This window comes from Candoia aspera, chromosome 2 (assembly GCF_035149785.1).
Source record: "Candoia aspera isolate rCanAsp1 chromosome 2, rCanAsp1.hap2, whole genome shotgun sequence".
NCBI lineage: Eukaryota > Metazoa > Chordata > Lepidosauria > Squamata > Boidae > Candoia > Candoia aspera.
Genome location: NC_086154.1, coordinates 115,043,796 through 115,115,393, shown reverse-complemented (window position 1 = coordinate 115,115,393; position 71,598 = coordinate 115,043,796). Strand labels below are relative to the sequence as shown.

The window sequence follows — 71,598 nt, the reverse complement described above, 5'->3', positions numbered from 1 at the left end:
GCAGCTAGTCTGCAGGGCGCCGTGCTCATCACCATATAAGGGCATGAACCGAAATACAGTATCTACCTTGTTCTCTCTGCGCTCTAGCCTTCCTCCCCGCCCCCGCCCCCCCGCCGGCTCCCTCCCCTCCCGTTCCCTTCCCCAACCTAGACGAGTTAAAGGCGATCGATGCCAGAGCGAAGAACAGCGGTCGCCAGAGTCCGGGTGCAGCTCCGTGCCCAGGCAGAGGGAGGGAGGGAGGGAGGGAGGGAGGGAGGGGGAGGGCTGCAGTTTCTGCTGCCTGTATAAGTCTGAGAAGACGTGGCCAGACACAGATGTTGCCTCCGCCCCCCGCCTTTTCAGGCTGCTGCAAATTTTCATCTTATTAGGCGGCGATGCAAATGAACTGGACTGGATATTCCTTTGCATTCAGTAATGGCTTTTGTTAAGGTTCTGGGCTTTACAGAAGCAGGAGAAAGGGGGAGGAGACTATGGCTGCGGGTTCCTTCCTGCCGCAGTCACCTGGGTGTCCTTGGGAACCCCAGGGAGCCAGGAATCCCAGCATTTTAGAGGATGGGGTGATGGTTTCCTCCCATTTTTCTCTGGAGTTCTTCCTCAGACGCGGGTCAGAAAGAGCAGATAAGTCACAACACAGGATGGCATTCAGCAAGGAAGGAGGGCAGCATATCTGCTCAGTTTAAGCGGTATGAGCAGCGGCTGCTCCTCAAAGGAGGCGTGTCAAGGCGCATGCTTGCTTTGGAGTTCTTCGTCAGAATGGCAGGTGGCTGGGGGGAGCTGGTTTTTGCAATGAGCACCCAGTAGTTTGAAATAAAGATGCTCTGCACATGCTCCGGAGTACTTTGATTTCCCTGTTTGGTTTCGTTTTACACTTCAGGTTTCAGCTGCACCAGCTTTAGAAGCAAAGCTCGCGGTCCCCTGCCTGGCTTCAATTATGCCACAAATGACACGAAGGGAGGGGGGCGGCTTTGCTACTCCAGAGCAGAGCTTGGCGCGGGCTCGTCTCAGAGCCGCGGGGGAGGCGTTGCCGTCACACCTCTTTGCAGCTGTCAGATTCCAATTTATTCTTCCCTGCCTCCTCCCCAGGAGTTGACGTCAGCGAGCTGATGTGCCATGGGGGAGGCTCATTCAAATACTCTACAGCCCCCCCCCCCCCTTCACAGCAGGGCTTTTTCACCCTAGCCAGGGAAGGGGAGGCAGGTGGGGGGGGGGGGCGTGCGCGCGCCCGTACATTCATTCGAGTCTATTTCAGGCGCTCTTTCCCTCCCCCTTTCTTGTGCACAACTGGATTTTGCTGGCTGTTTCCAGAAGCCAGCGGGGAAGACAATTCCCGAACGAATATGGCTCCATAACTCAGACAAAATGGATCCAGACTGGGGAGATGGGAGGGAAGGAGATCGCCTGCATTGGCCCCCTGTCATTGGCTGTCGCAGAGACTGGAAAGTAGACCCTGCTTTGCGGAGAACACGCATGTTTATATTTCTCGGCAGGCCTAATCAGCGAATTGGGTGGGGGTAGCCGTCGTCACCAGGAACAAAAGGCGTTTTGTGAGAAGCGCCGTTGCTCTGCTGGCTGAGAGTGTCAGATAAATCGGCCGCCTCCTCCTCCGAACCGGGCGTTTTATTTGACAGCGCGGACTCTACTGCACGGCTGGCGGGTCCCACCGCGGCTAAAAGAGCAGCACCCCTTTCTCGGTCGCTGTGAAAGGGGGCTGTCTAATGAGCAAGGGTAACACGCATAGAAAAAGAGGAGGGGTAATTTTAGGGAGGATGGAAGGGGAAAGCTCGGACTCTCCCTTTACTTCGGAAGAGTAGCCCATCTCGGCGGACCTGCTCTCCTGTAAATGGCCCTAAGCATTTCTGCAGCCTCCAGGCTTCTGTTGCGCTGTTTCCTTGCGCTATGTAGCGCCCGATACGCTGTAGGGCGCTAAAACTGTAATATATCTTGCCTGATTCCGTATATTAATGTCGTGGTAGCTAAAAATGGGCGACTGATTCCAAAGTGCCAGTGCCACTGCGGCAGAAGTAGGAACATAAGCATCGGGCCCAGAATTAACGGGTGAGGATCTTATCCCCCTCCCCGCTATTACTCTGTGTACCTCACCTTCGGACCCATCATTTGAGTGTACAGATACAACCATTCATTCCCACCCCATCCCATCCGCCGGTCCCCCCGCCCCACCGCACAACTAAGAATACGCCCAAACCTCTCCCGACCAGTTTCCTTAATCCCCATTGCATTTCTGCCCAGGGAGTGACAGCTTCAAGAAGAAGCCTCTTGGAACCTGCAGCCGCACAACCTGTTCTGCCAAAACTCTCTTGACGCAGTTTGCTGTTGTGTCTGATTAATTAATTGAATAAATTACTAAGCAAGGGAGCGAGCAAGCAGTTTCGGAGCCCTGGCCAGTTCTGCCGGACCAGAACGCAGTTATTGATTCTAGGCTTCTAGGAGAGCTATGGGGGGGGGGGCGTGTGTGTGTGTGTGCGCGCGCGCACAAGAGAGAGTGGGGGGGCTCCAACCGCGGGAAAAATCGATTAGAACTGACACGGTTCCTTTTAATACCAGATTCTTTGTATATGTCATCCCAGAGTGGATCTTGACCACTTTTTGTCTTTGAATCTCCCCTCTCTCTTGAAATGGCACCGTATATGTACCTATCTGTAAGTGTTTATATAATCATGTATTCAAACATTTGGTCGTAATCCAAAGGAACCTCCGAGCGGAAACAAACGGCAGACAGGGTCCAACGGGCTAATCAAACTGACTGGAATGTATTGAGCTGACTGATTAGTATTGGAGTGTATAGCCGTAATGCATTATGGGCCACATGAAATTTGTATTCTATCATTCAAAAAGACAAAGAGAATGGGTGTTTGGTGTAAAAGTGCCCAGAGGCAGTCTGCCATCTTATGCCTACTTAGGTGCAAAGAAGTCCCATTTAATAGATTGGGGTTTCTTCAGGCACTGGCTTCCACAGTGACAGACACAACCTTAAAGGACTTTCTGGCTATTGAAGAATTCCATTGCATAAACATGATTTGCTTCTCAATAAAAGTGCATTCTGGGGCATTTCTACGCAGGTGTATGTATAATTAAGGCAAACGGGGTTTACTTCCAGGTGATGAAAATCAGAACTGCACCTTCAGTCTCTGATCTCATGGAACCGGAGTAATCCATTCCTTACTGATTTAGGATGCAAACAAAAGATAACAGAATGTTGACACATCGGTTAACCAGAGGTTGGATTAGACAGGTTCTTGGCATGTGTATACCAGGTCCAGGTCAGCCGGATAATCCAGTGGTTTCCAGATAAAAGCAGGGGCCACGCACCGGCTCTTGAAGCCATGCGGAGTTTTTGCAGAAAGGAGGCTCATCGTTGTGACTTACTCTCATAGATACCATTTCTAGTAGCACGGTGCCACCTATGGAATGCACCTGGAATTATTCTTTGCCGCACAGTACATACAGATCCTTCTTTCCCACTTTGGAAATCCTAAGCCAGGGGAGGTGATGAATTAATGTCTGGTACCAAAGATCTATGGAAAAAAAATGGAGGAAAAAATTAGAGCCATTTGCCAAGTGTGACATCAATTACAATAAAAAACACTGTCATGTTTTTTGACTGGCATTAATCTCCATACAGTAACTTGTACGTACAGTACACTGAAGTTTGTGCAGCGTTTTAGGTCTATCTTCCCCCAACCTGCTGCCTTCCATATGTGACGGGCTGCATTTCCCACTCGTCCTGGCCACAAACTATGTTTTTTGAGAATGCTAGGCATTGTAGCAGGCAACCTGGAGGAGCACCAGGTTGAGGGAGAGAGAGAGAGAGAGAGAGATAAATTAGCTTAAAGTAGCCTTCTCCACCCCTCCGGATGTTTTGGACTACAAATCCTATCCTCTCTAGCTGGCATGGATGGTGGCACCAAACTGGGAGGAAATTGTTGAGCTACAGTAATGCCCTTTTCAAATGTGCTTTCAGCTTCAGAAGGAATTCTGACATCAACTCTAGCTCATGAATAAGTGTTCTAAAGAAATTCACCTTTGAGCATACCCAGAGGGCTGAGTCTCACAACTCAAGGATCATCACTTCAAAAACGGTCTTATTCCCTTGGTAATCACGCAGATTTTCAAGGTGAAGAATCTGGTCTCCAGAAAGGCTTTTTGGCCAGCGCATCTTCGTTTTATAAAATAATATTGGCACTAGGGGAGGAGAGGACTTAGCCAGTTCCTGCTACTGTATGAGTTGTATCAACCCAAGCAGGAGCCGGCTTCCAAACCAACCTCTTGAACTGGAGCAGGGGTGGGACCTTGAGGTTTGCGACTGCTCTCAATTTCTAACACCTCAGCTGCGGAGTTTCCACGCATTTTGATTCAGGTAGCCCTCCCTCCCTCGCAGCTAATTTAAAGAGATGTGATTTGTGATGCGCAAATGAATGAATCGCCTGTGAATCTTCCATCTAGGACGAGGCCTCCTTAAACTTAATGGGACGTCTTTCATCCGCCTGCGGGTGGAAGGAAGACAGCCCGATTCTTGTAAAATCAAGAGGCGGCAGAGTCTCCACCCGGAAGGGCTGGGTTATCAGCGCCGCCTTCCCACCGACTCACACCCACCCCTGCGGTTCTTGAGAGAGAGATCCCACATTTCTCGAACTATGCCCTCCCCCCGATTCCTCTGGGAAATTGGCTGGGACCCCCTCCGACCCCTCCTCCCCATTTATATTGTGGCCCACTGAAGTTTGCTGACTGGAAAGTTGCAGGAAGTCCAGTGGGATTCAGCCTCAGGTGTTCACGGGACTGCAGCTTAAAATCTGCGGGGAAACTGCTTCCTAACATTTACTCCTTTCCTCCTGTGGTCCATAAAGGTGCTCCCGCGCTGTTTTGCACACATAAACAGTTTTTTTCCACTGGCCCACTCAGGACTTTCTGAAGGGTTTGTGAATACTAAAGTTCAACGTGATGAACTTCTCTGTGTGTTTGTGTTTGTTTTCCCCTGAAGCACAATGCAAGGCACAAATCTCCAGACGTGGCTTTGTTGTGGCGCGGGCGATTTCCGAGGCACCCAAACAAATAGTTTGCCAGAGACCGAAGTCCAAAACAGCTGCGGAAGTCCAGGAAACGCCCTCTTTGGTCGACGTCATGAAAGCAGTTCAGGCCTGCGGAAGAGCGCTTTTTTCGACGGAGCGCGTGCGGCACACAAGACCCGATCGCAAGTCCCGCTGAACTTCCGAGGAGGCCCGTCTAGGATGAAACGGGAGGCTCTCCGCCGTCTGCCGCCTTCTGGATTCTTTAGACCTGAACAGCACAATGCTCTGCAAGTTTCCTCAAAACTCACTCGACGAGGCTTATTTCGGAAAGCGTCTGTGCGGGACTGCACCGCATTCGAATTTGAAACGAAGAAGAAGTCTTAGAAAAGAACTTCACGAGGGTTCCCCAACCTGGTGCCCTCCATATTTAGGGGACTACATACCCATAATCCCCGGCCAGCTTGGCCCTACAACAGGCTATCTGGGAATTATAGGAATTGCAGTCCGACTAAACTTGGAAGCACCAGCCTGAAGACTGCTCCATAAACATGTCACCCCAACGGTATTTTTGAAGGTGAAGCAGGGCTTTTGCCCTGGGGAGGAGACCTCCTGCCTAAAACCTCCTTTAAGTTTCACCAGCTGCACAAATGGGCCTTCATATCTGGGTACAGCATTAGCCTTGCCAGCTTGGGGAAAGGTGGAAGTTGGGCCAACAATTCTGGACAGCACCAGAGTTTGGCAGGTCTGTTCATGGGAATACCAAGACGCTGTGGGTCACTTTAGAAGTGCATCCCCAAGCAAAAGGACAATTCTTTCTGGAGGAAGCCCATGCTTCTGTCCTCCACTGGCAGGAAAGGACTTCCATCTCAAGCAGACTGTCCTGCAAAAAGCAGGCGTGGCTATGGCGTCTCGTGGCTATGTGTGGGTGTCACCAGTTGAAAGGTCAAAGGCTGTTTCCAGAAAGAAAGGGTGTGTGTGTGCACGCAGGCATGTGTCTGTGTACTGGGAAGCTGTGTGTGTATGCTCTTTGTGTAGGAACAAGATGTAGCATCTTCCCTAGAATGAAACCCATGTTATGTTCTATGGTGCAAGATTTCAAGAGAAAAAAGTTAGGACCATAATGTAGGTGTAGATAACTACGTCATCCAAATTACCACTGACAGCATCTTGCAAAGGCTGAGTTCTTATTCATTTTTCCAGAGAAATAATTTGAACTGGAGGTGGTGCTTTAGGCAAGTCAGAGCTTGAAGCCTCTCCCCACCGCTTCCCACAATAAAGGCACAGCCATTGGGGTAAGAATTATTGAGAGGATAATAAATTGGTTTATGAGGTGTGCCTAAATAAAGCTAGTAAAGAAGCTGAGAATCATTGCCTTATAGCACCAGACAATGGCTAATGTGATCTTAAACCATGGAAGGGAACTCTAGTTCTCCAAGTGTTGTTGGCCTCCAGCTCTCACCAATAGCTTCTGAGACTGAAAACAGAAGCTCCAGCTGGGTAACATTTGGAGCTGGCCCCAAGCTCAGTAGGCTGAGTTTTGCAGGGCACAAGGGGATCTTGGGCTGCTTTCAGGGGAAATAAATAGGACACAATGAGCTGCCTGGTGATGAATCTGACTATTGGTCCATCTAGTTCCATAGAATCTGGAGGCAGGAATTCAAGGTTTGAAACAGGAGATGCCAAGACTTGGACAGTAGATTCTTCATTTGCAGAATATGTGCTCTGCCACTAATTTAGGGTTTGTCCTATGAAATTCAATGGCTGTTTTAAAAAAAAGATACATTGGCTAGAAAGTAAAAACAAGGTGCCTTCCAGATTATGGCTATTTCCTCATAGCATGCTATAGTTTTCTCCTTGTGGAAATATAATGTATGATATCATGCTTGTCTTCTTACTTAGCTGTGGAGATGGCCTAAGAATGCCCCCATTGCAGAACTGCACCACCTCTAGTTCAGCAAGAAGACCAGCCAGGCCCAGAGCAGCTATACATACATAAGATACTTCATTGGCCCTTTCTGACAGCATTGTCAGAAGATTGTCGGAAGTATTTCTCTTTGACCCTTTTCCCTGTTACCAATCCTCCTCCTCCTCCTCCTCCTCCTCCTTCTAGAAGATCAGCTTCTCTCATATCTTCCTTTCACTAATTTTAAAAGTATCAGAGTGACAACAGCTGACTGAAAAGTGAGATAAAAAGGTAATAAAACATTTAAGAATACATTGCGGTTTGATAATATTGTCCTGGAGGAATAACAAAGTCCTGTTGAGTCAAGTGGCCTTGCAATCTGGTAGATTAAACGTTTATTCCAAATGCATTAACAACTGGAGCAAAGAAGGAAAAACAGCAGGTATCTCAGAGATAATAAATCTCCTACTTTTAACCATGTGTGTACCACAGAACGAGTACTGCTAGAAGTGGAAATGGAGACTCTTGCCCTTAGTGTGTAGATTTTAAACTAAACAAAGGGACTGCAGAGATGGAACGTGGGATACAGCACTGATCGAGGTTGGGCTCTCTGACACTTTTCAGTTCTAAAGTTCTAGGATTCTATAATTTTAGAAAGGAGAGCCACTTTGTACGCTTCCTCAAATGGCTAACTATTACCCGGATTGCTTCTCTGCGGAGCAGGATGGGTGTGGCACATGTTAATTAACATTCCCCGACAACAAAATACAAGACTAGTATATCATTGAGACGCATTATGGGACGACTGAGCTTTCTGGAAAAGGCTCCGGTGCTGAGAAAAGTGGAAGGAAAGAGAAGAGGAGGACAACCAGCAGCAAGGTGGATGGACTCAGTTAGTGGCTATGGCAGACCCAGAGGACCAGGTTAGGGACAGAACATCGCGGAGAAAATCTATCCATGTGGTCGCGAAGAGTCGACACGACTTGACCACACATAATCAGTATCAGCGAGAAGACTGCCTTCAATATTCCTCCTGGTTCGATAGTTCAGAAACCTGTAGATACGCCTACATAAGACTGGGGTTTCCTAAGTCAGTTTTGCACCCCACTAGGAAGCCGAAAGGATGCCTCTGCCAGTCGGTTCTCTGGATCGCTGCTCGCCCTGCGACTTCATTACGCATCGGAAAAGGTCGGGAGAAAGTTCTTCGCTCCTCGTTTTTCCAGCACTTGACTCCTGTGCAAGTTAGTGGTAAAAGCAATAAATATCTGCCCGTTTGTTCTTGAAAGCATTGCTCGGCTGTGGAGTTCGGGCGGATGTTGAGTTTATTTATACGCTGCCCGACTCGCTGGGTTGCAGACGTGTTTGCGCATCTCTTTCCTTCTCGCAGCTCTTCAACTCTGAGCCGATTCTGCTCCTCTGACTTGAAGCCGGCGAAGAAGGAGACAAGGCAGGAAGCCGGTTCCTCGAAAAAAGCTTCGGGAATGGACGAAATGAAGAGGAGGCCGCTTGATCCCTAAAGGGTTCCGGCCGGGGAAGGAAAGAAGGACTGCAGCCTTTCTTCCCATTGCTAACCCGAGATAGGGACACCGAGCTAACTGACCCTGAGATCGTCTCGGCCGCGGATACTTGCGCCGTCCCTTTCTCTCTCCCCACTCCATTATTCGACCCCGGGACTACCTTATTCTGTCTCTTCGGGTTGCTTTGAATGGAAGGTGAGATCTCAGTTTGGGCTTCCGGCGGCTCAGCTCTACAATCCCTTGCCAAGCCCGCCACTCCTTTGTCCATAAATCCCTTGCGGGGCTCAGAGGAGGGAGAGAGGGAAAGAAGGAGAGAAGCACCGGTGCTTGGGCGGGCCAGAACTCTTACAGATAACAAGGAACACTCCCCACCCTCATCGCAGGACAAGATGGGGGGCGGGGGGCATCCACAAGGCCCGGCATCACTTCCCTCCTTGCTCCAGGTGCTATCCCCCTAAGCATAGCAGTATGTGGCTTTCTCAGGTATCTTGCCAAAAGGAAAGGGGTGAATGGGGCCCAAGATGCCACAGAGCTAGGAGAAACTGCTCCTGGCCTCTCAGACCGAGTTAAATAGATTTTTGGGATGCTTGAAGATAAAGACAAATAGATTTGTGGGATCTGATGCTATGATCAGAGCCACCCCAACCAGGAAACAGTAGAGCAAGCAAGCCAAATCTAGAAGTGAGTGGCTTGCTTCCCAATCTCCTTGTCTCAGAATCAGGTGCAAGTGATGCTTCTTCAGAGCAACTAAGGAATATCTAGCTCCTGATCATACATAGGCTGTGTTCACACAACACGGTTATCTATAGTTGAATGAACCCAATTTTACTCAACAGTTTCCTGGGTTTGTAGGAAAGAAAAGTTTTTCCTTGGTCACTGATAAATCAAAAGAAGCTTTCACACATGGGGGTACATGGGAATATATAATGGGTGTTCCATGCCAATTAAAACTGTCATGAGAAGCAGACATTCAATAGGTAAAGATTCTGGATTTCCAGGGCAGTGATGGGATAACTTAAACTTTCTGAATTGTTGCTTGTCAGGCAATAGTCTGTGGTTCAGCAGGAGCCTTGGTGCTGCAGTAGAATAACTGCCATAGTCAAAGCAGTGGGAGATGTCCAGGCCTACTTATGCTTCTGCACTTTTGTTTTTTAGGGGTTAAATACTGCAGCCATTTCTAATATATAGGTAATTTCATAACCCTTCTTGATTAATTTGGAATAACCATCATCTCATTAGTTCTCAGTTACATACCAACCTTCTTAAAAATTCTAGACCTATACTCCAGTATGCACTGTAGAAATTAGAAGTCAGCTTAAGTGTTCTTTTATACTCCCCATCCTTATGGGCAGGATATATCCTTGATGTGGAAGAGTATCTAGTCCCCATGAAGCATGGATGCTTTTTGGGGGTTAAAAGACAGGATCATCCCTTCACCTTTGCTGCCTTGCTTAATGTACCCCAGCTTCCTCTTTCAAGGTAAATTTGGGACTCTAGCCACATAGCTGTTGGTGGTTTTCTCTTCATCAGAAAACCAGGCAGCAGATGTGGTGGTTTGAGGAAGGGGTACTTCTCAGGCAATAGATGGGTGAATTCTCACTCACGCTTGAAGATGAGGTGAAGGAATCAGCTGTGCTCCTTAGATAAGAGATGGAGCCGAGAACTGAAGAGTGGGATGGAGAATCCTGTGCCAGCTGGAAGCTGTGGACTACAATTCCAATAAACCTCACTCAGCCTGGTAAATGGCCAAGGATTATAACAACAGTACATTGAAAACAACTGGAAGGCATCTAGTTGCCTTACACAGGAGCCTTGTGGCAAGTTAAAAAAAAAGCAATTCAGAGACATCAAACAAAGCTGGAATCCACTCTATCCATGAACTAGTTTGAATTTCAGTCCATTGAAACTAGTAGAATACCCTGGTGTAGATTAAGGTGGATTTACCACCCAGGTTCATTGTGTATTTGTGTATGTCTGTGTGGGCTGTATATGTAGTATATGTATAGTGAAGTTATACTTGATGGAGTGTAGGTATACAGAAAGATGAGTGTGTGTGCACATGGGATTCCCACAACCAACTCTCAACCTTGCCAGAACATTTTGGCATTACATGTTATAGAGTTCATAATATACACATACAGTATTTCTCTGTATATCCATATTTGTAACAAAATGGAAGAATTTCTAATTAGAATATTGGTATCCCAAGGCCAAGAGGAAGGAAGGAAATGCCTGCCTGCCTTCCATTAACTGCTCATGATAGCCACTGGGCGGCTTTCTTTTAAAAACCCATTGAATTCATTTGCTCCCCTTTCACCCTTGGCCTATGGCATGATGCAAGAGGAAACCTCATGAACTTGAGTAGTCTCCTTCAACTGTAATTAACTGGATTTAAACTGGAGAACTGAAAAACTGAAGGCAGAGCACTGGTGTGTTTAGGATAAGGCAATCTCTCAAGGCCTGAAATGAATCCCAACACTCACCTCCTGCCCCAACCCATTCTTTAGACTTGCTGAACTACAACTTCCATCATACTAAGCTGGATAAGGCTGGTTATTTAACGCTGGGAAGAGACCTGATTAAATAACTGGTGGTAGCTAGAAATCACTAGAGTTCACCCAACAATATTGGAAGGCATCAAGTTGCTTTGTCCTGGGGTTTGTGCGTGCTCCATTTCTGTGAAATTTTCAGCATGAGGGTAGGAGTAGGAAACTGATGCTCAGTTACTGGATTCTTCTGCTATTCTATGTTCTTTCAAATGCTGGGTCTTTTCCCCAGTCCTGCCTGAGACAGGGCTTTTCCTGAGTTTCTCATTGCAATAAATGTGGGCTACAGGAAAGACTCTGCACTTCCTTATCCAAGCCCAGGGAACAGTAGATTAGATGGCATCAATCTGACAATCTCTCTCATCTTGAGTTGCATGGTTGGTCCATTTAGGTCTGTCTGAAAGGAATGGCCTGGCTTCAGGAGTAGGGTATCGGGTAGATGGTTTGCCTCCAGAAGATCCTAGGTTCCCTCCCTGGTATCATTGGCAGGCTAGGAGAGATTTTGACTAGCACCTCACAGAGCTGCTGCTCCAGGGACCATACCAGGGACCTTCTTCCTTAGCAAGGGAGTTTTTACAAAATAAATCTTCATAAACCTCCCCCCCCCCGCAACATACACTGGATTAAAGCCTGAAATAGAGATTCTAATTCACACTAATATCTGCAAATTTATACATCCATTTGTAGATATAGAGAAAAGCCACGACTTAACCAAAGTTAAGTTGGCAAGTGTCTTTTTTAGCGCCATACATTTATTAAACAACATGTCTGAAGTGGCCTCTGGTTCCCGGCCCGTTTCAAATGGCTCGGTGATGTAAGGGAAAAGACCCACCGTTATCGTGTTCCCTTATAGGGATTATAATCAGCTACCCAATATGGAATGAAAGAGCTCGTTGCTTAGCCACATTCCGCGGGGGAGAGGGAGAAGAGCAGTAGCAACAGCCGATCGGCACTCCTCCGCCAGCCAATAAACAGCCAGCTCTGAGCCTATTGGTCCGGCGCCTGTGAAGCGCAGAATCAGTGGCGTCTTCGTTTCCTTACTCTTTTCGCTATCGAGCCAGCGAGAATCCTTTACGCTGGTTATCTGCGTGGTGTAAAAACCCAAAGCCGGAGGGTAACTGCGGCTAAACAGAGACAGCTACAGCAAGAGCGTTCAAGTTATAACAGCCTGCTTCGGAAGAATGCAAGCTGGAAGGAAAGAAATGCTTGCAGTATCTCCATTTCTACTTGAACGTCAATCGTCACCTTCCCGGAAAAAACTAAACAGTTGAAGATGTGGCTTCCGCGAAGTGGGAAATCATCCACTCTTTCCGCGAAGAAAAGTTGGGAAAAGAAATAAGGCCGGGCGGGGGACCGCGATGGGAACGCCGGCTGTCCCGCGCTTCTGAAGTACCGCCGTGCTTGCCTGCCTGACTAGCGGGCTTTGGGGAACTTCGTCGCTTCTGATTTATGACGTCTTATGACATCATGCAATTGTTAATACAACGGACATGAAGACAAACGTTGCATGGAGAGCCTGCGCCATTACCACTAGTAGTGAAACTCAGTGCGGTGCTTGTGTCAGAAGTCCAGCTGGTCCCACAGACGAAGACGGAACAGCAGTTCATTTCTCAGCCGCTGTCTGGCGTCGCAAGGTTGTTGGGATGCTAACACAGATGGGACGGGATGGGTGGATGTGGCGCAAAGGCTCGAGCTTCTTGGAGGAAGGATAAAACACATGCACACACTCCAATTGTAGGCATCTCTTTTTTTCTTTTTAAAAGAACCCTTGCAGTGTTAGCTTCTACTGAAATGTGTTAGCTTCTACTGAAATGGGAAACCAGGGGAGTTAAAATATAAGCCTTAACTAAAGTTAAACCTCATCACGTATGTTTAGGTTGCAGATCTGTGACCATTTATCCGAAAGGAAGTTACACTGAACTGAATGGGGCTTACTTCTGAATAGAGATCTATAGGTTTTCACTTTTAGTATCGGAAACTGCACGAATCCTTTATTCGGCGCTGAGATCTGAGCATCTTGCTGGTAAATCTATTTATATCAGTCCAGAGGAGGCGTATTTAGAAACGAGGTGCGGTCTAGATTAATAAAGCAGCGCATGTTTAGCTGGGTGGGGTCTGCAGTATCATCTGATGATTCATAGTCGCTGCCCCGATTGCTTTGGTCACCAGTTCACTTCTAATGGTGGCTTCTAATGGAGGCTATTGACACCTTTAGCCAGTGAACAGAGAGGGACCGGAGTCCCATCCCTGAGACTGGGGCTCTTTTCCATTCAATTCTCTTACCAAACGGAGCGCTAGTGACAGTACGTTGGATGGTGGGGCATTTTGTAACCCTGACTCCTTCTGTTCATGGGAACAGAGTAAAACTTGAACGGTCCCATTTAGCGGATAAAGCAGGCGAACAGTAATCTCAGGAGTGCAACGCTCGATAGGCCAGACCCTTGTCGGATCCACTGTCAATTCATTCGAGGGAAGGTCAGACCCGGGTCGTCCAATGGGCACAGAGGGAAGGAGGACTTCCTTGTCGGTGGATTGCACTCTAGGTATCCTCTGAAATAGCGCGAACTTAAGTCCTGCTGCATCAGAAGAATCCCAGCCGAAGGCAGCCTCGAGCCCCACAAGTAGCAGGAAGAATTCTCCTTGGGACCTTCTTAAACCGGCGCTCTGCAGCAGCGCGGGGGGCGGGCTGGGAGAATGATATCTACACTTTCCGGAAGACAGCAAGTTTGGGAAGGTGGGCGAAATGATCATAACCTCTTCGGGATCACCACCGAGACCTTCTGGCAGGCTAATTCCCCACCCTCGGAACAACGAGGACGTCGCGCCGCGGTCCCTCACTCCTGCTGACGTGTGTCTTTCAAGTCCTGCGCTCAGTCCAACAAAGGGACTCCGAGAAAGGTCAGCGCCGTGCGGGGAACAGTTCCATTGCCCCCGGCAAACAAAGAGGTCCTGCTTGACCGCAGCCATCCCGGGACTCAGTCCTCCGTGTCCTCTCTCACCTGTTCCGGAGCCTCTCCCTTCCTGATCCCGGCTCCCCCGGTTTTCCTCTTTTCCGTTTTTTTTCCCCTTCCGGAGCAGCCAAGCACGTTGATGGGATTGGACAGACACCACCCGCTGGATCGGCCACCGAGCGAAGGATGCCCCCGGCTCCCAAACAGCAACGGTCTATGCGCAACTTAGGCAGAGCTTCGCAGCCACCAAACCTGTCACCCGCTAAAGAGCGAATAAGCACGGCTGCCGCTGGCGGACTTGCTAAAGCTACGACCGCCAGCCTTCCCTAACTGCAGAGCTCCTCTCCTTCCAAATCTTAGGTTGGTATTCCCATCATCCCTGCCAAGTGGCATACTGAATGGGAACTATGGGACATGTACTCCGACGGCTCTGGAGTGTATCTAGTGGAAAAGAGTACTCAGCCTGGGTGAATGAGAAAGGAAGGGGAGAACTTAGAGTCATCTGAAGGCAGTCGAAATATTTGGTCCATGTTGGCTGTGTTCACAAGACATACTTTCCATAGTTAGCCAGAGTCCAGTCAGTTAACTCAGCCCGGCCGGTGGGCTATAATATGGACAGCCGGTTTGTGGTCCTCAGCCTGCTTAGACTGATTCCTGAATCAACTAACCAGACAAGCTAGGTTCCCTTTGCACAACACACTGAACTGCTCATAAATATCAAGATTAAGATTAACCAAGTTTAGCACACTCTGGGAACAACAGGATTAAGTGAACTATGTGAATGCAACCTCTGCAAACCAGCTTCCTTGCCATCTGCAGACCACATAGCAACACATGTATTTAGGTCCAATTTCTTTTCAAATTGAAGAGTTAATGTTCAGGAGAGGGAACATGGGTGTGATTACCACAATCACTCTAACAAAGGAATTGATGGTCATGGTCTCTTCTTTGAACAGGCTGGGCCATGGAATCATGAACCTAGACCCTGAATCCCAAACACTTTCACTTGGAATGGGCCAGACTCAGTCTGACATTCAGGACAAGCCAGCAGCTTTAGGGTTGTCTTGGCAGAATGGTGCTTCCACCTAAGGACTTGAGGCTGATTTACTAAGGAAGGCCTGAGGTAGTATGAGGAGGTCCAGGAAAAACACCAGTAGTAAGTTGCCCACTTCAGACAGTTACCTATCTATTTATTCCCTACCAACCAGAAAATCCAGAAATCAACATTTTAGCAATTTTGAGATGTTTAAATGGAATTTTAACCTACCTTTTGGGGTGGGATATTGTATCTAACACAGTATCACTGCTGAGATATATTGGCAACTGTTCAAAACAATGAAGACTGCAAACAAAAAAAATGTTGAAAGAAAACATTAGGACTAGCTGTAGCAAAAACTAAAGTAGGATTAAGAATAAACTGAATATCCTTCAGGGAGATCAGGGAGAAACTTGCTGGCTCCTCCATCCTTCTGTTGGGTTAACTCTTCAGCAGAAGCTTCACCCACTTTGGTTGACATTTTCCCCAAAATCTCAGTTCCAGATTTCTTCTGTTCTAGCCCAAATCTTGGAAGATCTCAAAAAAAAATAAATGGGGTTGGACTTGATTAATACTTGGCCAGGAGACTACCGGGACATCTCAGATCTGTAGGACAGACTGTGAAGATGAAAAAGACAACCAAAGGCAATGGCCAGCTAGATCTGACCATTGCTGATAAAACTGCCTGGATGGGTCTACGTAGTTACCCAGAGACTAGCTCCCCTGGAATTGCCATTTTAGCCTACATGTGTGTGGCTATACTGGAGACGGTGCTAATTGCAGTCCAACACATCTGGAGGGCAGCGGGTTGGGGGGAAGCTGCTTTGACATCCAGCCCTGGGAGAAATGGGCAGAGCCTATTAGATCACAGCTTTCTTCGATGCCCAGGATGTTTGGTGCAAGCAAGCAGGATGAGAAACCTGCTGGCACTTCCCTTTGCCAGAGGGGAGAGCCAACTGGGGGAATTTTATATCTCCCTTAACGTCTCTCATTTACCTTATTTATAGAAGGTGTCCTTGGTACCCGTTAACTCTTCTTATCCCTACAGTCTGAGGCTCGCTAACTCCAGGTCCTTCATTAAAACTAAATGCAAGGAGATTTAGGCCTGATAAAAACCTTCAAGTCAAGTTGGACTGGTGGGGACTTGAAAATCCATGCAGTCTTATTGTCAGCAGGAGGGAATTTACCACGGTCTTCTTCCATGCTTAAGCTATGAAACTCCCCTTATCAAAGGTGATGGCAGTCACTGATTCAGATAGTTTTAAAGGGAACTAGAAAACTCAAGAGCACTGGGCTCTCACCCACTACTAGACTGGACAACTCTTTGCTGCCTCTAAATCACAGGCAGCAGACTTTAATTACCAGCTGCTACGGAGTGTGTGTGTGTGTGTGTGTGTTTGTGTGTGTGTGTATGAGAGAGAGAGATCATTCTCATGTTTTGGAGCTTCCAGACTGTATTTGGTTGGTCACTATGGATTACAGAAGGCTGGACTAGACGGCCCTTGACTCCTTATGCTTTTCCTTTCTTATAAATTCACATATCATGTTGTTTTGGTAATTAGTTATGGTGTCTGCCATAAACCATGGATTGTGTTTATAAACAAGAAAAGCTGGGTCACATAGCATACTTAGTTAGAACTAATAAACTACATTACGGCTTAGTGCTGTGTATGAACCCAGCCCATAGACCTTGGAAACACTCCCACTGGTTGAAAGGCCTCCTAGCCAAAGGCAGCATTTTTGTGTTGCGATATGGGGCTTCCTGTATAAAACCCATCAAACTATGTGACTGTATCTATAGACAAGGTTTAACCAGGCAGGTAAAGTTCTAGCAGGTGCATTCACACAATGTGCTAAACTTGATTAGTGATAGCCTTTTTTCCTCTTTGTTTTGCTTCCTTGCAATTTTGTGTGTGGTGCAAACTGAGCTCATTTGGTTATTTAATGGTTCAGTGTGTTGGGTGGTCCCAGAAAATGGGTTAATTTAGTAATCCGGTTAAATTTCTGTGTGAACAAAACCTGTAAGCCTTTCTAGTAGTAACCAGCACAATTTAGGAAGCTGGGCCTGGGGTTCATTCCATAAGCAATACCTTGAAGTAGTTTTCATTGGTCAAATATTAATTATTTGATAGCAAGAAAGGGGGCCAAAAATAGCTTTGTCTCTCTTCCTTTTCTTACTCAGGTCAGTACAGGATTCCAAGACTTAATAACCCCTGGGTGGCGTTGGATAAGACCACCTCTTCTGCCCCTCCTCCCAGAGAAGGATCAATGACAGTCAGCATGCTGGATTATCTCTGCCATCTACAACGGGGTAGGAGCCAAGCAAAGGTGGCCAGACCTATCCGAGAAGAAAAAAATTATGCTGAAGGATTGAGGATGTTGTCAATAAAAGCCTTTGCAAGGCCGGCTTTGTGGAACCCCTTCGTTTGGCTTCCTGCGAGTGGCTTCATCCTGATCGAGAGATGGCACACAGAAGAACGATATCAGCGCGGGACACCTTTGAGCCAGGCAAGAAGCCGCGGCTGCTTTGTCCACGTGCCTCCAGGCTCTGTCACTTGCAACACGGGCGCGCGCGCGCGCACACACACACACTCATTCCGCCGGCGCACTTGCAAACAGAGCGGCTGACAGACTGCGAGACACGAACCGTATTTATTAGCTTAGATGCGCTGTTTGCTCTCATAATTCACCCTCGCGAGCGTTTTTACGCGAGCGTTTGTACAAGGCTTTCGCGCTTCGCCTGACGTCAGCCGCCAGCAAGAAGACTCACATTCAGCAAAGGTTAAACTCGGGATTATTTAGTCCGTCCTTGCTGCCATCACTCGCATCGGTCACATTCACAACCTGGCTCGAACCGTTTGCTGAAAGGAAAGAGGGTAGTGTCAGCCCGGACGGCGCCGGAGAAAAGATGGGCTGCCGAGGCAACAAATCAGGGTCAGCGTGACTTCAGCGGGCCGGACGCTTGCATTCCACTCGGGTTCACCAGACGGCCGTCTCCCGCGCGCGCGCCCTCGCCGTTCCGGACCCTAAAGCATGTTTTGACCTTCGCCGGTGCCCTTCCAAAGGCTGGAGGATTAAATGCCAGCTGCCATCCCGTGGCCATGGTGGCCGGGCATGTAAAGTACACCCTGAGTGCCTTATGAAAGGTGGCGCAACTCTCCTTGCCTCTTACTTTCGAGATCGCGCCTTTAATTTGGGCTGCTCTCCAAGCTTGGTAGGAAAATCCATTTTTCTGAGGTGAATGATCTTGTGAGCTCCCTAGTTAAGCTAGGAGAAGCAGGCAGACATGCTGGGTCGCATAAGAAGCAGGCAGACACGCAGACAGAAAGTACGCTGCCGCTACATGTAAGCTCCTCACAGTCTACCCCTAGCCATTTCAATGCCTACACTCTTTGGCTCCCTCCTAGGGGGTCAGAGCAACACGTCACCATTTGCACGCTGTCCTATCAACATGCGTCAGCCACGGAGACTTTTGTGCTTTTCCCTGCAACTTGATGGCTTCCCGAGGAGGGGGAAAGATCAAAGGAAGATCTGGCAAGGAGGGTACCTGGCAAGGGAGCAGATATTGCTGCATCAGTGATTGCCCGAGGTTTGCACTGGAGCACCCCTCCTTCCCATGTATTACTACTATTCATTCTCAGCAGGGAACAATGTACAACGGCTAGCCTGTTGCCCCATCCATTTCCCCACTCCAATTAGAAAGTCCCCCCCTTTTTTCAAAAAAACACTCTTCTGTCTTAATCCCATAAGGAGGTGTGTGTACATGTTTGAATCTCACAGAACCTTTCCTCAATTTGATTTTAAAAGATGCCCAATTGCCAAGTTTGCCCATCTTTTCCTCAAGGGAGAAGGCTGCTGTCCGTATTTTGTAGCTGGGTAGAGGTCAACAGCTGACCGCACCCCTCCACCAGTATCGAGCAACCGCTCCTAGCTGGGCCTTAATGGAGTCACCTCGGGCCAGGAACAGGGCAACCCACCAACGCGCATCCTCTCCAAGGCCGATTGGTGCGCAGGCGCGCAGCACCGATCGCGGCGGACGCGAGGCTCCTGGCTGAAAAAGCAGGTTCCCCCGCCGCGCCGTCCGCTGCGGGGCTGGGAGATTTCTCCCTTCCGACTCCGCGCTCCTAGAGACGCGGGTTCAATATGCTGGCGAGCCTTCCAATGGGCAGGGTGGCTGGGGAGGTGTTCGGCAGGCTGCCTCAGCAAGAAGCGACTCCCGCCGCGACAGTCTCTGGGCAATTTGTTTTCCCAGGTCCCAGGCCGGGAGGAGATCCCGGGATGAAAGCGCAACCCGGAGCTGCTCCCTGACTCGCCCAAGGTCTAGAGCCTTTCCGTTCCCAATTTCTGCTCCAAACCGGGAGCGATCAAAGCTAGGAGTCCTGGAAAGAAACAGGTGTTGCGCGGCCCGCATTTCCTCCGGTAGCTGTAGGTACACAAAGAGAGCGAGAGGGAGGAGGGGCGAACCGGGGACAGGAAGGCACATCGACCAGGCTGCTAACGATGCAAATGGATCCGCTGCCTTTTTCTCTTCATAAAATTGCAATACTAGACCGTTTTATTTCCATATTCACACAAGCGCACGGACTCACTCCGAGGCGGTCGAAATTGCAGCCAGATGGAGACAACCTAGCGGAAGAGAAAGCTTTACCTTATTTACCCAAGCGGAGACGCACGTAGATTGACGCTTGGCGGAGCCAACAACCTTTCTATTCGCGGAAATCGCCTGGAAATCGCCTCTGTGTGTGTGTGTGTGTGTGTGAGAGAGAGAGAGAGAGAGAGAGAGAGAGAGAGAGAGAGAGAGGGACTGCAGGGTGTGTTATAATTTGGACCGCGATGGATCGGAGGAAGAAACGAAGAAGAATCAAGCGGGAGCACGCGACTGAGCTGGGGCTCCTCGAGAGGTGGCCTGCTATGGCTGAGCAACCTCTGCATGTCCAGCGTAGGTGCGGGGGAGGATTCTGCTCCCAGCCCCTTGCTCTCAATACGGTCTCTGTCCTGGAGGTTCAAGGTGGTTATAGAATTGCTACCCTGGCAAGTTTGGCGAGTGGCTGGAGCCCTTGGAGCTATTGCTCCCTTTCCCCTGCTGAAGCAGAGAACTTAGAGGTGCATGCTGAGGCTGTGCCAAGAAACGGCTGATTTTTTTTATCTTGGGTTTCGTCTGGAACCAACACCCCACTCCTTTTTGTGTAATCGCTGCCTAGCAAAGCTGTATTTCTGGTCGTACCTTCCCTTCCGATTGCTTTTCGTATTTTTATTTCACACAAGCGTGACACCGTGCTAGGATTTTTATTGGTGCCCCCCGCCCCCCAGTGCTCCTGGAACGACAAAAAGACGGACTGCGATTCACTCCGGAATCACTATCAAGCAAATATAATATTCGCTTTGAGAGGATCGTTGTTGTTGAAGTTTCACAGGAAAAGTGCAAAAAAAAAAGAGCCCCCTCTTCAAAAACAAAATGGAAAGAAATTTTTGTTTTTGTCCTCCTTCTCTCTTCCCGCCTCTCCTAATCCTCTTGAGTCCTTTCAAAGCGCCAAAAAATAAATAGAGTTAACTGGGGTAAAGAGGCAGTAAAGTCACTGAGGGATGAAATACAGCAAAATACTCTTTTAAAGCAAATATCTGAACTCTTCAAGAGTGATTAGTGTCCACAAGGGCTCGGCGGAGGAGCGGATCGAAGCGAGATTCGGTAAATGGTTCAGTGAAAAGGGTCACCCAAAGTTGGCGGTGAGCGTCAGGGACTGGGAAAACTTGTGAGTGAGCGCTCGCGTCCTTCAGAACTGGATCGGCTGGCGGTTTCTTCCCGACCTCCAGACGCCCCGGATAGGACCTGACCTACCCCACACTTTCCCTGTCCCACCACCACTCTGCCTTCTCCCACCCCGGCTCTCTCTCTCCAGCAGACTAGCGAACAGCCCCCAGAGGTACTTGGAGTTAGGAAATCAGAACCTCGCATTATAGGCGCTTGAGGTCGACTTTATTTTCACTACCCAAACTGTTGGAAAGTATTTAAACTTAAGCAGAAACAGCTGGATTGCTGGCACTGCTTTTTGTTGCTGCGAAGGACGGCTTTGTAGTTCAGAACTGGCTTCTTAGAAGGGAGGAAGCCTCGGTTGCTTATGTATATGTATATGTATATGTGCCTAGTCTGTAAATAAACTCATCTTTCCTCCCCGCCGGTACCCCTTCCCCAGCAAGTGTGTTAAAATTACATATACTGTATTAACTGATGATAGGATTTTCTCCTGGGTTTGTATTTTAATGTATTCGATCTCAGAGAGTCAGGTATATTCTAGAATCTCTAGACATTATTATAAAACTATTGTCCTAGCACTAGTATACTTCTAGGAGCTCTTTGGCTTTCATTCCAACCCATCAACACAGGATCGTCAGAAAATCTGTACAGTAGACTGCAAAACTTTGTCTCTTGGGAGGGAGATCCCCTCTGATTTCAAGCAGAAAATTAAAGCAGAACAGGACTCGCTTTAAGCTTCTTTTAGGATCCAGATCAAAATGATCCAAGGCAACTGGATTGTTGGTGGGGATAGATCGCGATAGCGATTTCTGTATGGAGGCACACACACGCATCTTTTGGTCACATCTAGCATTTCCAGGAGTGAGGAACACGTGTCTGTGACTGGAAATCCCACCACTTTCCACGCCTCTGAAGGGCATTTAGGGTCACAAATATGTATAGGTATCCTTTCCTTGATCTCACCGGCATTTACTCGGAAGTGAAGATTATTGATGTTCCTGGAAGTTTCTCCTACTATGTAACCTAAGCGCTAAACTCCGACGGCTGGGAGACTTAGACTGGTAAGGTCAACATTGCCGTCGGTGGATAAGTAGCAGAGACCTTTTCTCCCTGGACGCGAGCTTTCCTATGAGGTATTTCTGCGTCACACTCTCACCAGCGCCTTTCGCTTAAATCCCCGCCTATCTTTATGCTTCTCACAGAGAATATGCTGAAGTCAACGTTCACCGAGCCTATCTCAGAACGTTGTAATAAAAGGAAAGATAGCTGCATTTCACCATTTCTCTGCAGAATGCCAGATGAAGGGGGATTGCACACCAGCGGGAAAGCGCGGGGACTCGTAGATTTAGTGGAGCGCACCGTAGTGGAGCTTGGGAGACGCTCTTCCTCGAGATCTGCATAGATCCAGGACTGTCCAAGAAAGTCTCGGTCTGGTTGGATCTATGGGGAACAGTTCGGAGGAGACTGTTCTCCCCGGAACCACCAAAAATGAGACGGGGGTGGGGTGGGGCGCTTTGTGCGGTTGTTTAGACATTTCAGCTCATTATGTGCATGGGTGTCCCACCCCACCCGCTCGTTTCAGGAAAGCCAGCGGGTTGGAGCGGGGTGGGGGGCAGCTTCGGAACCTCAGCTATTCTGGCCCTGCCCCTTATCGCCCTGAAGAGACGCGTTAGCTGGTGGAGAAGAAGGAGAGAGATTATGTGGACGGCGTGTCTCCTCCCTCCGCTTTTTGCAACACACACAATCCGCCACGCTCCAGAACCAATGCCCAGAATCGAGGTCCCAAACGTGTCGATGCCCAGATTCTGTGAATCCCAGGGTAACTTGGCCTCTTTCTCCTCCCTCCCAAATTAATCGGGCATGGGCATCTCCCCTCCTCGATCGCGTATTATTCCGCCTCCTTATTACTTGTAGGGGATTTTCTTTCCAGGCTCAGGGAGGGGGTGGTCGTTGTTTATTTAGCTGGAGTAAGGAAGTCGATTAAAAAAGAAAGAAAAGCTTCGCCTGTCTCCAGGCTCTATAAATGCCATTGATTTATTTCCCCCCCACCCCACACACACACGGAGGGGAGGGGACTGAAACTGAGCTAGCGGATTGGAGGAGTGCTGTGAGCAAGGCTGGATATGAAGGAGAGGAGGGGTGGGGAGGGGGCTCTTCAGAGCTCGTCACCCCTCCCCCGACTCCCCCACCAGACAGCTGAAGACCCCCTCCGACTCTCTCTCTCCCCTCAGCCGCTCTGGAGGTCCCCCTCCCAGCTCCCCCTACTGGGGACGCAGCCTCCCCACCCCCTCCGGGCTCTCTGCTCCTTTGGCTCCGCCCCTTTGTGATTGAAACGCGGATCACGTCGCGAAGAGGCGGGGGTAGCTGCAGGGGGAAGGCTGGGGAAGAGCCGGGCCGAGCCGAGCCGAGCCGAGCCGGGGCTTCGGCAAGAGCGGCCTCTCCAGTCGCCGGGCGGCTGGGCGGCTGGGCGGGCGGGCGCAGGAGGCAGGCAGGCAAAGCCAGCAACAAGTGCGCAGGAAGGCAGGCAGGCAGGCAGGCAGGCGAGGCGAGGGAGGGCGAAAGCTGACGTCAGCGAGCGGAGTATTATGGTCTGGGCTGTGCTGGCCGCCGCCGCCGCCGCTGCCGCCGCCGCTGCTTTTCTGCTGCCAGCGGCCGAGTAAACATGGAGCTCTCCGCCGTGGGCGAGAGGGTCTTCGCGGCTGAGGCCTTGCTCAAGAGACGCATCCGTAAAGTAGGTGCCCCGGCCCTGCCTGGCAGCGCAGTCCCGGCTTTGTGCGCGCGGCACCGAACCCGCCAGGCCCGCCCGAGGCCGCAGGCAGGCAGGCAGACGAGCAGGGCTCTGCTCGGCTCCGCACGGCTCCCTCCTTTCTGCAGCAGCGCTTTGCTGCCTGCCGCTCCCCCTTTCGGCTCGCGCTGCGCAGATTGCCACCATCTCGAGCGTCGCGGACGTTTTCCTCCTCTTAAATGCATGCACGTTTTGGCTGCTGCGGCTATATTTTGCTGCACGCAGTTCTGCATGCATATTGGATCCCGGCTTGCAGCACGCCCCCTTTTCATGCATGGATTTTTTCCGCCCTTGCAGCTTGCCTTTGCATTTTCGTGGCATGCTTTGGGCTGCTTGCTTTTTTTTTTTTTAATTGACGCATGCGGTCGGGAACACCTTTGATTTTTATGGCGAGTACGTTCTGGCACCAGTTTATTTGGTACACCCTCCTGAAATGCATGCTCATTTGTTTCTTCTTGACAACTGCAGGGTCGTATGGAATATCTGGTGAAATGGAAAGGCTGGTCTCAGAAGTAAGTAGACCTTAGTGTAGTCTAATGTACATTGATAGCAAAAATTGCAGTAGGACTGGAGATAGTGCTTTGTTGGGTAGATGGAGGGACACATTTTTTCAGAAAGCTACCTTCCACTGCTGTGTTCTGGAAGATAAGGAAATATGTGTATAGGAGGGAAAAACAATGTATCTTCTGTTTCTCTTTCTCTCCCCCTCTCTGTTTGACTTTCTTCTTCTTTTTGCTAGATACAGCACCTGGGAACCAGAGGAAAACATTCTTGATGCCCGTCTGCTTGCTGCTTTTGAGGAAAGGTATGTTTGTTTGAAGAAACCTAGGCAGTCTTATTTATTAGAGCCATATCACTATGTTTTAGAGCACTGTTAAATCACTCTATGTCCTTACCATGTATGCATTTATTTTTCTTAAAAACCACATTTAGGGAAAGAGAAATGGAACTTTATGGTCCTAAGAAACGTGGCCCCAAACCCAAAACCTTCCTTTTAAAGGTAAGAAAGAAAAGTACAAGAGCCATGTTTTTTGAGTTGCTAACTGTGATCATAATGGAAAATGCAACTTTTTTTAAAATTAAAACGCCACATTTTGAAGAGCCAAGTCCTTTACTGCTGTATGTGTGTGTGAGGGAGGGGAGGGGAGGGGGTCACTCTGCCTTTAAATTGTGTTGATAAGATTGTTGTGGCATAGGATTAAAGTGGTGCAGTTGCTTTCACTGTTTTGCAGGCCCAGGCCAAAGCCAAAGCCAAAACCTATGAATTCCGCAGTGACTCTGCTAGGGGCATCCGGGTGCCTTATCCTGGACGGTCTCCCCAGGAGCTTGGCTCTACCTCCCGGGCTAGAGAAGGACTGAGACAGATCCCACTGCCCCCTCAAAGCAGCTCCACCACTGCTACCCCCAACATGCCCCGAATGGAGATGATCCAGGAAAACAGGGTGGGGGCAGAGGAAGACCGATCTGAAGGCTCCTTTAAAAAGCGAGGGCCAAAGCCCAGGAAAGACCTGCCTGAAATGGCAGACGTTACCTCCAAGCGGAAATCAATGGAGCCTGGGGACAAGATGGTGGTGGACTACCTGAAAGCCAGAAAATTGGAAGAGGCAGCTAACTCTGGGGCAGCAAAATTCAGTTCAGGACACAGTGTGATCCAGCTAGCCCGGAGACGGGAGCCTGAATTACCCAGTGCTGTTTCCAATCCCAGGGCAGAAGCTGGTGTTAAGCTGGGTGCATCTGAGACTTACCCTCCTAGACTGACCAAGCACAGGGCGGATTTCCTGGATCCAAAAGGGCAAAGTGGTTTGGACTTGGGGACTCCTAAGATCTTGCACAGCTCTGCAAACCAAGGCAGCTTGTATCGAGATGGCATAGGGACGCAGGCTGGCAGGCCTTCCCTCATCGCCCGCATCCCTGTCTCCCGGATCCTGGGTGACCCAGAAGAAGAAGCATGGAGCCCATCTCTCAACAATTTGGAGAAAGTAGTAGTGACTGATGTGACATCCAATTTCTTGACAGTAACCATCAAGGAGAGCAGCACAGACCAAGGCTTCTTTAAAGAAAAGCGGTGAATTCCTTGGGAGAAGAGGAGAAGTCATTGAAAGGCTTTGGATAGAGGTTGGCTGACTTGGGATTTTTAAAAACTTTTATTTTTAAACTTTTTCTGGACAGGCTTGCATTTCAAATTATCTGTCCCTAATTCTTTCTTTATACCCACCCCCCCAACCTTGCCACCTTGCCACCAATTTCAATTTTGGTTGAAAAAATTATCTCTAGAGTTATATTTTCTATTAGATGTAAATATGTTATTTAAAGAAAAATACATATATATATCTATATACATACATATAAATATATATATTTCAACTCTAAGTTGTTTGATTGTTGCTTTTTTAATTTAAAGCTTTTGGAGAAGGATAATAAAACAGAAGTGATGCATCTCTTGCCTCAACTGCAAGAGCTGGTGTAGATAATGAATGATCTTGTTAGCTAATCACAACATCTTAATTTAGGGTTTTTTTTTTCAATTGTTTCCACTCCCTTCCCACAAATATGATGTTGACTGATAATATGGGGATATTATATTCATCTGGGAACTAAAAGAGCTCCAGGTTTTTTTTAATTATTGTTATATTATAAGGTGTTGCTTTGTACAATCAAGTGTGCTATATACACAACTGTTCTGGCTGGACAGCTGAAGTAAGCACTTGACTTTACAGTATTGTCTTGCTTTGTTTTGCTCCAGTTGAAAAAAAGTTGTTGTTCTAAAAAGTGTCCATTAAAAACAGTTGAAAGATGTTTTAGCAAAGAAGTATTAACTTGAATACCTTTTCTTGCAAGGGAGAAGGGGATGTGTAAGATTTTTAAAAAAAGTGTAGCTGCTGTTATGCACTTTAATATGACTGTCATAGAGGGAAGGTGGGAATAGTAGAAGAAGGAATTGAGCTGATAGTTTAGTTTAACTTTGGATTTTTTTTTCTTCATCCCTTCCCTGCTCACTCCAATAAGAAAATCTGTTTACATTCCTTACATGCCAGAAAGTTGGGGAGGAAAGCATCTGACTGGTCATATTTTCAATGTTCCTGCTGTTATATTGAAAGTGGATTTTCCATCTTCCCCCAGTGTTTGCAGTTCCTTTGTAGGCTATTAGATGAATTTTAATGTGTGGCATAAAATCATTGTTTTCTTCATACATCTCAGTCTCATAGAAAACAACTTCCCATGTAATGTTGCGGGGAAAGACCAGTTTCAAAGTTAGCTGTTTTTAGAGCTAGATTTCTTTCTTTTTTTCTTCATTTTCTAGAAAGAAACATCTGATCTCACAGTCCCCCCATGAGATTTCTAAGTCAAATGATTAAAAAAAAAGAGTAGTTCTTCTAGCTTGTCAACTTTACGCAGACATTTAAAACATTTTTCTGCTCCCTTGAAGAAAGCAATATGGAATCTATTCAGTATGAACTCTGTTTAACTTTACCAGAAAACGGTTTGGTTCTTAACTCTGAAAGCTCCTGATTAAGAGGGAACATGCAGAGGGAATTGGGGGAAGGGTTGCTTTCCTCTGCTTTTAGCAGGTGCTGTGGTGTCCCAATAGATATTGATTTAAGCATCTTTTGTTGGTTCAAAAAACACAAATCTGCCTCGCAGCCCCTAAGGGCCTGGCAGGGGGATGTGTTGACTTCTCTGTCTTTTTCTGAATGGCTGACTCACTGGGCCCTTTTAAAACACTTTCTAATTTGGGGAGTGAACAAGGCATGAAACTCGATGTGTGGCCTAATGAGAAGAGACACTGAGAAAAACAGGTGAATGTTGGAAGAAGCAGAAAAGCCCTTGTCATTTCTGGGCTCAGCTAGAAATACTATTTCTTGACCCACCTACCTCCTTCTGCTTATGGGGGGGTGGGATTTCTCCAATGAAATCAACATGGACATTTTCTTTAGATTGTGCTGAAGAAGTGAGCCAAGATCCTTTTTTTTTCCTGTTCTCCCTCCCTCTCTTATTCAAAGGAAAACCAATATTTTAAAGTCCAGTCAGCTCAAAGCATTTATGTAGCGCTGCAGATGTGTTGAGTTCAACCAGGGGTGAGGAAGTATGTCAGCATATGGGTTTGTTGACAGTGGTTCCATATAGGCTGGAGCTGGAGTGGGGAAGAGGGGGGTGCCTAGGAGGAATACTTCCTGGGTGGAAACCATCTTAAGTGCTGTCCCTGCCTCCTCAGGTGTCAAAGGTGGTATATGCCCCCTGTGATGTGGGTTTCTAGAGGCACACACATGGGAATATAAAAGCTAGACCGACATGTGAGTGTATCTGTCTGTGTACATAGTTACATATATTGAATGTATGTGGGTGTGAGTTATTTAATTCTCTTTTAAGATTTGTAAAAGGAAAACAAAACATTATTGAACTGGCCTCACAGTCTCAGAAGTGAAGCTTAAGTAGGTGTCTTCTGCAAATGTGGAATGTCTAATACAGTACCTGCTTTTTATGTGAATTGAAATATATATAATTCTTTGTAAATAGAGACTTGGCTTTGTTTCATTTGTTGCTCTGTGAGGTAAAATACTCCTCCTCCTGATCTACAGTTCAGAGGGTCACCCAATCTTGCTCTGCTAAGAGGCTTGTGGGAAGAGCCACACAGCAGCCTTTTGGCTAATTCAGCCGTTCCTCTGATCTGAAGCTGGGCGTGTGCACCAGGCCCATTTCCTGAGTGAGGTGCTGAGATGATCCTACCCCTCCCTGTAACTGGCTGCTCAACATGCAGCTGAAAGAGGAGCCTTTGAGGTACTTCAGTCCCAAACTTCAGGTAGTGTAGACCTGACCTAAGGCAGTTCTCTTACTGGGTCACTGAGAAATCAAACAAATAAAGAATTCTCCCTTGGGAAAATTATTACCTATCATTTTTGGCTGATAATGGGTTTCCTTGTGCCCCAAGCCTCTTTCTCTTGGGTCATTCATCAGTCTCTGGGATCAAGGAAGGTCCAAAGAAGTTGAAGTTTAAAAGGGAGAACACAATCCATTTATATTTATCACCAAGCCACGGATGGAGGCTGGATCAAGCCATGGTTGGAGGCTGGATCTAATAAACATTATTGGACATGAATCAATCTATTTTCAGTGGGTTAATTAATTCAACAACGTTGCCAGTCTGAGTGAGAGTCCAGCCCTGGCAGGGAGTTCACAGAAATTCAGTTAAATTATTCCCATTGCCTTCAAGGGAACTCAACGGCTTTGTATCTTTTACCTGGAAAACAATTAGTAAAACAATTTAGTGCGACTATCCAGGCAGAGGGTTGGCAGTACCTTACACGCAGAACTGTGGTGATGACCCAGGACCACAAATTCCACAAATACTAAACCCTAAAGAAAAAGGCCTTAAGGCGTTGAGTCTATGTATTCTTCCTTGAGAGAAGCAGCCAAGCTGCTGGTCTCTTTGAGGTAGAACTAAGAAGGCAGGCGAGAAAAACAGCCCAATTTGAACTGGGCTCAGGTAAAATACAGGGAGCCTTTCCCCTTTTCTGTTAGGCCCGCAGAGTCAGCCTATCCGCAGCTTCTTTGCGATAGAAATCCTAATCTCTGGGAGAAATCTGACATCGGTTCTTGAGGTGACAACAACGAAAACCACATTCCTTTTCCGTAAATGATCAGAGAGAAGCCACCTTTCATTGCCTTCCGTCTTTCTCATCTAGCCTTGACACCGTTAGAAATATAACTCCTTTGGAAGTAATAATTTACCGTGGCCTTCGCCGTCACGCAATTTCTCGGGTCTTCTCTGTAGTTTGGCGTGGCGTGGCGTGGCGGCGCGGATTGCTTGGAGGGCCGTGAAACCGGCAGGTCTCAGAAGCATCCGCGGGCAGGAGCGACGTAGACGTTATCGGAAACTATCTAGCGCGCGCGCCCATAGTGGGAAGGGGGACTATATAGGGCGCCCCGCGGTTAGAAACAACGCCAACCCTTGACCTGAAAGGTTCCTGAGCGGCTGGCTTCGCACAACGCGCTAAGCCAAGCCCTAAAGACGGGTTTACGGGTCATAATCCCCGGTTTAACGTTCATCTGGTAGCTCCCATTAGACATACTAGGATGGAACCTGAAGATTCGGTTCACACAAAATGCCAAGACAATAGCCGCATTCCCTCCCGAAACGGAAACCCAAGTGGAGAAACTCCACTTCAACTTAGCCTAACTGCAACTCATCCTACTTTCCGGAACTACGTGTGTTAGACCCTCCCTGCTTCGAGACGCTAGGAGAACAGTCGCCGAGCGTCCTGCTAACACCCAGGCCACCGAGTGCTCTTCCTGCTGAACTCGTGAATAGCCTCAGCATTCCGAGTTCCCTTATTTCGGAATTAAGTCAGTGAGGTAAGGTATCTTATTCTGGAGTAAAACAGGTTCAACTGCAGCTAATTGACTACAGGAGTAGAAACAGCGACCGTCACCGCGTTTCCAAGGTCGGCCATGGACTTCGCAGCGCAAAGGTGGGTCGTATGATTAAATCGGGGCACCGCCATCGATTTAGTCGCTATCTCAACAAATACTATAGAAGGCCGTAATCTTGAATAAGCGAGCATAAAAACTCATCCCCATTTATTGCAAAGTGGTTCCCTTCACTCGGGGAATTTGACTTTAGCTCCTTGCTCCCGCACCTACTCCAGCCGGGGATCCTAAAGATCTGCCAAGCGAATCTCTCTTCCTCGCGCCTTAACTTGCAACGGAGGAGGGCAAGGCGTCGGGTCTGTTGGAAAGGCAGATTTTTAGCTGGGAACCTCTCCCTTCCCCAGCTTCTGCGCCAGCATAATTATTGTTGTTCTGGCGTGTTTTCAGTCTGGCGTATTTTCAGTCTGGTGTGTGTGTGTGTCATCAAGCAGGCAATTAGCGAGTCCAGAAACACTGTTGCGTTGCCTCGCCAAGCGGCGCGTGGTCTTCAAAGGGAAGAGTCGGCACTTGGGGTGGGGGGGTTGCTCGGGAGGCTGCTTCTCCTGCCGGAGTGACGAGCCAGGAGTTTCTCGCGTCCTTGCTCCGGACCGCGCTTGGGCAGAGCACGAGGTTCCTCTCCTGCTCTCCACCAGAGGTAGAGAAGGAGGCTGAAACGAGTCGGGAGCAGCGACTGAAACCGATGCTGCCAGCGCCTCCTGGACGGCTCGCCCCGATTTCGCCACCCGGAGTCCGGGGCGGCAGTTGCGATCGAGAGCGAAAGCTACTTGGAAAAGCGTGGCTTTTGCACCCGTGTACTTGCTTCTTTTCCCCAAAGATAGCCGGCCAAACTGGCAAAACCAATTGCTGCGTGTTTACTAAGAAGCTGAACGCCGTCCTGTTGCAGACGGCTTACTCCCCACCCATTGGGCGTCGCTTTGCGGCCTCGTCGGGAAAATCTGTGCATGGGGACTCTGGTTTATCAATGCTGGGAGTTAAAATGCTAACATTTCGCGTGATTTTCAGGTTGGGGAAGGCTGCTCTAAGAAGAAACGTGGCTTAAGCTAACTTAAAAAGCAACTTAGAGCCTTTGCACCTTAATTCCAAAATGTGTGCGTCAGCGCGCGGTAAATAGTGGTTGTCTTACAGGTTCCCAAAAGGCGCCCTTATAATTAACATAAAGAATGCTTGTGCCTCGGCCCAGGGACAGAGGTCCGGGTTGAGCGTTAGTAAGCAGCGCCAACTCATCTTGTCACCAGCGGGCAGGTTAAACTCTTGTCCGGGAACAGCTGCCAAAGTGGAGTGGGAAGTCAGAGCTGAGCGGGGCCAGTTTTAGCTGGTCCGGGTTTGTACGAGACCACCAGAATTCCTTCCGCCTCTCTCCCAGAGAGCAAAGACGCCGCCTTCCCTGACCAGAGCACTTCGATCCCCCCCGCCCCCCCGCCCCCCCTCCACCACCCCCTCCACCCACCACCCCACTCCGGAGATCGAAGCAGGAGAGTTTCCTCGGCAGTTCTGGAACTCGAAGGCGAGCGCCTTCAGGCTGAGTCGCGCATCCTGGGAGAGCATCCAGCGGTGCTTGTCCAAATAAGGGATCGCCACTTCTCACAACCTTCTCACAATCCGCAAGCCTTTACGTGCACGCCTCGCACACTTCTGGTCTCCCGGACAGCGGTTAATGCCAGTTATCCTGAGGTCTTTTCTCCCTGCTGGTGAGCTGGGAGCCCTACCGCTGAGCGGTCGGTGAGGTGCAGAGTAGTCAGCTCGCAAAAGCTGCCTCTCCTTAGACCAGCCCTGCCGAGTAGTTCATTGCCAACCGAAGTTTTACAACCTTGCTGCTGATGAACTTTTCCAACACTTCTTGGAAATAGGGAACCCTCTGGCTACCGTTCAGTAAAGTGCTAGACGCCTGCTGTGGCTGGTCTCGAAAAACTATGTCGACTTCGATCTGATTGCTACTTGGAATAGGAGTCTACCAGGAAATCCCAGGACGATAGCTTAACCTGGGAGGTTAAGAAAACTACCATTGCCATGACACCCATTGGTGGGCTCATGGAGTCAGGGGAGCAGCTTGGCTCAACCAGTCCTGCTCACCCCCGCTTCCAAGGTTGCGTTTAACTCATGGGCTGCAACAGCAGCAAGGACTGAACTCAGGCAAAGGGTTTCTGGAAAGTGGCTGCTAATCAGCTGGAGATGAGCATCCTGTTGGTTTGTTTTTTATCTGATATTTTATGCAGTGAATGTGCTGTTTTTTTATATATAGGAATACAGAAAAGAGGCCTAGGAATAAAGAAATAAGCCCTGAGAGCATTTGCATTTTCCAGTCTCTTCCTTTAGATTTTCAAGGCACTTGCTTTGGAGAGCAAAGCTGTAAAGAAATTAGCTGGGACACAGAAGCAAATCAGTCAGCTGCTTTGCCGTTCAGGATTCCTTCTCTTGGCTTATCCAAAGATTATCTCCGGTCTTGGCCCATAAGACTGTAGATATCTAGACAACAGCGTGTGCTTCTGAATATTTGTGTGACAGCCTTCGAGGCCCGCTTTCCCTTGGATCAAAGGCACGCCCATCCCCAACTCCAAGGGTCCCATCTACTGAAAGCGGAAAATCCAGGGACCCTGGAACTGCTCCTCTTTCTCTCTTGGCCTGGGCAGAAATGCCCTTCCAGGCAGGTTTGCTCTGGATCTAACAAGGAGGTTGACAGATAAGTACGAGACAAGGGGGCCCACTGAAAAATTTCTGTTTGACCGAGAAGGAATGGAAGGGTAAGGAAAGGCTGGAGGGATGAAGAAAGGAATGGACAGAAGTCCAGCTTAAAGGAGACCCATTAAAAGTAAAATCTCCTTGGAGGCGAATTAGACTCCAGATGACTTCAAGGGCAGATCCATCCGATTTTCTTGGCAACAATAGGGAGGTGCTTACCCATTGCCAGGATTTTTTAAGCTGCCCAGTGTGGTCTATAGATGTGGGATTTTGTATGAGCCAGGTTCAATCCTGCTTTTCAGGATCAGTGAAGGTTGGCTAGGTGCTGCCTGCCTCCTAGCTGGACGACTTCTCAGAGAGAAGAACGGAAAAAAAGCCCAGGATGAAGGCTCCGGGGAAGTGGATGCTGGGTGTGTTCTCTAGAGAGTCGCCAGGCAAATGGGACCCTGTCCTCCTGACCGGCCAGTGCTAAGGGAAGGCAAAAGCGAGGCAGCTCCTCGAGAACTGGGGCTTGTGTAATGAAGTCATGGGTGTGTAATCTGGGCCACCCCAAATTCAGTGGCGAAAGTTCCATTGGGCGGGGCCAGAGTTTAGCCGGTTAATCTCGAGAAAGTGAATCCATCAATGAGAATCAAAAAGCGCCCTTGATCCCTAGAAAGCCTGGAGCATGGATCTGGAAACCAGGGCTGGCTCTGATAGGTGGGGAGTCCCAGCAGAAAGCTCCTGCCACCCGCTTTTAAGTATTTTTCAGAATTAAAGATTCCAGCGCTAGACGATTGCGGGTACGCTTATTCGTAAGCAGCTTTTCTTAGCATTGGCTAAACGTACTTTGGTTTGTGGGGGTGTCGTTCAAATATTGACGGACCACGGGACAACAGCTTACATTAGAGGGCCAACAAAGATCAGTGCCCATCATCTTCTCAGCTACCGCATTGCTTGACGCTGCCCCAACCCGGGATTAATCTGAATGAACGAACCTGCATTCAGGTAACTTTTATAAAGTGAAGGGGTACTTGGGAAGCTCTTCCGCGAACCCAGCTGGCTTTTTCCTCGCTCGGAGGCCTTCCTTGGTTTTCAAGACATCCTCCCTGCCGCCGCTGTTTGCGCTGCGGGAGGGCTGTCCAGCGTTCCCTTAGGAAGGACTTGGAGCGGCTTAGCCTCTTTTAGGACGTCTGGACTGCGACCAACGTCTGCCACGAAACAGCGACCCCTAGCCGTAAAAGAAGAAGTGGACGAAGAGGTTTTCCTACTCACCCCCGATACCGCTTCTAAAACGATGAAACTAGTAGCGAAGGGAGGGGTGACGAACCCCACGTTTTGTAGAGATAAGGAGAACGACAAAGGCACAGCCTCACCTTCCCCAACCTGGCAGCTCTCCAGAGGTACCGGAATACAACTTCCAGGATCCCCTGGCCCCTAGGTTAAGCTTGGAGCACCCTGCGCTAAGGATCTGCAGTCACTGGCTGGGATCACGCCTCCCATTAAGCCCGGAGGTGCAAACTCCAGTTCCTTGAATGAACCGCCGGGGCCCGGTTCTCAGGACATTTCACATGAGCCACGCGTCGTTGCGCCCCGGGGCTTCGTAGCAAATCTGGGAGATTTCAAGGCGTCCAAAGGATCCCCACTCCTTGCGCGACGTAGTTCTTCCTGAGGAAAATGGGGAAAGGAGGAAGAGGCGGGGGGAAAGGATTGTGCTCCATCTACCTCTTCCATCTTGTCTCGATGCCCACCCAGGGGCAGCACCCTTGGAAAAACGACGTGGCTGCTTGGGCGTGCTGTCGCTGTCGGAGCCTCAGGCGACTTCAAAAACCCATATTCGGGTGTACGACCCTAAACTGGCCACTAGGGGTGACTTGATGGAGGAGCCCTACCACCAGGAAGTGGCGCTGGTTGCGCTGGTGGGAGCGCTCGCGGCCTCCCTGACCTGCAGCTGGACTGGACACACGTGACCAAAGGAAATCCTTCCAGTGCCGGGCTTGGCAAGGCAAGCCTCGGGGAATTGCTGACGAAGCACAGGCCCTGCATTTGGAGGAAAAGTGACTAACAGAACAAAGCTGCTGCAGATGGCTTTATCAGTTCCGGATTTCAACGTTGCAAGATCGTTGTTCCATTGCACAGGAACATTTAAAGTCTATTAACCTACCCTACCAACATCGGAAGAGTCTTGGACTCAAGGCTTCATCATAGCATATTTTAAGTTAAACTCAACATGATGGTGATTTCTTTGCCATGCTGGTTATTTAGTGTTCTTTATCTTGTCACAGACAGCAAAATCAGCCTTGAGAAGGGCTATAATCCAGTTGCTGTTATAAATTTTTGAGCCAATATTAGCCATGAGAAGGCTAACAGGAAGCAGTTAAGGGTGTTAGAACTGGAATATTATTCTAAATGATTTGCACATATATTAACCCAGGAAAATGTAAGGAATTGCTCTTGTATAGACAGTAAGAAGCTGTTAGAAATGTCACTTCATCTTTGTTAAAATAAAACAAATAAATTAGGTCTGGTCTTCACTAGCCTGGCCAAAATATGGTGAACTGTTTCAAAGGACTGAGGTAAAGACTGCTAAATGAAACAGGGTGGATTTCATATTCCACTCCCCTGAACTTTTACTCCCCCCTCCCCCCACAGCAGCTCATTTCTTTGTACATTTCTTTTTTTTTATGGTGTAATTAAACAGTTGCTAATACCAAGGAACAGGCTACAAACATGTCACAACACTGTGAGAATAAAGTACAGAGTAAATACCCTGTGACATTAAAAATGCATCTTTACATCTCACTAGAAATTTCTGATAGTGAAGTATTCTACTTCGGATTTCTTGTCTATGCTTGGGATTAATGCCACCTGCAGATTATAATAAAAAACAAGGGTGCAGTACATATCAGACCATAATCTCCTACACAGCCAGAAGCAAAATCACTGCTTGAAACTTTTTTTTTTACTGTGGATATTTGGCAGTTCCTTGTTTGCTGCACAAGGGCCATATAACTTTCTGCAACGTTTGTGAAAAATTGTTATGTCCAATGCTGAAACTTCACATACCACAAAAAGGGGTTCAGCAAACAGCATAGCATGCACCCCAATCCTATTACTATAGATTTTTGGGGGGTTGTATTAAGGAATACTTTGAAAATCCTTTAAGAGAACTAAATGTTACTACATCAATGGATATACCCAATAATATCTGCTCATATACTGCTCAAGATCTTCAAATCTGCTGCTATGATAGTTTTTGTTCTTACATATTACTTCTGAAGACTGTGTCAGCAGGTTTTTTAATACTGGCGAGTGAGATCACTGAAATATTCCTAAACTGAAATTATATACAGAAGCTTGGAAATAAAACCCATATAATTCAGTGAGTTTTTATTAAGTAAACATGTATAAGATTGCATTGTCAGTAAAATACCTATTATAAATGCATTAATGCCTTAGAGTATGTTTAGGGAAAAAAGGTAACATTGAAAAGACTATCCAAATGAGGCAGAACAAGCCACAGTCAGTTAAGTTAAAAAAATATTTATTGATACTAAAACAGTGAATTGAAAGTTATACAAAAACTGTCCAGCATAATGTAGTCTAAAAGTTCTTTAAAGCTGGGAAATAAATTAAAGAAGCAAAACAAACAGAATAGAAATCTCAAGTCTAAACAAGAGTAAATGGCAGGAAAAACTGGAAGATAGACATCACACAACAGAAGCAAGCAAGCTAGACAGCCAGGGTCAAACAAATAAACCCCCCAGTGCAGCAGTGAACCCACAGTGAGATCAGTGGGCAGACACTGCTGTCAGCCTTATTTAATATTCTGCCTGGAAAGTCTGTCCCACTCAAACAAAGAACCTAAGCTTTCCCAGGGTAATAACATCTCCAACTTTTGTTCTCTTAGCATAGAAGCAAAGAAGCAGCTCCAGTTAAAGCAATTAGAAAATGTCATACAAGAACTATTTGGCTTTTAAAAAATGGAACATACAGTGGTTGAGACACATTGCAAGAAACACTGAACCAATTCTCACAAGTCTCTTTCTTGCAAAGCCATTTTGCTGAACTCAGAACAGAATACCGTGAATATTTATTGGAGCAGCAGAACACTGTAATATAAAGTAACTCTGTTCTTTTCTTTTTGGTACTGTGGTTATTAATGTTAATTGCAAGACTAAACTGAGCGACTAAGGTACTCCCAGACAAAAACATTAACCTGATCAATGCAGTAACACAACGGTTACAAAAAAAGAACGGTTTAAAATGTAGAATAGTGGCAACAGAACTTTTAAAAGCAGTTTGTTACCTAAATGAAACAAGCACAGAAGATGCAGAGCAACAAACCTAAGAAAAACATGTAAGAGTAGGCTTTGAATATTAAAAAGGATAACGGTTATCATCAAGTTCAGTTGTCTATCCATTACTGATAAAACAGAGTCCTTAACTAGTGAATTCACATACATCATTTGCTTATAAAACATCAGTTGTCAGTTGCATATGCGTTATACAACTAAGGAAGAATAGATCAACTTGCTCATTCAGATAAGGTATCTAAGACTTTAGACTTCGAAACTGAAACAGCTGGCTAACCAAAAGGCACAGCATTTGAGCTTCTGAAGGAGAGCAACAAACTTTTCAATTTTCTAAACAAGCTGGAGATTAGGAAGCTTGTCTCAAATGGAACTGATTGATGCATCTCTGTGAGGGGAAATGGTTGCATACTAAAAATTACTGTTGGAAAAGAAATGAGTATAGAAACAGAAGCACAAGAGACTGGGAAAACTTAAAGAAAAACAAGACAACATGGCAGGAAGGCTAATAGAAGCAGCAGTCCTGCAAGAACAATGTAACACGGGTGCATACGTACACATACATACGCAGCATAGCAAGGGCCTGAGAAATGGAATTGGTGACAACAGGGCTTTCTGGATCCAATGAATCCAGAAACTCCCATTCCTGGATCCACTGAACTCTTCATGTCCATAAGCAGTGTTTGCCTTTATTTCAGTGGAATCCTCTTCCTTGGGAAAAACAGTGGTTTCTACAAAAAAAGGTGGGGTGGGTCTAACAGAAAGCTGACACGTCAATTAACCTAATTGCCTATGTATCCTCATCTTCTGACTCCGCTCCAGAATCTTAGCTCTCCACAGACACGTCCACTTTGGCAAAATTATCAAAATATTGTCAACATGCACCCAATACTAAAAGGCACACTGTAGAAATTAAAAAGAATTTAGCTAAGGACAGCTCCAACAGGAGACGCACAGCAAAAAAAGCTGAGATAGCAGGCATTCTCATCTGAGTTCCTCAGATCCTTCACTGATAATATCTAAATAGAATGTGCCAATTATTACAAAGAACACAGGCAACTTTGACATTATCTGGGATATCCAAACCTGGCAGATTTAGCCAAAGGCATTTAAATGATTGGCTAATAAAGCCCCTTCAATATTATTCACTGGCTGCTTAAAGTAAGTGGACAGAAGCACCTAGATAATGTTGGCATTTGGGCACAGATTAGTTGTTGAGGTGGGGAGACCCCCAGAAAAAACAGAAAATGGGAATTGTGTGCTCTGACTCAGAGGAGTAGACCGCCTATAGCGTATTGCACTAATTGCAATGGAGAGCAAGTGCAAAAGGAGGATATCTGATTAAAAAACACTGAATGAGAAAGTCATACAAATCTTCTGATTCAGAACAAATGTCCTGTTTTCTTATGCTATTTGGGTGTTTGTAATTCAGCCTTTGGTGGTCTCTTTCACAGGCTACATTATAACAAGTCACATCCTCATAGGCTAGCAAAAAGAGATTTTTACTCTGGTCTAAGCAAAGAATGCTGATGGGACCAATGCGGCAAGCTGAGACCCCAGGCAGCCAGGGACTCAAACCAGTAGGGTTATGAAACTCTGAAAATGCTACCTGAAGGGGTTACATTAAGCCCGTAGCTTCACTACTGGAAGTGTTCTACCCAGCTGCAGGCCTTTTTGAAAATCCTGGCTCAACTTCTGTCACCTTATTCAGCAGCTGCAGAACAAAAAGAGGAACTAGAAGCACCGTTTTTACAAAACTTATTCAGTGCACTATTGTAACCTGGCATATAAAATTTAAATTACAGCTCCATGGAAGGAAATCTCATGGACTTCCATGGAATTGATTTCTATGTAAGTAAACTTTGGTGAAAAAGATATGCTTCCATATCTACTTATTCAATAAAATCATACTAGCTAATATAAGCATGAGCAACACTTTATCCCTGATAAACTTGCCATCTTGCCTTTTCTTATCTTCACAGCTCATATGGTAGTAGCACAAAGGATCAGCCATACAAAAGAGAAACGATGAGCAGGAAAACCAGTGGGCTAAGTCGATGCTTCAAATGATCCAAAAGCTTGCAAACCAGTGGCTGGGTCATATTACGACATGCACACAATAGACTAAATTGTGGTCTCAACATGCTAAGTTTCAGAACAGAACAAAAACTTTGCATCACTTTACCTTGGAATGGGTCTGATAAACATGTACCTTATGACTGTGAAAGCTGAAAAAGTACCCATTCCAATGAATGTCCTTATACTTAATCTGACATTCCCTGTTCCTATCTATGTCTTTTTGCTGAATATGCTATAAGCATGGGGATTTATCACAGAAGCCCACTGTTAGAATACAGCCAAATTCTGACAGAGCTTGATTGTCAATTGACTGGACAGAGCTCAACCCTGCCCAAACCTTGACCAACAGGAAAATTTGTTCTGATAGAAATAACAGAAACCCAGACTGAGTCATCTCTTGACTTCAGAAAGCAGGAAGTCTAAAATGAACATGGGTTCTAAGATGTTTTCACCCCAGTCTATCCTTTCTGGGTTCATACATAAGCATCCTGGTAAAGGTGATGATAAAGCCAGCCCTTGCTGGTGGGATAAAACAAAGAGAGGTTTCAATTATTTCTGCCTTAAGAAATAGTGATGCCCTGTAGCAGAATGTGATTGAGAGATGCAGGACATATGTAGAGACCCAGTGAGAGATAAAAGTAAACGGCAGCTTGTTTCACAATGTTATCTTGCTATCTGCAATAATTTCTTTGTAGTTATTGCAGGTAAGGATAAGTAGAAAGATATCAACTGCACAGAAACCTCAAGAACCTGCTTTCTAATTCCAAAGATTCTCAGCTCACTTTGAACAGCACACATCAATAGTATTCCTTTCACATTATAAGGCAGCTTATGCTTACAAGATCTCTACATGGAATACTTCTATTTTAATTTTGCTTCCTTTCTCTTTCTTCTGTGTAGGCAACAGCATGCAAAATGTGTGTGTGTCCACATGTGCATGAATACACTGGGGAGCCCCAAGTGGTCTCAACAACATAAACATATAGTGATTCCTCAGCATACATGGCTTCTTTAAGCAATGACTTACACTCAATCACTTTTCACATAGCTTTCCATGTAGAATTTTCCAATGTGTAAACACCTCCTTAATTACATAGAAGTGTGTACACTCATGCACACCCAGACCTTGAAAATGAGGCTGCTTTCCCCACTGAGTGACACCTGCTGATGTTTGGCAGGTTGAAAACCATACTGTCTTCTCAAGTTCTTGAGACATTGTTCTGTAGTTCTCCAAGGTTGATTTCTTATCTCAAGTTCTTGAGACACTAGTTCTCTAATCCATACAGGTTAACTCTATTTCTGATGTTTCTAGAGATCAATGCTTAACTTGAGCCAAACTCAGGCAATAGCTATTAGTCCCAGCTCCAAACCTCTGATGACAATGCTGTCTTATATATACCATCTAGTTTCCAAAGCAAGTTAAGTTTAAGGGAATGTATGTAAGACCTACTTTTTATACGGCCCTTGGCAGATCTCCTAAATATAGATTTGTTCACAAATGTTCAAACTAACATAATTTGTTCCAGGAGCTTAGAAGTGTTGGAGCTGCATTATTTGGGGGAAAAATAAGGAACTATTTTTTTCTTAGAGAACACTATATATTTTCATTCTCCTGAATATCCAGATCCTCTGGTATTTCAAATCATAAAGCTAAAATGTCCAAGTACAGCAAAACATGGGGTTGTAGCTTTTACTACACCTCCTCTGTACTGGCGAGTAACACAAGTAAAGCCAAGACTCTTGAAAAAGAGTCCCTCACCTTATTTCTCTGGTCTAATATCCAAGGGGACAGTAAGGGAGAGTCAGATGAGATGGAGGAAGAATGCTTATCTCAGTAGCTCAGTAATGTCTTAGGTTAAAAAAGCCCACACTGGTTGGAGATTCCTTAACAGTCACTGTGATCAAATTAGCTGTCACATCTGTGACAAAAACATGTTCAATAAGACTGCGGGTAGGTTTCCAGTCTTGGCTAGTCTGGATGGAGACAGACATATTCTGGCCTGCTCCAGGAAAAGAAGCAGAATCTCTGTCAGAATCAGAGCTGGTTTCCTCTTCTCCGGTGCTCACTTCTGACATTCCTGACGTCTTTTCTTTTGTGGGACATCCCTCCTGTGCACATGTGGTTTTATTCTTGGTTGCCACACCTCTCTCACTAATAGCTGCTCTTTGTGCTGGTTTCTCACCTTTGCAAGGATCTGCATCCATTAAGGCTGCCCCTGTATTTGCAATGTTCTGGCCACTTCCAGGCCCGCCGCCCTTGGTTACGCTTGTCTTTGCCACTAAACTGTTGCCACTGCCTTTGCCAACTGCCCCGCAGCCATGATGAGAAATATTGCTACTGCCAGTGGAGTTGGGGCCATTCTTCACACTTTGCAGATTTAAAGCTTGTAGGTTGAGCTCTTGGTTGCAAGCTGGCTGGCTGCTGGGAGAGCCAGAAGGAACTTTGTTGCCATTGTGCAAGGTCTGACCACCAGCACCATACCCTGTCTTTTGGTCCCCCAATGAATTGCCACTAGGTCTCTTGGTCACTTTGGATCCTTGCACAGTCAACTCCATGTTCCCAGAACCCTTCTGGTTTTTTAGTTTTAAATCCATTCCCAGGCCACTCTTGCAGGACATAGCTGACTTCAGAGTCAGTCGTCCCACTGCAGAGGCATCTGCTGAGCTCTGGTTCTGTGACATCCTACTCATATAATGGACAATGGAGCTTTGCCAGCTGATACCACAATTTGGGCTTCCAACGGTAGTATTCTTCACTATACTGGAGAGGTTATCATTGGAGGATGCTCCAGAACAAAAGCCACCAAATGCACCTTGTGCTTCCTTCATATGGGATTTAAGCATGGCAATGCCGGAACTCTGAGCACTATGCTGTGGCTGCATCTTGCCCATCAATTTGGGTCCCCCTCCCCCTCCCAGCTCCTTTCTGTTTGCTTTAAGCACCTTGGTTAGGTTGACAGTCCTCTTGGCTGCCTTCTGCTCTGGAGGCAGTGGCTTCCGCCCGCGTTTCTTCCTAATAGGGTCCTTATTTTCAGGTTTGGCAACCAAAATCTGGGCTTTCTTCTGAGGCACTGGGTGACTCTCTCTGTTCCGCTGACTTCTCTTTGTCTCAAGGTCACTTTCGTCCTCTTCATCAGAAGAGGAAGTTGAAGAGGAGGTAGAGGAGGAAGAGCTGCTGGATTTGCTCTTGGGGGGTACTTCAGGTTCCTTTAAATACAGCCATAAAGACAAAATAGAATGACAGCAACATTAACATGACCCACTTCTCCAATAAGCATTCTGAGGCTTTATCCTCTTAAATATAATTTAGATAATCAATATTCTGTCTGGACAACAGTTTACTTTTCAAAACTACCAGAATTTGCTTTTGTATTTTGCTTATTGTACTCGAATACGTAAAAGTTTCTTGTTACAGACAGACTTTACCTTCCTAGGTAAAATTAAATTTTGCCAGTGATGAATAAATATTGACTCCAAGTGATATGAAGCAAGCCAGACTGTACGGGAGATTACTAGGCACCACAGCACATGAGACCCAGGTATCTACAAGCAAGCTGGGCTCCCAGACTCTGCCGTAATTTCAACAGGTCCTATAAATCACCATTACTTACAACATTTTTTCTTGGCCTGCCTCTGGGTCGTTTGCCTCTTTTCCGATTCTGCACCTCTTTCTCATGTTCCCTGGGAAGACAGAAAGTTATCCTCTTAATTTTCTTTTATGTTAGAAGATGCCTCATTTTCGTTTTCACACAATTTCACTATAAATTTAACAGGAATTTTGCGATTCATCCATAGACCTAAATCTTTCTCACCACATAGGAATACTGATTACCAGCACAACAAACATTTGCTTGTTTCTTACATAATAAGAGTATGCTGCATTACAAATCACCAGATTTGATTTTACAGAATTTAGTCACTGCTATTCCTTGATCACACTTTAATGGCTCATTCTATTGTAGTGAAGACTAGATTCAGTGAATTCTTCTGTATTCTGCTGAAATGTTTTGTCCCTCCCTCCTGGTTCCTTGTGTACAGAAATCATTTATTCTGGTTTATTACAAAGTTTATTCCTAGTACGAATGGCACAACTTCAAATGTATTGATGATATTATTCTCTCTAGAGAAACTCTTAAAATACTAACTATAAAAAACTGAGAGCCACTTTTTACCCAGTAAAACAGCTGACTGTGTTTAATTTTTATTTGCATTTTGTACATTTTCAAACACTGATTTATGTATACAGCAGCTATAAATAAAAAAAATGTATTACATATCAAATATACATGCAACAATATACACAGAAAGATCCAGTCAAAAGTAATGGTTTTTCTACTAAGATGCAAAACAAAACAAAAAAACAAAAACAAACCCCCCACAAACCCCCTACCCTATTAAAATAATTTAATGTGGAAAATTGCTATGGAAGTCCAATAATTACACTGGATTTCAAAAGATGAATCTTTCCAGACAGGAAAATCCAATCTATCCAGAATATTTGGGGTTATCCAAAACCATATTAGAAGCTGCATCCCTGCAGCAAGCCATGAAAGACAGCCAAGTCCAGAGGTCACAGCAGAATTAAATGGTATCAAAGAAATGGTAAGATTGCTTCCTTGAGAAAATGGGAGTGTTGTCCCAAAGTCAAAATATGCTTGCATAAGGCAATGGATTCACTGGATTACAAAGAAGCTAAATAATTATTAAGGAAGGATGAGGAAATGTCAGAGAGGCTTAATGATGCCTTGCATCTGTCTTTACTACAGAGGAAGACTGGATGTACCTGCCAGAAGTTATGCTTTCAAGATAGGAATCTGAGGAACTGAAGAAAATAGTGGTAACAGGAGATGTTCTAGGCTTTACTGATAGTCCAGAGAAGAGCTATCAGAGAGTATTACAGGAATAAAATTTGAAATTGCTGATTTTATAACCAAAAATTGTAAAATACTTTATCCTTAAGTAGCAGAGATTTCAAAGTGGTCAATGCAGTATTGGTATTAAGAAGGGCTGCAGAGAATAAGGTTTGTTAGTTTAATACCTATTTAGAGTAAATCATTAGACAAATTGCTTCAAATATAAATATAAAATTATTGAGCAGATAGAAAGATACTTGTTGAAAAAGTACTTCTTGCAAAAAAAAAAAAAAAGACGTTTTCAATAAGATTTGAGTGAGCAATTGTTCCAGGCACTACAATGTAATTTTGCATGATTTTTTCCCCTAATGTACCATCAAGTCATCTCCAACTCCTAGCACCCACAAAAATTGATTTTCTCCATGATGATCTGTCCCTAACCTGGTCTTTCAGGTGGTCCAACACTGCACCTATAGCCACTGTAACTGAGTCCATCCATTGATGCTGGTCATTCTCTTCTTTTTCCTTCCACCTTTCCTCCCAGTATTAGAGCCTTCTCCAGAGAGGTAGGTCTTTGCATCATGTATCCAAAGTAGGATAATCTGAGCCTGGTCATTTGTGACTCAAGTGAGAACTCCGGGTTGTGTTTGATGGTCCATTGATTTGTCTTCTTGGCTGTCCATGGTATTCTCAGAAATCTTCTCCAACACCATGCATGATGGTGCAGGTTTACAAATAAAACTCCCTAGGATCTGATGAGATTGCATGGTAGTTTAGCATTCTGAAAATCTTTCAAGACTTTTGACTTTTAAAAAGTTATTTGGAGATTCTACAGGCAACATCTAGAGGTGTAGTAAGTGATGAGTATCATATTATTAACTGTGTGTGTTAAGCACACATGTGGATACAGACGATTCAGCAGATATTGTTTACTTGAGCTTTCAAAAGGTGTTTGACAAAGTCCCTTATGAAAGATTATGCAAATACATCAGCTACTGGATGGGTAATCTATGATATGGTAAGTTTGAGAAAAGAATGCTGGACAAGATTGGATTGTTTAGTCTAATCTACTAGAGCTTCCTTACATTGTTAAGGCTAAAGACCCATGGTACCTCCAAGAGCAGGACATTGGCCTTGGGGCGCCAAATGAGGGTGAATCAGTACGCGTTTGCAGGAATCCCAGAAAACAGGATTCAACATCTGCTAGATACATCTAACGTAGACAGAAATTTATACTAATCCTGGGACTGGCCCGAAGGAGCATCTTCTTCTAGTACCCCCCTGTAAGGTTTTTTGATTCCTCAGAGACACCCAACACAATTAACTGCCTTTATATGTTATTAGACCTTTAACAACTGCCTGGTCTCTTCTTGGGCTGCCTTATGCAAACCATTCCAACATTTTTTCCTGGTAAATGGGGATAAATTTTCCTTTGTCTTCAAAGTGATACAGGAAATATTTATTTCGATAATGCCAGAGTTTATTACGACAAACTTAACAGTACAGAAACTTGTATATATTCTTGTTTCAAGTGCTTCTACAAATTATGTATGTGAATTGGTCATATCTTATCACTATAGTTTACTTTTGCAGGTTTATCAGTTTCCCTGAGAATGCCAACATGTTAGTTATTTGACGTTTCTTGATGTCAGTAATATTTTATTACAGAATTATCTGAATTAGCCATTTTCAAGCAGAATCTTCCAAGTTATTAATGAAATAGAATCTCCAGTTTGTTAAGAACAATTTTACTTTGTTTTTGGTTCATGAACTTCCTCAGTTCTTCAGCATTTGGGCTAGTTAACTCTTACATTTTTCTTCACTTGCTAACAAACTCCAGCTTCATTGCATCCCTTCTCACAACTCTCTTCTTTCTAACCCTCTGGGTTAATTATCTCCTTTAACTCCTCTGTTCTCTCACCATTTTAAACAGGTTTTCTTTCTCCCAGCTGTCATTCAGCAGAGGCAATTATATCACTCCACCTCTTACACAATTAGCCATTTTTCTCCTATACAAAACGATTACAATACGTTAATAAAACAAATTACTGTATAACCACAACTTACAGGCTAAAATGTCAGCATTTTTCAAATTGGGAAGGAGATGGTTTTTTTAAAAAGAATTAGTCCCTTTTAAATGGTATATAAGCAAGCCTAAAAATTAAAAATGCAAGAACATGAAATTGTTGCTTAAAAAATTATTAGTGCAATATTCTACAGCAGCATCCCCAAAATTGATGCCCACAGATATACTGAGACTGCAGTTGGACTGACCAATAAATAACCATCAAACCACACAGAAGAGATGTAGAAACATTAGTTCTACACTGACTTATTGAGAGTACATGGCAAAAACAAATGTATCACAGTATGAATGCAGACGACCCAACTGATCTACATGACTCACTAGTCCATGTTATTGCTTTACCATTGTTGCTGCAGATCTGGTATACCATCTTTCTTCTAACATGGTACATTATACTCAGTCACTTGCCCCAGAAATCCATAGCTCTTGGTAGTTTTCAAATACTAGGGCTATAGCTAAGAGATACGTTTATGTCTTTAACACAGTGATCAATACTGAGTCAGATTAAAAGAAGTTAATTTCAGCTACAAAGATGGCAACAGGACTTGTCCTGACCAAAAAGGTCTTTGCCCTGTTCCAAACCCTGAACGGAATCTCCAACAGCAAGGCAATTGCAACCAGCCATTTAGAACATTCCTTAGGGTATCCAGTATCTCTGAAGCAGTGTGTTGTTGCATTAGCTTCATTTTCATCTAAGAAACTAATTTCACATTACTTAAAGCAATATGCCACAAGTTTACAAGGCTAGGATCTTGAACACTGTTAAGATTCCAGAAGTTGCATAAATAACCAATGTCAGTATCATTATCTTCCTTCATCTTCCTATGAAAATAAGATTCTGGCTTAGGAGCTCCAAATGATTTCTCCAAAACCTACAACCACTGTAGAGCTTCAGAGATAGCAATGACTTCTGGAGAAAGCAACAAACGCTTGAGTTGAATAAATTGCCAAGAAACACTCCGATAAATCAAACTACATTTACAAAAAGATCTACAAAAGTATTAAAATGACTCCCTCAGAACTGAGTTGATCTAAAGTAATGTTATATGAAAGGATCTACTCAGATAAGGATTTTCTCTCAATGGAGACTTTTCATTGATAAAAGGATCCCAGTATATTTTCCAGAGCTGTACACATTTCAAAAATATTTGGAAGAAGTGCTTTGGACTTCAAGTGAACACAATGGCTTTTAAAGCAGCCTCAATTCTGTCAGGCTTCTACATCATCCTGATGTCACAGCTTTAAGGATTTCCCTCATTAATTGACTTTTAAAACAGTCACCCACCCCCCAATTTCTTATTGAGGAAACCACAAAAAGACAAAACCTGCCTCAGAAATAAAACCAAAACATATAAAAGGCATTCTCAGCATCCAAATAAATTATAGCTGTTGGAGTCTTCTTATTTTGTGGTGGAGCACAAACGTAATTAAAAACCTGATTATGTCAGAAGCTTGAAATTCCTGTATAAATCTAGCCTCGGCTGTGTATGCAATAATCAAAGCATAACCTGTAATCTACAGACCAAGGCAGCTGTTAAAATCTTAGCATTCATATTTATCAAGGAAACAGGTCTATAATTAGAACACATAGTTGAATCCATGCCTGGCTTGGAAATAGCTGTAATATCTATCTCATCAAAACTAAAGGGATACAGATTTATTTGAAAAAGTTTCACTATATAACTCTAGTAAAATAGGAGATTAAAAAATGAGGTAATTTTTGTACCAATCCACTGGAAATCCACTGGAAAATGGGAAGGGCCATAACCTTTCACAGATTTCAAAGATTTCCCAAAGACAAATGGCTTAAGAAAGATTAGGGACTCTCCCCTGAAGTAACTGTGATTGGACAGATCCACATGACCAACTTCCTCTAGTGCAAGTGCCCCCCTACCCCTTAACTAGGTGAAATTAACAAAGGGTTCTGCAATTTTCCACTTTTGGCCCAGTTGACAGAAAAAAAATTGGTACAATTGTGTTTTCTTTTCTTTTTACCAGTCCAGAAGGGTTAAAGCAAGGAAATCCACCAATCAGGAGCCATGGCAAACGACTGAACATCAGGTCAGCACCATGCCAAAGTAGAGGATTGGGTTGAAAGCCAGAAAGGGATTTCTTAAACGGATTTCATTTCTAGCCAATTTAACACGGGAGACATGCAGCTGCAGTATGGAAAAGTCTCACTTTCTGTAAATAAATTTCCTCCACAATTGAGAACAAAATTTTAACAGCTATTGATTAATAGGTCTAGAATGTGTTATTCACTTTCCTGTGTGAAATAGATGGTATAATATTACATTACTTCATTTGCTCAGGTCTAAAGGCCAGTAACTTACAAAATTCTCCCTTTTCCAAATATCATTATCTGGTATAATGTAATAAAGGTTTTTTATTCTATTCTGTTCTGTTCTGTTCTGTTCTATTCTACTCTACTCTCTGTGAGATTTATCTATTTCCTTCAAGAGCTCGAACTGGCATACGTTAGATTTCTTCATCTTATTTTTTCAAATAATTCAGTGAGATAGGTTGGTCTAAGAGAGTGGCCCAAAGTCACATGGTGAGCTTCTGTTCTGAAGGTGGATTAGAACATGCAACTCCCCATGTAATGCATGTCCAACCTTAAACCATTACATCATTCTGGCTCTCACATAAGGAAGGAAAAAAATTATTTTGGAGGCAAAATGCCTGTTCAGTTCATATTTAGCAGAGATCAAAGTTCTATATTGCTCAGATGAAGTGAAGTTATAAGGAGATATTATTTAACTTTCTCTTGTAACGATTTAACTGCGCTAGTTGTTGCTTTGTAAGAAGCATATGTAAGTCTTCAATCCCAAATAAATGCTTTTGCAGTGGCCCATACCAAAGACAGTGATGTAGCCAAATCTTGGTTAATACAGAAAAAACCTATACCATTTTCTGGTCCATCTGCTTTAAGAAAACTTTATGTTTTAGCAAAGATACTTTCAAACTGACTCAAAAGATGCATGCAAATTTTTGTCAGATAAGGCTAAAAGTTTCACAGGAACATTTGTAATGGTTGCCTAATCCCAAATACTCAGTCTCACAAGCTCGGGCTTAAAGATAACTGATTTATTAAAGGAATAGTATGCAAATACAGAGAAAGCTGAGAATGAGCAAAAGCGCGCCAAATACAAACTTAAAGCTTTGCCTGTGAGCCAGTCCCGCCCCAATCACCCGTCAGTGCGCACCTCCTCCCAGGTGCTAGGAACCGTTACACACGCCTGGGAAAGTAACCTTGAACAGGAGCGCAAACCCAAACACACATTCCAAGGCTCCAAAACAACGGAGGGCGGAGGAATGGAAAAAGCCTGAAGGGGCGAATGAACACGGGAAAGAAGTTGACATGTGAAACGTTACAATGTTAACAGAACATTGAAATGGGAAACATGACATATCTCCCCCCCCCAAAACAATGCTATGGAGCTGGTTTGTCGGGGTAGGCAGAGTGAAAGCGTGCCACTAGACGAGGCGAATGTACATCAGGGGCAGCCACCCATTCAGGATGAGGGAAATGTTTCCAACGAACGAGGTACTGCAAAGTGGAGCGCTGGCGGCGAGAGTCCAGGACGTCTGTCACCTCGAAGTGTTGCTGGTTATCAATCATGAGAGGAGGTGGTGGAATGGGTTGGGGATGCCAGCGGTCCGACGGCAGGTAGGGCTTGAGTAAACTACAATGGAAAACAGGATGTAAACGTTTGAGGTTGTGGGGCAAATCAAGTTTAAAAGTAACAGGGTTAATTTGTGCCACAATAGGAAAAGGACCCACAAACTTAGGGCCAAGTTTCTTGGAAGGTTGTGGTGACTTGATAAATTTGGTTGATAAGTAGACTTTGTCCCCTACAGTAAAAGCAGGTTCAGGTGAGCGCTTTGCATCAGCATGACGTTTGTAAGTGGTTTGGGCATGGAGCAGAGCTTGCTGAATGTTTAGCCATGATTCTTTGAGAGAGTCAGCCCAGTCAGTGAGTGAGGCTGGTAGGGGTTGTGGATGAGGGAGTTCAGGGATTGGGACGAAGTCCCGACCGAAGACAGTTTTAAAGGGAACCTGGCCAGTGCTCTGATGTACGGCATTGTTATAAGCGACTTCTGCAAAAGGGAGTAGGTCGACCCAGTCGTCCTGTTGGTAATTGACAAAAGCTCGCAAATATTGTTCAAGAGTAGAATTAACCGCCTCTGTAGAGCCGTCCGTCTCCGGATGCCACGCGGTGGAGAGGGCTTGCTTGGTGCCCAGTAGTTTTAAAAATGCCCGCCAAAATTGTGACGTAAATTGTGTGCCTCTGTCACTCACCAAACGGGCGGGGATACCGTGAAGGCGGTACACGTGAACGAGGAAGAGGCGTGCCAGCTGTTGCGCGGTGGGGATAGAAGCGCATGGAATGAAATGGGCTTGTTTCGAGAAAAAATCTTTGACCACCCAAATGACGGTCTTTCGTTGACTGGGGGGTAGGTCAATGATAAAGTCCATGGATATGTGTTGCCAGGGGACTGATGGGGTGGCGACAGGTTGAAGGAGACCCTGAGGTTTGCCTGTTTTGCGCTTAGTTGCTGCACAAACAGGGCATGCTGTGACATAGGCTTTAAGGTCTTTAAGCAACGTTGGCCACCAGAATTGCCGCCGAACAAGGTGGAGTGTTTTTAAATAACCGAAATGCCCAGCCAGCTTGTCATCGTGGCAGCGCTGGAGGATTGTTTTTCGCAAAGCATCAGGCACATAGAGACGATCGTTGCGCCAGGCAAAATCGTCGGTGAAAGTTACAATGTTTTGATTTGATTGTAACCAAGTGTCAGTTTTAAGGTGGAGGAGCGACTGTTGTTGCAAATCCGATGGAACTGGCAAGCGCGGCGAGCGGCTGGGAGGCGGGGCGGCTGGAGTTTGCGTTTGATGCGCTCGCGCCTGACTGCGCGTCACCGCTGCCAAACTCAATTGCTTTTCGGTCCAGACCATACCTTGGACCGTTGGCCCTGGGCCAGCATCTTGGGGTCGGCGGGAGAGCGCATCAGCTAAAAAGTTTTTCTTGCCTGGTATGAATTTAAGGGTGAAGTCAAAGCGGCTGAAAAACTCAGCCCAGTGAAGCTGTTTGGGGCTGAGTTTACGACTGGTGGTTAGTGCCTCCAGGTTCTTATGGTCAGTCCAGACTTCAAAAGGGTTTGAAGTCCCTTCCAATAAGTGTCGCCAAGTCTCTAAAGCAGTTTTTACAGCAAAAGCCTCTTTTTCCCAAACATGCCATCGCCTCTCTGTTTCGGTGAACTTGCGGGAGAGGTAAGCACAGGGTTTTAAGGCGCCAGAGTGGTCAGATTGCAGCAGGAGTGCTCCGATTGAGAAATCAGAAGCATCCACTTGTACAACGAATGGTTTGGCAGGGTCTGGATGCTGTAAAATTGGTTCAGTGGTGAAGATTTGTTTGAGCGCTTCGAACGCCTGTTGACAGGTCGGAGTCCATTTAAGGAGCGCTCCTGGGTTTTTTGAACGCCGCGTATCCCCCTGCGCTTTAGTTTTCAACAGTTCAGTGAGGGGGAGGGCGATTTCAGCAAAATTTTAGGCAAATGCCCGATAGAAATTGGCGAATCCAAGGAAACTTTGTAATTGTCTCCTGGTACGGGGAGGCTCCCATGCCACAATAGCTTCCACTTTAGCAGGGTCCATTTCAATGCCCTTAGCGGAAATTCTATATCCTAGATAATCAATTTGTGATTGATGGAAGGCACATTTCGACAGTTTAGCATACAACTCTGCTTTTTTCAATTTAGCCAGCACCTGACGCACCAAGTGAATATGTTCTGACATGGTTTCAGTATAAATCAATACATCATCCAAATACACCAGTACTCCCTTAAATAGGTGGTCATGCAAGACCTCATTGATTAGTTGCATAAAAACCCCAGGCGCCCCCGACAAACCAAAGGGTAAGACTTTGTATTGAAAAGCCCCGAGAGGACAGTTAAACGCCGTTTTCCACTCATCCCCTTCCCTTATGCGAATACGAAAATAGGCTTCTCTCAAATCCAGTTTTGAGAAGATTTTGCCTCTGGCCAGATGTGATAACATATCTTTGATCAGGGGCAAAGGATATTTATTTAATATTGAGACCGCATTGAGCCCGCGAAAATCGGTACAAAGCCTCAATGAGCCATCCTTTTTTGGTCTAAAGAGGACAGGAGCCCCTACCGGGGAGTTAGCAGGTTCAATGAAACCCCTAGCCAGGTTTTTGTCAATGAACTCCCTTAGCGTGGCTAGCTCTTTGGGAGACATGGGGTAGATTTTTGGGTGAGGTAACTTTACATTAGGTAAGAACTCAATGGCACAGTCTGTTTTTCGGTGAGGTGGCAAGCGATCTGCTTCCTTTTCCCCAAACACATCAGCTAGATCCTGATATTGACTGGGTAGTCCCTCAAGAGGTTGAAGTGTTTGTACAGTGGTGTGCGCTACCCCTCCACCCTCCATGTCGTCTAGGAGATCCTTTTCGGGTACTTTGTAAAATCCATCCGCAAAGGTGACAGTTCTATGTAGCCAGTTGATAAAAGGATTTTGTTGTACGAACCAGGGCATACCTAAAATAACCAGAGGGCCCCCCACTGGAGCTACAACAAATGGTAGCTTTTCCCGATGGGAACCCATTTGTAAAGCAACCAGTCCTGTGGAATGAGTGACTGCTTTTCCCCCCGCCATAGTTCCATCCAATTGGGTGAAGATCATAGGTCTTGGCAAAGGGAACGTAGGCAGTTCCAGAGCCGCTACGACATCAGGGTGCATAAGGGAATGGGAGCAGCCCGAGTCAAGCATGGCCCAAACTTCCACAGTTTTGTTGAGCCCAGTTTAACTTTTACAGTCAGTGTAGGGAAGTTCCCACTCACCGAATCGTGGTCACGCCCGGTTTCTTCCACCTGCCCAACGGCGCCCTTCAGGGCAGGTGGTAGCCTTTTCCCGCCCGCTGTTCGAATTGTAATTCCTCTTCCTCTTCCCCGAATGGTAGTTCTGGTGGGTCTAGCTCCGCGATGGCAGCTTTCATTTTCCGCGGCAGGGCAGGCGACTTCACTGAAGGTTTCGCCTGCCGTTCCTCCGGACGACGTCTAGGGCACGAAGTGGCGCGATGCCCTTCTTTTCCACATCTCAGGCATTGACCTTTGGAAAACCGTCGTTCCCTTTCCTCTTCCCAGGATTTTGGTTTAGGGCGGCTGGCAAGTCCAATCGTACGCGCTCCTCTGGCAATTCGGGATTGTCTAAGTTCTTTAGTATGGGCATAGGTCTGCAGGGCGTTCTCCGCGCTGCCCGCTAACTGAATCCATCTGTATAGCGTTTTAGGGTCGTCTCTTCCTAGCGCCCAACGGAGGATTTCTGGTTCTAGCCCTTGCTTGAACATTTCAATTAAAGTTGGCTCGGACCAATCTTCCACCTTCCCTGATAAGGCTTTAAATTCCAGCGCGTAATTGGCAACGGAGAGGGACCCTTGATAGAGTTTCCTCAGGGCGTTTTTTGCTGTCTCTTGGGCTAAAGGGTCTTCGAAGTGCTGTTTAAGTGCCCACAAAAAGTCATCGAAGTCCTCTAACTCGGTTGCCTCGGTTTGGCACAGTTGCACATACCAATCAGCTGCCCTCCCTCTCAGTTTGTTGGCAATAAAATTGATTTTGCCATGTTCCGAACAAAAGCTTCGGCCCCAATCCTCCATATAATGCTTAGCATTGGTAATAAAGAAGGAGAGTGTAGTGGGATCCCCATCAAACTTCACCCCAAACGGTGGGAAGTTTCTTACCGGCTCAGCTGGCTGTGGCGGCTCCGTAAACGTCAGCGTACGCCGAGCCCCCAGGGGTGGCCGATCTCTGGGCAGTCTTGCCTCTCGCCCCCCCAACTTGCGGGACGCTCGGGTCTTGCTCCTTCCCCTGGGTGGCAGGGTGCTGTGTCTTGGGTAAGCCAGCTGTGACGGCTCTTCCTCCCAATCTTCCTGAGTTGGCTCTGCACCCCTGGGGAGATCCTTAAGGATTGTCACTATCAGATTCATTTTAACCTCGATTGCTTTTATACGAGGAGTGACCGGCTCTTCCATAGGTTGGTTGGTTACCACCACCCTCGGTGACAAGGGGATTTCGGGCTCCCAGGATAGTTGTGGGGACCCCCTCCCCGTTGCCCTTTCCACTATGGTTTTGTGTTCACTCCTGAGGCTCTCCTGCATGGATAGCAGCAACTCATCTAATTGAACTTCCCGCATCTCTCGACGTGCTGCTCTTTGCGCTCTCGAAGTTAGAGCGGGCCGGGTCCTTGTCGAATCCTGCTCTTCCTCGCTCCCTTCACTCACGCGAAGCTGTTGGTCGGTCGTCGCTAGCGCTCCCTCTTATCCAACGTTTGGATGGGGCTAGCGGAAGATGATTGAAATGATTCTCAGCTTTATGTAATGGTTGCCTAATCCCAAATACTCAGTCTCACAAGCTCGGGCTTAAAGTTAACTGATTTATTAAAGGAATAGTATGCAAATACAGAGAAAGCTGAGAATGAGCAAAAGCGCGCCAAATACAAACTTAAAGCTTTGCCTGTGAGCCAGTCCCGCCCCAATCACCCGTCAGTGCGCACCCCCTCCCAGGTGCTAGGAACCGTTACACACGCCTGGGAAAGTAACCTTGAACAGGAGCGCAAACCCAAACACACATTCCAAGGCTCCAAAACAACGGAGGGCGGAGGAATGGAAAAAGCCTGAAGGGGTGAATGAACACGGGAAAGAAGTTGACATGTGAAACGTTACAATGTTAACAGAACATTGAAATGGGAAACATGACAACATTGTAGTATCATCAAAGTCACTTGCTTTAAATTTAGATACCAGAAAATGAGGTATCAGGAAAAAATCTAGATGAAATTTCTGTGCATGGGCAAAGGAAGTATATGTCCATGATGAAGGGTTAACAGAATGCCAAATATCCACAGAATTAAAATCAAATATATTATCCAGTAAAATTTTAGTCTAGAAAAACTATTGATCAAAACTGTGATACCTCCCTCACCCACACATTCTTTAAAAATTATTTACCTTTAGGGAGAATATGAGTCTCTTGCAGAAAAGCAGTTTCAGCGCCTACCTTTCAAAAGCTTAATTAACATCAGTTTGTGTTTGACTGGAGGGAAAGACACCTTGGCATTCCATATTATTAAGGGGACTGCATTAAATGTTAATATTAAAAGCTGTGGGCATGACATATTGAAATCTGTATGTTGCAACTGTCAGTAGTAAAACACAATGCATCATATCAGATCTCCTCTACACAGATGGGTAAGGGGAAGAGGGAAGAATAGAAGTTCTACTGATTAAACTTTTAAAGTGTATGCATCTTTTAAAGTTTAAGAAAACAAATTTAGAGAAAAAAAAAGAGCGAGAGAAAACAGGTGGGAGCAGGAGAGAGAGAGAGAGAGACAGCATAGCTGTTTAAGAAACTGCTATTTGTAATCTCTCCCTGTAGCCAAGAACAAACAGCGCACTATAACAACGGAACTCATAATTAGAAAGTAGACATTGCAAAGTCAATACTTTCTCACAATGGAACTTCCATGAAAATAACTGATTGGCCTTTCTCAACTTCTTTCATAATTCCAGTCAAATGGAAATTGGCCCAGAGTGAGGTATCAGGAATCCAGGGACAGTTTTGTCTTGAAGGAGTTTATCAGCTTTTAGTAAAGATAGTGAAAGAAAATAAGGCCAATTTGTTTCATAACAGATTATTTAAAACCACAATAATATAACTGGAATGTATTCCACAATGTACGTATGGGTCAACAAGTCCAGGAAAAGGCCTTGGTTTTTCTAATGGTATCCAGGAAGCTGTAAAAGTTAAGAAGTCTTCCTGCAGGAAAAGGAGCATCTGTCCTAATGAAGAGAACATAAAGTACAAACTCTGACAGAGAAAAGCATAAGATGATAGTCAAGTAGGCACCAATAATTATAATTTCAGGACAGTATGGCAAAAAGAATAAGGGAGCAAAAATAATTTCTTTAAATATATTCAAAGCAAAGAACCAGCCAGGGAAGCGACTGGGCCGTTAAACAACATATGAGTGAAAGGGATGCTCAGGATGGATATGGAGAATGCAGAGAAACTAAATGAACTATATTTTCTGTTTTTACCACAGAAAATATAGAAGGGAGATCTGACTCTGTGTTGACTTTCATAGGGAGGGAATTGGAACAACTAAAGCAAACTGAGGTATCCACAGAAAATATTCTACAACATTATGAAAGAATGCATAGTAACAGATCATTGGGTCCTGATGATATCTACTCAAGAGTTAGAACTCATATGTGCAATTACTGAACTCCTAGCAAAAATGTAACTTGTTCCCGACACTGGGCTAAGTAGCAGATGTGATACCAATTTTTAAAACGGCATTCATGGAAGATCTGGGAAATTACAGAATGGTTAGCTTAACACCTATTCTGGGAAAACGGGTAAACAGGATAATCAAGTAAAACTACATACCTAGAGGTTTTGCAGAAGGATAATCCGCATGGATTCTCAAAGGCAAATCCTGCCTCTCTAACCTTCTAGAGCTTTTTGAGACTATCAATGGACACATGGCTGAAAGTGACCCTGCCAATTCTGTCAAAGGCTTTTTCAAATACATACATACAGTACATACCCATCATACTATTCTGTTTCATGGTAAGCAACATAATGCAAACTGCAGAAATGGAGCAAGAAGTAATAAAGACAAAGAAATTAAGTTAAAAGAAAAGTTAAGTTCAGCTCAGTCCAGTTTTCACATACACTACTGACTACATCTTTCCATACATTTCTATTCTTGCAAATAATTTTTGCTTCTACCATATCTATATACCACCTTTTGTTCTTTAAACTTCTCATCTCTTTTGTAGGATCTCACTAGCTCCATCCAACCATAAATTTTCTGGTCTATAGCCTTCTCTTGATCTATTCATTCTTTCTTAATATACAGGTAGTCCTTACTTAATGATCATTCATTTAGTGACAGTTCAGACTTACAATGGTGCTGGAAAAAACCAACTTACAACTAGTGTTCACACCTACGACCGTCACAGTGTCCCTGCGGTCACGTGATCATGATTTGGATGCTTGGCAGCAGGTTCTCATTTATGACCATTGCAGCATCACGTGGTTACGTGATCACTATTTTTGATGTTCCTGGTCAGCTTTTAGCAAGCAAAATCAAAGGGGAACCACATGATTCGCTTAACAGCCATGTGGTTTGCTTAATGATGCAGTGATTCGCTGAATGACTGCTGCAAAAAAGGCCATAACATTAGGTTGGATTCACTTAATGACCACTTCGCTTAGCAACTGAAATGACAGTCTCAATTGTGGTCAGTAAGCGAGGACTACCTGTATTTGTTTTAAGTGACGCAATCCTTATTCATTTTCTTTGTATAACCAAACCATCAACATATTTCTTTACTAATAATTTTCTATTCAATCCACATTAATTCAGCACCCGGTTCATGCTTAACCCTATATTTTCTTTTAGCACACACACTTCTTAAGTGATCCCTTCTCACTGCATTCAATGTACTTTGTTTCTTCTAAGATACCCAATAATAAAATGGAAAGTTTGACAACATTCTTTGCAAGTCTTTTTCTCTCCATACACATATCTTTCTCTCGTCCTTTTTTTTATAGCACTCTTATATATATTTTTCTTATCCACAGCCTCTTCCATTTCATCATTCCACCAAGCATTTTTTTCATGCATGAATGTGGCACTCCATCTTAATTCATTTTATAGCATCCACATCTTCTTTCTTGGTATCTACTTTCCATTCATTCTGTTGGGAGGCTTGTAGTTATATATTTGTATGCATATGTTTAAATACTTAGGTTAAACTGCTTATTTAAAGCCAACAGTTCTCTTTCAAAGCAGATATTCACCAAGCAATCACCATTCACATTCACATTTTATTTATTTATTATTTAAATTTATATCACCGCCATCTCCCCCAATGGGGGGCTCTTGGACTCTTTTTTTGTACAGTCATCTTGTTTCCATTCCTATCCATTCATGTCAGAATATTTTCCCACCTGGACTGCATTCATTCAGAATGTCAGTTTCTCCTTGAACGCATCCCATGTTTCTGCATTTTCACCATTTACTACAGTGTAGCTTGAAACTATTACCAACATATGGATTCCTACTTTCATACACATCCACAGTAATGTAGATAAGACCAATTTATACTTTCTGACACACATTTTAGCCCTTTCATTCATAATGAAACCTACACCTGCTTGTATTCATATTAACTCTACTTCAGAAGATCCAGGCTTTATTCAGATCAATTACATCCTTTCTTTTACTTTCATAATTCTTTTTCTTTCATTTCATTAATTCACAATCTTTATTATTTACTCCTCTGACTTTCCAAGCCACAGTGTTACAAATGCCATGGTCATCACAAGATGGATCCATAATTATTGTCTTCCATTGCCCAACATGGCTTTGATCAACTGAGGCTTTCACATAATGTTTTGTAATAGAATTATAAGGTTGTACCTGTGCCACATGCAGCATTCCCTGCTAATGGTAAGTACAGTACCGGTCGCTTTGGCACATTTTGGCCAGAATGCCCAACTGCAACCAAAGCCCCATTTTACCACAAGCATACCTGCTGTTCTGCACAAGCTAGAATCAGAACAACATATACTGACACTTCCTTAGGAATCTCAGCATGTGAGAAATCAAGTACATTTTGTTTATCAAAGACTTTTGAGCAAATGAAGCAGTCATGAGATAAGATTATTTGTCTTATTTTCTACTAATCGAAGGATGAAACATTATGTTATTCTTTGGCTTAGATTTTATATTTTACAATAATATTTTATATCTGATTGGAATATGGCATTATATGGTATTTTTTGTAAATAGTGACTATAAATTTAATATATAAGAATTTGTTTTTTCCTTTTCTCACTTTTGTTGCTTTTTCTTGTTGTTTAATCATTTTTATTTTTATGGGTTGTTTAATTTTGTTATTGTTGTACATTTTGGTACTTTGCTTATATTCTGTATTCTTTTAAAATACAGAATTTAAAAAGATGACTTCTCTTTTATAGATTGCCACGTGTTTAAAAATCAGAAAGCAATGAGGAAGAATAAACTGACAATTTTCAGTGGAGGGAAGAGGTAAAGTCTCTCAAGCATCTGTGTTGGGAAGTTTTTTAAACTTCCTAAAAAATTATCTTAACTTAGGGATTAGCAGTGAGCTGGCAAAGTTTGCAAATGATATCAAACTACAGGTAATTTTTCTTTAGTGACTGTTCACAGTTATGATGATGAAAAAAATAACTTTATGACCAATCTCACATTTACGACCTTCACAGATTTGCAAAGCAAAGGAAAGCTGAAGTAAGATAATAAGCAGAGCTACAGTTTCACTTAGCAATTACTTCGTTTAATAACCGAGTTGCCAGTCCCAATTGTGGTCGCTAAATGAGTACCACCTGTATTCAGGGTAGTCGAAACCATCATGAAGAGCTCGAGTAAATGGCCACTCAAATTATCTATGTTGAGTTTAAGTAAGTGTAAAGGGATGCATACCCTTTTACTTTAAATAGATGCCGATAAGGACTGAGTTGTTTATAACTAACAAAGGGAAAAAAATGGGGCCACAGCAGATAGCTGAACAAAGATGTTGACTCAGCATGTGGCCATTGTAAAAAATGGCCAGTTCTATGCTAGGGATCATCAGGGGAGGGACCAAAAATAAAACCACCAACATTGTAAAGTCCTTATGCAAATGTATGGCACACCCATATCTGGATTAACCATGGAAGAGGGCAACCAAAATTATCAAATATATTGCTTTGTATTTCATATATACATCATAAATACCATATATCATATATCATATATCTGGACTTGTGAAGTACATTTCTTTCCCTCATTTACAATATTTTTATCACTTTTCATTTAGAAAATATCAAAGTGGTTTCTATGAAATAAAAACAACAGTTTTTTTTTTAAAGCCCAATGAAATAAACAATTTAAACAACTCAAGGCAGCTAATAAAATCAAGGGGCATTCTGTCCGAGAAGTGAGTTTTTGATTTCTGGCAAAATCAACTTCATAGTGCAAACCTCCTTAAAGAATGATTATTTACTTGATACTATGTATTAGTTATTGCATCAAATATATCATCTTTATTTTCACACATCTGGTCAAGGAAGGTGTTATGTCCTTGTAATATAGAATCCAAAATTTCTATCTTTGCATCAATGGAGCTCTTGTATGCAGGAACTACACCATCACTCCTCTGGCCAAATGGCTCCTGTATGTAAGGCACATTAAGCCCCAGAGAGCAGAAGAAACATCCGTAACTAGCAAGTACAATAATGGCAGGAAAACAACACATTTGCAACAATTTCAAACCGTGTACTGCTGATGCTATATGCCAGCCACACAGAGGGAGCCAGTGAGCTCATGCAACATCCAGCACATCTGCATCTCTCAGAAAAGTTCCACAGGGGCAATGGCAACTCCCCTCAGTACCCCTGCCCTACGCTTGTCAGCAGTAACCTTGTTCTTTCAATTCCTCAGATATTTTTACAGAAATCACATGCTCCTCTGTCAGCTCTGAAGCATAACATACAAAGGGAAGGAAGGAAAGCTCATAATACACAACCTTCCCCCCCAACAGGGAGTCTGAACAGACTACGGATAATGCATCTTAGCATGAGGGAGGCCCAACTACACAAGAAATGGCCTAGCAACTATTCCCACACACACAAAACAGGAAGAGTCATAAACTGCTAGCAGCACCCTCCAGTGGCTCATTGCATAGGGCTGAACAAAAGATTTTTAAGTTCTACAGGGGAAGTGGTGGGAAAATATAGCCACTTATCTTTTTGACACCTGGGGAGAAAAGGTCAGGACAAAAGAGAGAAAACATCTGAGTACCATATGCTAGAAATGCCACAGAGCTGGTTAGCTAATTACTACACCAAAACAACTAACAGATCTATAAGGAGTGATCTCTTTTTCCCTCAAACTTTAAGTACCAATCACAGGCAGCAAGAGCAAAAAGAACCCTAACCTGGCAGAAAAGATGTTTTATACTACACATAGAAGAGAGGAAGTCCCTACTCAAGGACACGGCATAACAAAGTGAAACATTGCATCAACACATTGATTGCCCCTTGTATGAGGCTATCCTTCGTTCTGCAGCCTCTGCCATCCTTGACTAGACCAACCTTTCACTCCTGTGTATCTCATGGTATCCCTGATGACTCTCTACTAACTGATTTAGGCATCCATCCCACCAGTGCATGCAGAAAAGGTTTCCCTTAGCACGCAGATGAGTGCACTTATCAAGTAGAGCGGATTGCTAGTCTTGAGTCTACCAAACTCCCTGCTGTCTCTTGTTCCATCCTGAGACTAGACAAAGGCAGGTCTTTATTATGGCAAACTTCTTCAACCTGATGCTCTTCAAGCATGTAGGCCTACAACTCTCAATATCCTCAGCTAAAACGTCTACGGAAAAAGAAGTCTTAGTCCCTATTCCACTGTAACAAAATACAAACAATACATAGGACAATGTCGGAGCTTTTATTGAATGGTCTCTTTGGGATGGAGCTGCCTCAGAAGAAACAAAGAGAAGAGTCTTGAGCGTTGGAAACAGTGGCTTAACGGACAGTAGGGCAGCAAGTTGTATGTCTGTCTGCTCTGAAGGTATGTGAATCTGCCCGGAGAAGCTGGTCAATACCTCACTGAAGAACAGCTGGGGAAATCCTGGGTTTTGCTGATAGTCAAAGGTCACAATCTTCTGATCTTGGTCTTCAACCTGTACCTGCAGGACAGCAAGGGGAAAACACAGGAAGTGGAACTAGCAACAGACAGCTGGAGCCCATAGCCCCTTAATCTGGATGTACACTAGGTATTTGTGTAAGAGTGAATGATATCATTCATTAGACAATACTCATGCACTTCCCAGTGTTGCACCCTCTCTGGCAACAAGGAGATTCTAAAGTCTTTGTGAGTATATTTCACCCTGCAGGATGTAGTGAGAGACTGTGGGCACTGTTCAGCATATAGAAGCTGTAATTTTGCAAAGTAAAGGTGCTCACGGGCAGCAGTTGTAATGGAGTGCCTGATCTTTGCCAATTGAAGGACTCCCTTGGTGTTTAGGAATGAGGACTTCTACTGCTGAGTAGGGGAAGTGCTAAAACAACACAGACCATGCAGGATGTGTTTTATATATATGGTAAAGGAGTTCAGAAGAGAGATGGGAGAGAGATGCAGCTTAACATATGTTCCTCATTTCCATGCTTACCTGTGTACAATGCTCTGTCTGGTACTTCAACTTGGAAATAGGATTTGGTGCTGGACATGTGTGTCTGGAATCCCAAGATAAGTACCTGTTGAGGGTTCTAGGCAAAAATTGGTTAGCAGTAAGTCACCATATGCGTGGCAGGCTGTTTTGTGGACCAAGCTTCCTTGTTACGCAGAATGTCTTTTCTCCGTATGTTCCCATCATTCTTCTGTTGAGCTCCATTTGCATAATGTCATAATGTAACTACCCCATGCTGCACACTTGTTCTGAGACATGATCTCTGTCTCAGCCTGATACATTAATGATATGCTTGTGAACTGAGCTACACATGCTAAACACTGGCATATTGATATTAATGAGGCAGTTGTCAACACTGTGATAGCAATTTCTGATTTTTAACTCTCCCACTGAAGTCAATGAAAGGGAAATTTCCTGCACCAGGTTTTGGACTGACTGGTAGAAAACCTTATCCTAGAACAGAATGTGCCCATCAACTGAAGAGAGACAGTACCCAGCCTAAGTGTTCCCCTCCCCCATCCTGTCTACATGGATATCTATGATGACAATGTTCTACTAACATTCTACGTGTAATATATCTACCATTCCTTTGGTACAACAGATCCTAAAGTCCCTTACCTCATTATTATTACTTTTGAGTGCTTCATCTGTAAATACTCAGGAAGCACAACTCATTTGAACTGTCTTCAGTGAGTTATAAGAATTGCACAGATTAAGGAACAAAAACAGAGAGAACAACAATTGCAATTTTGGGAAAATATATAAATTTGTAAAGTTTGAAATATTTTTATTTAGTTGTCCCTTGTGATGCTATTTTCCTTTGATGTTTGGTTGATACATTATTTTTTATAACATTATGAAGTTATAGTAATATTGCACAGGGTAAGGACAATTAAATACCCCAACTAGATTCTTTAGTCCAATAGTGGCGATACTCATAAGAAAGCATAAATAGGTAATCAACAGCAATATCTATCTATTAAAGAGACATAGCTTTTGAAAATGGAGATTCAGTTTCTTGCTGACATTTATTAATAGACCCATCTTTGATTTATTTATCTAATATTTTAAATTCCAGGCCTGGTAGACACATCTCATGCAAATAATTTTATAGTTATACAAAGTTTGTCCTACATTCCATTGCCTCTTGCTCTCGTGAACCCCATTTAAAGAATGATTTCTCAGTTTTTATGCATTTGCTTTTTAGCATTTATATATCACACAGTAGCCAAGTTATTTCTAAAATTCATATAAATATATTTCATGTCTTTTTTAGCAATCTTTCTTCCAGGACTAAACAACTGGAGTTAAAATTTAGATAAATAATGTAGGGGACACAAAGGACAGGATCAAACCCACAAAACGTTACAGGAGGCAGAAGTTGTGCTTTTCACTGTGGAAACAGCACACAGCTGGGAAGGAGGCATGGTCCAATCTATAAATCTTCTAAAGGTGTCACTCCCACAGGAAATTAGTTTCATGTTTTTCCAAAAATATGTGCAGGAAACAAGAGCTGTAAGAAGTCTGAAAGCTGCTCAGACCTGCAGTTAACCACTGAACCACACCGGTTCAGAATTTTGGTAGAAGGATGCAGCAATGTACATTTTTCTTAGAGTTTTATTCCATAATGTAATAAAGCATTGCAAATGGTAACTATCAGCATATTTATTTATTTTAAATTTAGACCACCTGACTCTGGCTGTTTACATTTTTAAAAGTAAAGAACAATTAAAAACAAAAGAGAAAGTTCATGAATGTTCAGAAGGAATAAATACAACACCCCAGGAGAAACGAACTGGGGCTCAGTAGCTACCTACCCTCAGGCCTGGGAGTAAAGCCAAGTTTCCAAAGGCTTTTGAAGATGCTAGGGTGAGCCATAGATATCTCTGGGGGGATGCTGTTCCAGGGCCAATGGACAAACCTACTGCTTATCTTGTGTAGCACAACAAAGCAGGAGACCAAAACTGCCAGTCTAAAAATAGATCTGTTCACTTTTGCCAATTCCTTTGACATACTTCTCTTCTATGACAGTTGCTTTAGCTTTCCATTGTTTTCCAATTATTGTGCATGTTTGTTATCAGACTTTGTAGTCGGAGAACATGCCGCTTAGAATCTTCACAAGCTTGACTAATTTCGACCATTTTTTAAATTTCTCAATGTCCATGCAGTTTGGACCAGCACCTACGCAACTACTACATGCTAACAGAGTTAAAAGGGAAATTCTTGCCTTCACCCTGGGCACAATTCTATCTCTAGCATCCTTCCTTTCAACATCAAACACCACTTCTTTTGTGTGCCAGCTATTTTAGCTTAACATTACTTTCCTAATATCATGCATCTTCAATAGTTCCCAGTATCAGTGGTACCTGCATGGGAGCAAGATGGGCAAGGAAGTGGACATGATCCAAGCCACACCCCCTTTGTATGTACACATGTCATCAATGCACATAGAAAGGGATGGGGCTTAGATTGTGATGCCTTGTCCACCAACTTGCCCCTTCTGACCCTCCCTCACAGATATTACTGCTTAATATTATGCATATTTTTGTACATTGTATTCAGAGAACACACCACTTAGTATCTTCTTTTCTGACCAGTGACAATTTTTATACTTTCTCAATGTCCATAAAACTTACACCAGGCCAAGGCAAGCTGCTGGCAGCTGTCTTAAGCAGCGACTTAGCTATAGCACCCCTCTTTCCAGCACCCTGTGAGACAGACCTAAATCCTCTCCACCTCATTGCTACGTAGCAGCCATTTTTTGTTTCATAACAGCGTGGATAGTTTATCAGTGTACAGAATGAAGTCTACAGAGTAACCCCTATGTGGAATGCAGAAGCAGAGAAGAGATGAAACAGGATTAAGCCCTGTCTGAAAGTACCACAGATTAATTTTACATCTGAGCCATCTTTATTAACCAGGCCCTTAAAACTGTATTTAGGTATCAAGGAAAAACAGGCCAATGGACTGCAATTTGGGGGAACAATGAACTACTCTGTATTCTGTTTCCACAATCCCAGCTGGTCTGCCTAGAGGAGCCCTCCTCCCACCTCTCAGCAAGGTTGGTGGCCTACTCACTTCTTCTGGAAGGCCAGGAGAAGTCTGGGATCAAGAATATTCTCTTCGGGTTCCCAGCTGTTGTGCCTAGAAAAGAGGAACAGATCACTCACTACAATGTACTCTGCTTTCTTGCAACATACAGCTAACAAATGCAGGGTATTGTTTATTGTAGGGCTGCATTTTGAGGCACAGCATATCTGAGGCACAGCATACACTATTTCAGCTCTCCTCAAGCCGCTGTCTTCCAGATTTGTTGGGCTACTACAACTCCCATAACCCCCAACCTGAGAAGCACTAGTGGCATGGTGTCTAGGAATAATGAGAGCTGCAATTTAATCCATCTAGAGGGCATCAGAGGGGAAGGTTGGGATGAAAGTAATAGTTAATTAAAGACTGCCTTTGCCAGGAGGACTGGCTGAATAAAAATAAACACTAGTTTCATTCTTGGATGAAATTTAAATTTTTGCAGTGTCGGAACAGCAGCTCATGAAGTGGGTGAAAATTTAGTGCCTTATGACAGGACACGTTCAATTTGCTTAATGGAAAAGGCATGGAAGGCAATCAGAAAAAGGAGCACACTGAGATGCATTATGGATAACTTGAGCACGTGTGTGGGGAGGGGGCTGGGGAGTAAGATGAGAAGTCAAGCAAAAAAAGGATAAAAACAGAGGGAAGTCTGGTTTGCAAGAGCAGCTGGCAGGAGGGGTAAACCGAGAAGCTCCTCTCTAAGTCTGACAACCCTTTCCCCTTCTTCTGCAAGGGGGGTAGGGGTGGAGGACACCCACCACATGCATCAGTTGGAAATTCGGGGTTCAGAAGCGAATCAACGGACAGCAAAGGAAGCGTTTGCAGTTTCTGCTGTGGAGCCTTTATGCTTCTACGGAACTGTATCCCCCACCCCCACCGCGTGTATCCCTGTTAAAACCAGGGAGGTGAAGGCGGCCTACAGGTTAGAAGTTCGTTTAGCAGAAGCGGCAAAGCAACATGCAACACATGGAAGCGAAGCAAATCAAACCAGGGAGTTCACCGAAAGCCGACGCCGGGAGAGCGGCCCAAGAAAGAAACGGCCCCAATTAACTAATTACTACTAAACAAAAGAACGTCCGACGGGAGGAAACGTTATCCCCTCCTCCCCCACACTACCCGGGAGGAGGGAAGAGTAAAAACACCCGCAACAAATGAAGTAACTTCTAAGCGCTCGCAAGTCCACCCGAGGTTGCGGGCGTCCCCTCAGTCCCGGGATTTCTGCCTCCCCACTTCAGCTAGGGTTTTGCAGCCCCGCCGCCCGCGTCTTGTTTTCTTCCAAGTCCCCGCTCGCCTGGGCCCAGCATCCCCGAGCCCTCAAGCCCCGCCCTGGAGCCCCTCAGCTCAACGGCTGGCTGGCGCTCAGCTGCTCGCTTCATTGTCCGACTCACTTGGAAGACCAGCCTCTCCACTTCACCAAATACTCCAGCTTGCCCTGTGAGGAGAGGGAAGAAGAAAGAGGCGCGTTAGCGGGAGCCGAGGCGGCGGGCGACGGCGTTGCTGCTATTGCCCACCGCCTCGCTGCCTCGCCGCCCACCTTGCGAAGCCGCTTGCTGAGGATGCACTCGGCAGCGAAGACTTGCTCTCCCACGCTGCTCAGCTCCTCCATGGCGCCGACTGGCTCCGCTCGGCTCCCTCCTCTTCGGCCGCCTCCTTCGCCTCTTCCGCCGCCTCTGACTTGCTCTTAGCGGAGCCAGCGTTGTGCCTGAACGCGGCGAGAGTCCGCGGGAGCGCGCGCTCCCTCTCACCCGCCGCCGTCACCCCAGTTTCGGCGGCAACGCGCGCACCCCCGACGCCCCGAGCTTCACTTCTAGCGCACACAATGCAACGCGCGCGCAACCGGCTCCGCCTTCCCACGCCCTGCTCAGGGGCTCCCCAAATTCCCAGTTAGCCAATGAGAAAGGGGAAAGGCGGGGCTTCACAGCTTCTCGCGGAGAAAGGGAGCAAAGCTTCTCCTATTGTTTCTTGCGTCGCTTTCTGGTTGTGCGGACGACCGAGCTGCTGCTGGAGTAGAGAGCGAGCGAAGGGAACGATCTGGGGGTTTCTGAAGTTTAAACCTTGAGAGAAGAATGACACTTGCCTTGCCCAGGCCAGATTCGCGGGGTGCGCGAGCGGCGTTTTTCACGGTTCTAAAACGTGTGACCGCATCAGAAATCGGCTCCCGAAGAAGATGAAATGTTTTTTGGGGGTCTGGGCTTTTCAGCGCTCAACGCCTTCCTTCTAAACATCTTAGAACTCCGATCAATCCCGGGAATCGAAATTCTTCATCCGGCACGGGAATTCTAAGAACGTCTCCTCTAATTATTTCGTAGTGCGTGCCGAAAAAGTGATAATTTTCATCATCGGTCTTCATTTTCTCATGATTCTTAGAGATAAAGTCGAATTCAACTGCTCGTGTCTTCATCTGTTGCCTCCTACGTAATGATTTCCCAACTTTTCCAGTGCAGCCATCTAACCTGGAATTCTCAGACGGTCCCCCATCGTAATCCTAAACGGGGACCACCGTACTTGGCTTGGATTTAGGGGTCTAGAATCACCCAACGGACAAATGATCACATCAGGAAATCAGTCAAGAAATACAGTACTGCACAAAAATTAAAGTTTTATTTTTTAAAAAAAGTCAAATGATTTCCTTATCGTTTGAATTAAATGCTTGAAAAGGAGGTGAGAAAGGGAAAAGAAAAAGAAAACAAATACAGTTCTACAGTTTCCACCAGCTTCAGCATTGTTGAGAAGCAAGTATGGTAGTTTCAGTGTGGTGCTGCAGAATGAATTGTGAGCTATGAGCTGAAAAATACCTGATTTGGATTTTTTCTTAGTGAAGCCTCGAGGTGAATTTAGGAGGACGGGTACATGAAACCAAGTATAGATAATTTTATGATGTTTTGACAAAGGATCTTCCTAGAACCACCACAAATAATGAATTGTCTGCAGAAATAATAATAATCACAGATTGGATGGATTTTGGCACTGTCATGCAGAAAAAAAAAGTGCATCTAAAGGGATGGATCCTCTTGATTTCTCTCTTTTTTTTAAATGAGACTTAGAGGAAACCACCATCAAATTGCAGATAACTCCCTGATCATCGTGGATCTGGCAGTTTGTGGCAGTGCTGTAACACAAATACATGGATCCGAAGCATGGATCCTCATGGTTTTTACAAGAACTCCACTATTAATCACAGATCACATCCATCTTATGGGTAAGATACTACAATTAGGAAACAGAAGAGTTTTGGCATTACCCTGGCATAAAACACACCCTGGCATAAAAATTATATACATAATTTTTATATGGGATCCACACGGAGTCATCATATCACAGATCTCATCTGTTGGCATGCAAAGAGTTGTGGCTATGATGCAAAAATGTAGAGTTAACTCAAAAGTTCCTTCTAATTTTGCCTGAGTTTTTCATGGGATCCACATGAAATCACTATCAAATAGGGAATCTATCTGCATGCATTGAACTTTAGCCATCAGGAATCTAACTATTTCATCAAACGTGAATCTAAAGAACCCTCTTGATTGTGGATAAACTCTACAGGTGATTCACATGAAACCATCATCAGATCACATCCACTTGTGTTGAAGGAGCCTTCATAATCATGCATCCAATGGTTCTGGCACCATCATGGCACAAAAACATAGATTTGAAGCACAAATATTCACAGAACCACAATTTTTTTACCTGGGCTCCTCATGAAATCATGATCACACAAGTCATGCCCATTTACACCCAACCCAACAATTCTGGGGGTGCTCTATCATTGTGGAGATGAGTCATGGAGCTTCATGGTCCAAAGTTATTTAATATGGGATTCTCACAAAACCACCATAAAATCAAAGATGTTTGCACATAATGAGTCCATCACAATCACACTTTCAAAATTTGGTGTTGCCATGGCCAAAAAATGAGACAGATTACTATCCAAGTTTTGTAAGCTTAAGAATCCACTTGATTTGTACATCATGTTCATTTGAAGCCCTCATCAAATAATATATTATAAATCTGTTAGGGCTCAGTGCAGTTAGACAATAAAGATCTGGAGATTTTTGTGCCACAAAAGCATGAACCCAAATCATTGGATCAACTTGATTACACATGGTTTGTACATGGGATTCATATCCAACAATCAAATCCATGTTGCTCTGCATGCAATCAGCCATTAAAGTTATGAATTTAACAGGTGTTGGCATTGCTTTGGTACAAAAACTATGGATCTAAGGTATGCATTCTCATAGATCCACATAATTTTCACATGGGAACTACATGAGATCAGAATTAAATCACAGTTCAGATTTATCTTATCTGGATGGAATGAATCATGACTATCAAGAACCCTTCAATACTGTGATACTGGCATGGTGTAAAATATGAATCCAAAGTACGTCAAAGAATCTGCTCCTGTCATCCATAATGGTATGGATTGTCTTTCAGACAATCTTGTTGGGCAGACCTTCATCAAGAAGATTTTGGAACAAGTTCTCCCAGTATGGCCTTCTCCACTGACTTGAGTGTAGTTCTGGTGACCTCACATGATGGAATTTGTTATCTATCATGCTCCCTGTGTGCTTCAAATTGGGGATAGAATTGTTGGAACAGCCAGCAGAGTTTGGGTGCAGTATGGTGATATGTTAAAGCTACAATTACCACATTTATAATTGCTTTGCAGTCTTTAAAGGGGTGAGTGATAGAAGTGCAAAATCTGAAGCAGATTCCAAATTCCTTGAATAATTATTTGTGTTTTTCTATGGGGTTTTATCTAAAATCTCTGCACTTCATTAGCAGGTGAGTTTGCTAACTGAAGTATATTGTCTGACTTGCTGAAGACCCTACAGCTTAATTTAGTTGATGCTTTGATTCCATATATGCAAAAGTTATAGCAAGCCTGGCTTCATAGTAGTAGTTTGGAGAGATAGAAGACCTGATATTAATGCTCCATTCTTTACTCTGGTCATGGGTCCAAAGGACAAACAGACCTAGTTGCCGACATGTTACTGTGAGCTTTGTCTGTCATGGAATCTGCTGAAAAGACCCTTTTCTTAGTTTTCTGATTTCACTACAGGTACATTTCTATAGCTAGTTAGATAGCTAAACCTGACAGACCTTAATGAGAGTCCAAGCTGCAGCTTATTGAACAGTGTTAAACTATTTTTAAAAGTCAACAGGGTGTAGCTGGAACTGAAAGTTGGAGAGGGAGAAAAACAGGTACAGAAAGGCAGTGTTGGGCTTCAGTGTTTAGTGAGTGTGGTCTAGGCAACAGATTTCCTGATGTTTCACTGGCAGCTGTGGCTGGCATCTTCAGAGGCAAGGTGGTCTGAAGGTACCAGCCACAGTTGGTGGCAAAACATCAGGAAATCGGTTGTCTAGACCACACTCACTAAACCCTGAAGCCCAACACTGCCCAACAGATACCAGCCATGAAAGCCTACACCAGTATACACCAGTATACAGGTACAGATAGTTCAGGGACAGCACAGATAAAAAAGCAAGGCTGCCTCAAGGCTCCAGAAGGCTGGATGGTTTTTGAAGAAATTGGAAACATTGCACAGCAACATTTGGCAATTAAGTCTCTTGTGTCTTTATTGTTTGTTTCCCACAAATATTAGAAAATGGTACAATGCACAGAATTGATTCCATTTTGTTATTTGACAGCTATAACAAAATTAAATTATTTTTATACATTGTACCATTTTTTAAAATCACAAAACACTTAAAAATAATCTTTCTTTAATCAACAGTATTTACAAGTGTGACAGATATCACTGGATGAAAAATTACCACAAGAACAAAGAGCCTTGAAGAATGTTTTAGCTCCAGATTGTTTACTCTTTTTTAGTTAATTCAACAAAGAAGTTACTATTGTTTACCTCTAACTACAGGAATATTGGTGGTGCTCTCTGAGCTTGGTTGTTGGCTTGCAGACATTTCATTACCCAACCAGCTAACATCATCAGTGTATGTGAGTGTGGGTTTTGCTCCCTGTTCATATAGGAATATCCTTTGAGACAGGAATATTGAATATGGAAGTTTAAAATTTTATTTTCCTCCTCAAAATTATGAATGTATGTATGTGTACATATTTGTGTGTGCGTATATGTGTACACACACACACTAAGTTTGGCTTGCTGGAAACTACTTGTGGACTCAGTTGGACTGAGCTATTAATTTAGGAATCTCCATGTGGCAAAGGAAATGTCTTAGAGAAAATGGGTATTTGATCTGATTGGTCAGTGAGAGCCCTAGGGGGAAAATCCAGGAAACTTTGTGCCTTTCTC

General features: G+C 44.7%; 2 protein-coding genes across 2 annotated transcripts; one reads left to right on the top strand and one right to left on the bottom strand.

The window, feature by feature from the left end:
• Nucleotides 1-23,137: 23,137 nt before the first annotated feature.
• On the top strand, nt 23,138-28,032 carry CBX8 (chromobox 8). Its single transcript, XM_063293362.1, has 5 exons — nt 23,138-23,460; nt 23,983-24,026; nt 24,254-24,319; nt 24,448-24,514; nt 24,747-28,032. The coding sequence occupies exons 1-5, from the start codon at nt 23,392-23,394 to the stop codon at nt 25,581-25,583; spliced, it is 1,083 nt and encodes a 360-aa protein (XP_063149432.1). The 5' UTR covers nt 23,138-23,391; the 3' UTR covers nt 25,584-28,032.
• A 12,733-nt stretch (nt 28,033-40,765) lies between these two features.
• CBX2 (chromobox 2) lies at nt 40,766-67,120 on the bottom strand. The gene is made up of 5 exons (XM_063293360.1): nt 66,855-67,120; nt 66,709-66,752; nt 65,312-65,377; nt 42,599-42,668; nt 40,766-42,194 (listed from the first exon to the last, which is right to left on the bottom strand). The coding sequence occupies exons 1-5, from the start codon at nt 66,924-66,926 to the stop codon at nt 40,827-40,829; spliced, it is 1,620 nt and encodes a 539-aa protein (XP_063149430.1). The 5' UTR covers nt 66,927-67,120; the 3' UTR covers nt 40,766-40,826.
• Between the last annotated feature and the right edge of the window lie 4,478 nt (nt 67,121-71,598).

Excerpts from the sequence above, each read along its gene's own strand:
- CBX8 (XM_063293362.1), top strand. The coding sequence starts at position 23,392 with ATGGAGCTCTCCGCCGTGGGCGAGAGGGTCTTCGCGGCTGAGGCCTTG. Across the intron at positions 24,320-24,447 it reads CTTGCTGCTTTTGAGGAAAG|GGAAAGAGAAATGGAACTTT; the intron begins GTATGTTTGTTT and ends AACCACATTTAG. Across the intron at positions 24,515-24,746 it reads CCAAAACCTTCCTTTTAAAG|GCCCAGGCCAAAGCCAAAGC; the intron begins GTAAGAAAGAAA and ends ACTGTTTTGCAG.
- CBX2 (XM_063293360.1), bottom strand. The coding sequence starts at position 66,926 with ATGGAGGAGCTGAGCAGCGTGGGAGAGCAAGTCTTCGCTGCCGAGTGC. Across the intron at positions 65,378-66,708 it reads TGGAGAGGCTGGTCTTCCAA|GCACAACAGCTGGGAACCCG; the intron begins GTGAGTCGGACA and ends CCTCTTTTCTAG. Across the intron at positions 42,195-42,598 it reads GCAGGCCAAGAAAAAATGTT|GAACCTGAAGTACCCCCCAA; the intron begins GTAAGTAATGGT and ends CTGTATTTAAAG.